Source organism: Symphalangus syndactylus, chromosome 2 (assembly GCF_028878055.3).
Source record: "Symphalangus syndactylus isolate Jambi chromosome 2, NHGRI_mSymSyn1-v2.1_pri, whole genome shotgun sequence".
Lineage (NCBI taxonomy): Eukaryota > Metazoa > Chordata > Mammalia > Primates > Hylobatidae > Symphalangus > Symphalangus syndactylus.
This window is the reverse complement of record NC_072424.2, coordinates 18,832,708-18,887,874: the sequence shown is the minus strand read 5'-3', so window position 1 is coordinate 18,887,874 and position 55,167 is coordinate 18,832,708. Positions and strand designations below refer to the sequence as shown.

General features: G+C 41.8%; 1 protein-coding gene and 1 long non-coding RNA gene across 10 annotated transcripts; one reads left to right on the top strand and one right to left on the bottom strand.

Annotated features, from left to right (window-relative positions):
- Window positions 1–15,850: 15,850 nt before the first annotated feature.
- Window positions 15,851–37,782, bottom strand: TIAL1 (TIA1 cytotoxic granule associated RNA binding protein like 1). 9 transcript variants are annotated; one of them, XM_063625550.1, is made up of 13 exons: window positions 37,150–37,335; window positions 34,150–34,211; window positions 28,674–28,770; window positions 22,916–23,065; window positions 22,626–22,680; window positions 22,378–22,465; window positions 20,387–20,462; window positions 19,158–19,266; window positions 18,078–18,173; window positions 17,887–17,971; window positions 17,517–17,640; window positions 17,048–17,187; window positions 15,851–16,230 (listed from the first exon to the last, which is right to left on the bottom strand). In XM_063625550.1, exons 3-13 carry the CDS (start codon window positions 28,683–28,685, stop codon window positions 16,104–16,106), a joined length of 1,062 nt encoding a protein of 353 aa, XP_063481620.1. In that variant the 5' UTR covers window positions 28,686–28,770; window positions 34,150–34,211; window positions 37,150–37,335; the 3' UTR covers window positions 15,851–16,103. The 9 variants fall into 9 exon arrangements, with proteins under 9 accessions (XP_063481620.1, XP_055103374.1, XP_055103354.1 ...); XM_055247399.2 differs by lacking the exon at window positions 34,150–34,211 and having other exon boundaries at window positions 22,916–23,014; window positions 37,150–37,782; XM_055247379.2 differs by lacking the exon at window positions 34,150–34,211 and having other exon boundaries at window positions 37,150–37,746.
- LOC129465483 (uncharacterized) lies at window positions 34,819–43,153 on the top strand. Its single transcript, XR_010117518.1, has 2 exons — window positions 34,819–36,708; window positions 37,330–43,153. It is a non-coding gene; the product is annotated as an uncharacterized lncRNA (long non-coding RNA).
- The last annotated feature ends 12,014 nt before the right edge of the window (window positions 43,154–55,167 follow it).

Below are 55,167 nucleotides of genomic sequence, written 5' to 3'. Positions count from 1 at the left end.
GGCCGGGCACAGTGGCTCACCCCTGTAATCCCAGCACTTTGGGAGGCCAAGACGGGTGGATCGACTGAGGTCAGGAGTTTGAGACCAGCTTGGCCAACATGGCGAAAACCCGTCTCTACTAAAAATACAAAAATTAGCCAGGCATGGTGGCAGGCACCTGTAATCCCAGCTACTCGGGAGGCTGAGGCAGGAGAATTGCTTCAACCCAGGAGGTGGAGGCTGCAGTGAGCTGAGATCACGCCATTGCACTCCAGCCTGGGTGACAAGAGCGAACTTCGTCTCAATAAAATAAAATAGGTTACCTTTATGAGGAGAGAAATGCCACAAATTTCTGGTCATCAGGATCATTAGATGATCCCTATTGATAAAGACAGAATCCGTTAACAGTACTTAGCTTTATATGCCTCCAGTCATAAATACAAAAATACTTTCTTTAATAACTATAAGTCCCATATATTTACATAAGAGGCTATAGAGTGCCATTTTGGATCCAGTCCATGTTTTGAAGGGATTTATAGATACAGGTAAAATGTGCTGCCAGACATTATTTACAACCTAAAACAATCTTTCCAGCTGGGCCTAGTCTGTTCTCAGCCACCAGTACCCTCAACCTTTTTTAGCTGGAGTCACTAGAAAGTTTTTTCACCCTGACTGTAAACAGCAGTAAATTCTCCAAGTGCTCACATAATATCCTTGACTTTACAGGCGAGATGACATTATGGCAATTGAGGACTGAAGATTTGTGTTGGCTCCACTTCACAGGCACCTGGCAGCTAATAATATTGCTGAGGTTGCTGATCCACTTTATTCTTTCATGTCCATTATGTTTATGACATTACATTAAAAATACCAGATTAGAGATATGGCCTTGCTCTGTCACCCAGGCTGGAGTACAGTGGCACGATCATACCCCACTGCAGCCTCGAACTCCTGGCCTCAAGAGGTCCTCCCGCCTCAGCTTCCTTAGTAGCTGGGACTACAGGCGTGTACCGCTGCGCCTGGCTAATTTTTTTTTTAATTTATTTTATTTTATTTTATTTTTGAGAAGGAGTTTCACTGTTGTTGCCCAGGCTGGAGTACAATGGCGCGATCTCAGCTCACCGCAACCTCTGCCTCCCAGGTTCAAGCAATTCTCCTGCCTCAGCCTCCCGAGTAGCTGGGACTACAGGTGTAAGCCACCATGCCCAGCTAATTTTTGTAATTTTAGTAGAGAGGGGGTTTCTCCGTGTTGGTCAGGCTGGTCTTGAACTCCTGACCTCAGGTGATCTGCCTGCCTCAGCCTCCCAAAGTGCTGGGATTACAGGCGTGAACCACTGCACCCGGCTTAATTTATTTTTTGTAGAGATGAGGTCTTGCTATATTGTTCTTGAACCTCTGGGCTCAAGTGATCCTCCCACATCGGCCTCTTTTTTTTTTGAGACAGAATCTTGCTCTGTCACCTAGACTGGAGTGCAGTGGCACGATCTCAGCTCACTGCAACCTCCGTCTCCCGTGTTCAAGCAATTCTCCTGACTCAGCCTCCCAAGCAGCTGGGACTACAGGCACCCACCACTACACCTGGCTATAATATTTGTATTTTCAGTAGAGACAGGGTTTCACCATGTTGGCCAGACTGGTCTCGAACTCCTGTCCTCAGGTGATCTGCCAGCCTTGGCCTCCCAAAGTGCTGGGACTACAGGTGTGAGCCACAGTGCTTGGCCCATCGCGGCCTCTTAAAGTGTTAGGATTACAGGCGTGAGCCATGGCTCCCAGCCACAATTCAAATTTTGGAAAACGAATTATCTGCCCTAATTATTATGCTCCAGCCAAACTACCCAATTTTTTTTTTTTCTTTTTGCATTCCTTCCCCACAAGTTACTTTGTGTCAAGTTTCTAATGTTGAGTTTCATCATTTCACTGACAACAGACTTCTAAAACACAGGAATACTTAAGATCTATTGGTATTTCTTTGGGTCAAATTGGTAGAGCTAACGTACATTGAGTCATTCAAATACATTCAAACTACACAGATTCCTTATAAATTACTGGTATCAAGAAAAGAAAAGATTCAAGAAGACATTACAGAATTCATCATATGTTATCAGAATTACTGATATAGTCTATCCTAGCATAGAGTAGCTTTCTCAACCTGTTACATAAAAATTACCAGCAAGAAAGAATAATATAAAATAAGGTTTATGGCTAAGTTGGCTCTGTATCATAATTATCCATTCTAGCATTCTTAGAAGGATCCTGGCTCGGCCCAGTGGCTCACACCTGCAATCCCAGCACTTTGGGAGGCTGAGACAGGTGTGGATCGCTTGAGCTCAGGAGTTCAAGACAAGGCTGGGCAACATGGTGAAACCCGGTCTCTACCAAAAATACAAAAAAAAAAAAAAAATTAGCCTGATGTGGTGGCATGCGCCTGTAGTCCCAGCTACTCAAGAGGCTGAGGTGGAAGGATCACATGAGCCTGGGAGGCAGACGTTGCAGTGAGCTGAGATCATGCCACTGCACTCCAGCCTGGGCCACAGAGTGGGACCCCACTTCAAAAAAAAAAAAAAAAAAAAGAAGAATCCCACCTGTGATAAAGGCAATAACTGCAGTCACATTTGAATGGCTCATTTCTTGACTCATTCTGAACTCCCTTAAGCCCAGTGTCTGTTAGTTCTTTCAAGCTGAGAAAAATTGTTGAGTAAGAGGTATCTGTATTAACATCCTTTCTTTCTGCACAGATGACAATCAATGTCCTTAGTCCTCTCCTCCTGTAGGGCAAGCCATCTCTGATCTCCTGTGAGATCTGTCCTGCTGTTGGAGTGAACCTTCTGGAAGAGGGGAAGGGAATTTGGTACAAGGGTTGAGTCAAGTTACTAAGATCCTTTACTGACATTTCTGAGCAGACGGGATGACAGGCTGCTGAGTCTTCCTGGGAATTTTCTTCCGTGGGCATCCGAGAACACTCTGGGGTCAAGGTTGGGTTAAGCTTTTGGGATGGGTCCATCAGTGGCCTAGTCACAGCTCTAAGCTCCTCCTGGATCGTTGGGTTTCAGTGGGTGATTCTGGACTCTCAAAATTATATTTTGAACACTCTATCTTTATTCTAGTCACTAATAATCCAGCACAGAATATTCCTGATGAAAAGTCCATCAGGGCAGGGCACAATGGCTCACACCTGTAATCCCAGCACTTTAGGAGGCCGAAGCGGGCAGATCACTTGAGGTCAGGAGTTCATGAGCAGCCTGGCCAACATGGTAAAACTCTGTCTCTACTAAAAATGCAAAAATCAGGTGGCACACGGTGGCTCATGCCTGTAATCCCAGAACTTTGGGGGGCCGATGTGGGCAGATTAACTGAGGTCAGGAGTTTGAGACCAGCCTGGCTAACATGGTGAAACTCCGTCTCTACTACAAACACAAAAATTAGCCAGGAGTGGTGGCAGGTGCCTGTAATCCCAGCTACTTGGGAAGCTGAGGCAGGAGAATCACTTGAACCAGAGAGGCGGAGGTTGCAGTGAGCAGAGATTGAGCCACTGCACTCCAGCCTGGGTGACAGAAGTGTGATCCTATCCCAAAATAAAAGAAAAAAAAAAAACAAATTACCTATATAACAGTAAATTAAATTGAAAAGTCATTCTGGCCATTGTGTAGAAAAAAAACTAAAAAGGGCCGGGTGCAGTGGCTCACGCCTGTAATCCCAGCACTTTGGGAGGCTGAGGTGGGCAGATCATGAGATCAGGAGTTCAAGACCATCCTGGCCAATATGGTGAAACCCCGTCTCTACTAAAAATACAACCGGGTATGGTGGCACTTGCCTGTAGTCCCAGCTGCTCGGGAGGCTGAGGCAGAAGAATCACTTGAACCCGGGAGGTGGAGGTTGCAGTGAGCCAAGATCATGCCACTGCACTCCACACTGGGTGACAGAGCGAGACTCCATCTCAAAAACAACAATAAAAAAAACTAAAAGGGTTAAAAGCTTAGGTAAGATACAAGAACAGTTAAAAATGGAAAAAAAAAAAAAAAACCTGATTATATCTAGTGCTGGCAAAGCACCTGGAGTTTTCATTTCAGTACTGCATGCGAGTGTAAACCAATGCATCATTTTGGAAGACTGCTGCAACGTCTATTAAAACTGATCAAACACACCTCCTATTACTCGGAATTCCATTCCTAGGTATACACTAAACAAAAATGTGTACATGTGTTCCCCAAAGGACATTTAAAAAATTCCTAGGCCGGGCACGGGCTCTCACCTGTAATCCCATCACTTTGGGAGGCCAAGGCAGGTGGATCACCTGAGGTCGGGGTTTCAAGACCAGCCTGGCCAACATAGTGAAACCCCCCTCTCTACCAAAAAATTAATGGTTGGGTGCGGTGACTCACGCCTGTAAGCCCAGCACTTTGGGAGGCTGAGGCAGGTGGATCACGAGGTCAGGAATTCAAGACCAGCCTGGCCACGATGGTGAAACCCCATCTCTACTAAAAATACAAAAATTTGCCGGGTGCAGTGGCAGGTGCCTGTAATCCCAGCTACTCAGGAGGCTGAGGCAGGAGAATCGCTTGAACCTGGGAGGCGGAGGCTGCAGTGAGCTGAGATGACACCATTGCACTCCAGCTTGGACAACAAGAGCAAGACTGCAACTCAAAAAAAAGAGAAAGAATGGATCAATTGTAGCACATTCACATAATAGAATATCATACCATATCATTGAAAAACTCAGCTACACACACACACACACACACACACGAATGAAACTCACAGTATTAAGTAAGCCAGATACAAAAGAACATATACTACTTAACTCCATCTATATAGTTACAAAATAGACAAACTAATCTGTGGTCATATAAATCAGTGAGTGGTTATCTTGGGGAAGAGTGGAGGTTAGAGACTAGGACAGAGCATGAGGCTTGCAGGGTAGTGGCAATGGTCATATTTCCTGGATCTAGCTACCATTTACATGAACGTGTTCACTTTATGAAAATTCAGGCCAGGGTGGTGGCTCACGCCTGTAATCCCAGTACTTTGGGAGGCTGAGGAGGGCGGATTGCCTGAGCTCAGGAGTTCGTGAGCAGCCTGGGCAGCAAGGTGAACCCCGTCTCTACTAAAATACAAAAAAATTAGCTGGGCATGGCAGTGTGCACCTGTAGTCCCAGCTACTTGGGAGGCTGAGGCAGGAGAACTGTTGGAACCCAGGAGGTGAAGGTTACAGTGAGCCGAGATAGCACCACTGCACTCCAGCCTGGGCGACAGAGTGAGACTCTGTCTCAAAAAAAATAGAAAAGAAAATTCAGAGCTGTGCAAGTATGATGTATACTTTTCTGTGTAATATTTTTTCAAGTATACATATGGTAGAGGCCAGATGGGAAGATACTGCAGTAGTCTGGATGAAGGAAGATGTTGGTTTATTTTTTTTTTTGAGACAGAGTCTTGCTCTGTTGCCCAGGCTGGAGTGCAGTGGCATGATCTCGGCTCACTGCAACTTCTGCCTCCTCAGTTCAAGCAATTCTCCTGCCTCAGCCTCCCGAGTAGCTGAGATAACAGGTGTGCACTACCAGGCCTGGCTAATTTTTGTATTTTTAGTAGAGACGGGGTTTCACCATGATGGCCAGGCTGGTCTTGAACTCCTGACCTCAAGAGATTTGCCTGCCTCGGCCTCCCAAAGGACTGTAATTATAGGTGTGAGCCACCATGCCTGGTGAGATGTTGGTTTAGACTAGGGTGAGAAGAACCATAAAGTGATCCGTTTATGTTTTTTGTTCTTCTTTCTGATTTTCCATTTTGTAACCACTTTAGTAAGTACAATACAATCATCAGCAAATCTAATGTCAAAACAAAGCATTTTCTTGAAAGAGTAAATTTGAGTAAGCCTATAAATAGCTGTGAATAAGTGTAGATAACTTCCAGGTATATTAAAAATTAAAATCTTCGTATTTGACAGCACAAATAGAATCAGGGTACTAATTTAAGACCTAACCAGATTAGGAATACAAAGTATATGGCCAGGTGCAGTGGCTCACACCGGTAATCCTCACACTTTGAAGGAGGCTGAGGCGGGTGGATCACTTGAGGTCAGGAGTTCAAGACCAGCCTGGCCAATATGGTGAAACCCTATCTCTACTAAAAATACAAAAATTAGCCAGGCGTGGTGTCAGGTGCCTGTAATCCCAGCTACTTGGGAGGCGGAGGCAGGAGAATCGCTTGAACCCAGGAGGTGGAGGCTGCAGTGAGCCGAGATCGAATACCACTGCAGTCCAGCCTGGGTAACAAAGGGAGACTGTGTCTAAAAAACAAACAAAAACAATATATAAGGCATTCAAAAAACATTTATCCTTCATGATACAAGGGCAAACTGGCCAGGCATGGTGGCTCACACCTGTATTTCCAACATTTTGGGAGGCTGAGACACGAGGACTGCTTGAGCCCAGGAGTTCAAGACTAGCCTGGGCAACATATTGAGACCCTGTCTCTACAAAAAATAAATAAAAGCTGGGCATGGTGGTGCACATTTATAGTCCCAGCTACTTGGGAGGCTGCGCTGGGAGAATTGCTTGGGCCTAGAAGATCAAGGCAGTAGTGAGCCATAATCACACCACTGCACTCCAGCCCCCCAAAAAGGGCAAACCAAATTCTAAATAACATACTACTTTAATTGTGCCTTCACATGGGGAACATCAAACAGTCAAACATCAACACTCAAATTGCCTACTGTTTTCCTAGGATTGCTACAAGTCTTTTATAATTTGTCTTATTCTCTTAAACAATTAAGAAACTTCCTTCTAATCCAACTAGTTTATCAGCAAATATGCTGAAGCACATGCTGACTTCAGATGTCTGTGCTATATATATATATATGGCTTTTTTTTCCACTTCAAGAATCTCAACTGTGTCACTTCCCATGGCTAGTTCCATTTTTGTCTGTTATACTCAGACGTTGCCTGTCCAGAAACCCAGTTCTGCTGTGCTAGCAGCCCCTCTTCCTAAAAAACATGGCCCAGGATCACCCACATTATTGAAGAGTGATATGCAGAAGTAGTTATGGTTCCTACCTGGCACACACCCAGCACATTCCCATTAGGAGTGCAACCTAATCATCTTTGTTCTTGTTGTTTTGAGACAGGGTCTCGCTCTGTCATCCAGGCTGGAGTGCAGTGGCACAACCAGGGCTCACTGCGGCCTTGAAATCCTGGGCTCAAACAATCCTCCCACCTCAGCCTCCCAAGTAGCTGGGACCCACAGGGGCATGCCACCATGCCTGGGTTTTTTTTTGTTTTGTTTTGTTTTTGAGACAGGGTCTCACTACGTTGTCCAGACTGGCCTTGAACTCCTGGCCTCAGGCAATCCTCCCACCTCAGTTTCCCAAAGTGCTGGATTACAAGTGTGAGCCACTGTGGCCAGCCCTAACCACTGCTGAAAGATGCTTGGCAAACTACATTGCATAGCAGTAATGGATAACATTAAGTACAAAAAAACCTAGGTTTTAAAAAAATCTGTACTTTTGGGAAAAAAAAGAAAAACACCTAGTTTTTGTGAAAAGTGTGTAACCATGGCTAGTAGTTTTAATCTCTCAAGCCAGGAAGAAAAAAGAAATCTAGGCCATTTAATTTAATTTTAATTACTTTTTATTTATTTTTGAGAGGGAGTCTCGCTTTGTTACCCAGGCTGGAGTGCAGTGGTGCGATCTCAGCTCACTGAAACCTCCACCTCCCAGGTTCAGGCAATTCTCCTGCCTCAGCCTCTAGAGTAGCTGGGACTGCAGGTATGTGCCACCATGCCCAGCTAATTTTTGTATTTTTAGTAGAGACGGGGTTTCGCCATTTTGGCCAGGCTGGTCTTGAATTCCTGGACTCAAGTGATCTGCTTGCCTTGGCCTCCCAAAGTGCTGGGATTACAGGCATGAGCCACAACACCCAGCCAATTTTTTTTTTTTTGAGATGGAGTCTCGCCCTCTTGCCCAGGCTGGAGTGCAGTGATGCAATCTCGGCTCACTGCAAACTCCACCTCCCAGATTCAAGCAATTCTTCTGTCTCAGTCTCCCGAGTAGCTGGGATTACAGGCATACACCACCATGCCTGGCTAGTTTTTTGTATTTTCAGTAGAGACGGGGTTTCACCATGTTGACCAGGCTGGTCTCGAACTCCTGACCTCAGGTGATCCACCCACCTCGGCCTCCCAAAGCGCTGGAATTACAGGCATGAGCCACCACGCCCGGCCCCAATTTATTTATTTTTTTTTTGAGACAGAATCTCGCTCCGTTGCTCAGGCTGGAGTACAGTGGCGCAATCTCAGCTCACTGCAACCTCTGCCTCTCAGGTTCATGTCGTGCCTCACCCTCCCGAGTAGCTGGGACTACAGGCATGTGCCACTATGCTCGGCTAATTTTTGTATTTTTAGTAGAGACGCGGTTGTGCCATGTTGGCCAGGCAGGTCTCGAACTCCTGGCTTCAAGTGATCCACCTGTCTTGGCCTCCATAAGTGCTGGGATTTCAGGCGTGAGCCACCGGCGCCCCGCCAGGCCAATTAATTTTATTTCAGACTACCTTCACCCACAACTGCAGAGTCTCAGGATCTACATTTTCACAAGCACCCCACCAATTCTGATCAAGTTCTACTCAAATAGAACACAAGATAATGTTCTGGTTTCAAGAGGGAGACTAAAATACATGTTTACTTTCATTTCCTCTATCATATTAATGTATTTAACATTTACTGAACACCTACCACATGCCAAGAACTGTTACAAGTACTAGAATTTGTGTAGTTAACAAATCAAGTCCCTGCCCTCGGGGAGCTTCAACCAAGGAATGAAGTTATCCATTTTTTAAAAATAAAATATATCCCTGGGTATAATAAGTTAAATGTGGGTTTTAAAGGACATCCTAATCCCTGTCATTTTACTGAAAATGCTCAAAGGCAACTATTGTAAAACAGGACCATTTGCCCAACATTCTAATACACAAGTAGAACCCATATTGCTAAATAAAAACATACCTTAAAGGAAATTGAAAACAAACTATCAGGGCCATCTATCAGCAAACGTGTTGGTAATATTTTATTTTCAATAGGCTGGTAAGTCTCCTGGTAAGTCTTCTAGTCTTGATAAAGTGTGCACAGTCTTAAACCAGGAACATATTACATATCAACACCCCACCCGATCATCCATTCATGGCTTACTACACCTGCCCAGAATTGTCTAGTCTCAGGTTAATGTGCTCCTGAATCAAGGACTTATCCCTCCTTCATTACCCTTCGTCACTTTTTCCCCAATCTGAACCCTTATTAAACAAAGTATGAGTTATGCCATCTGCTAAAATATAACCTAGCCAGAGAAAATTAAAAATGTTTTTCAAATTTAGTCCTTTTCAAAAGGTAGCAAGCTGATTAAATGGGTAGTCTCATTTTTAAAAAAGCTGTTAAGACTTACACATTAGCTTTATTTTTGTGAGCAAAAGCAATCATACAAACCCAATATGGAACAACTCAACTCTTAACTTGTAACCAGTAAAGTGAAGTGAATGTGAAAACCTGAAATTTATACAATAATTCTCAGAACATGCACAGTTGCATATGGCTATGCATTTCATGCTTTTTTTGTCTAGATGGTTTCAGACTTCTCTTTGCTGGTATACCAAAACCTAAGGAAGAAAGATAAAGGACCAGGAAAAAAAATTACACTTGGGCAAGTTATGGTATCTGCTGATTTTATACAGCAAAATCTGGTTTACCTTAACAATGCCATAATTCTATAGCACCATGACAACCAGGCTTTTTGCAAAACTCTTGTCAGTTCCCAAGAAGGAAGGAAAGTGAAAAGAGGAGACCCACGGGCAAGCTAAACCCCGCTGGAAGATCAACCACTGAGATTCCTTTCCAGCATACAGTCGCCCTGGCTGTCCTCTAACGCTATCCAAAAGCACTTCAGTTTTATTCATGTTTGCAAACTTTCCAAGCTGACTCCAAGACGTTATTAGATGTGGATCACTCCCAGAGGAACATCTCAGAGAAACAATGGTTAGTGAATTCTCAAAAGTGCAATAAATTGGAAAAGACAAAATTCGGCATATGTATTTTGAGTTGGAAAGTTAAGGAAATAATTTATTGAATATACTTCGTCAGCTGTTACTCTGATATTCTTGTTTAAAAACCAAACCATCAAAGTTATGTAGATTATGTCTCTCTCTTCCCCCAAACAAAAGCTTAATTCTTTTTTTTTTTTTTTTTTGAGACAGAGTCTCACTCTGTTGCCCAGGCTGGAATGCAGTGGCACGATCACAGCTCACTGCAAGCTCCGCCTCCCGGTTCAAGTGATTCTCCTGCTTCAGCCTCCCGAGTAGCTGGGACTACAGGCGCCCGCCACCACGCCCGGCTAATTTTTTGTATTTTTAGTAGAGACCCCATTCTCCGTGTTAGCCAGGATGGTCTCAATCTCCTGACCTCGCGATCTGCCTGCCTTCGCCTCTCAGTGCTGGGATTACAGGCGTGAGCCACCACGCCCGGCCACAAAAGCTTAATTCTATAAAAAGATCAATTGCTATCAGTGCCTTTTTCCCCCTTAAAATAAAAACAACAAATTATATACAGATTTCATCTACCCCTATTTCCTAGATATAAATTTCTTTCACATTTAGGCAATTCCAAAACCAAAAGTCATCTTTGCCCATAAAAGAAATATTTGCACAAAGTACCTTATGAATTATAGTACCTGGCCTATCTACACTACCTTTCAAAATAAAATCAGTAAGTAGAAAATAGGAGCCCAGGTTTCATACTAATATTGCATTTAAAATTTTTTTTATTGTATTTTAGAGACAGAGATTCACACTCTTGTCACCCAGGCTGGAGTGGCACAATTATGGCTCACTGTAGCCTCAAACTCTTGTGCTCAAGTGATTCTCCCATCTCAACCTCCCAAAGTGCTGGGATCATGGGCGTGAGCCACACCATGCCCAGCTGGAACAATAAAACGTTTAAGTTGGCCGGGTGAGGTGGCTCATGCCTGTAATCCCAGCACTTTGGGAGGCTGAGGCGGATGGATTACCTGAGGTCAGGAGTTTAAGACCAGCCTGGCCAACATGGTGAAATCCCGTTTCTACTAAAAATACCAAAAACTAGCCAGGCGTAGTGGCGGGCGCCTGTAATCCCAACTACTCAGGAGGCTGAGACAGAAGAATCGCTTGAACCCGGGAGGCAGAGGTTGCAGTGAGCTGAGATTGTGCCATTGCACTCCAGCCTGGGCAACAAGAGCAAAACTCCGTCTCCAAAAAAAAAAAAAAAAAGTTTAAGTTATATTTATATTCACATAATTTCCTTGTTTGAAAATGGAATTGATGGCAACCTAATTTACAGCAACCTATTTAAACATAATTACTAGGATATTTTAATTTTTCAAACAGAGTCTTGTTCTGCTGCCCAGGCTGGATTGTAGTGACACAATCTCAGCATACTGCAAACTCTGCCTCCCAGCTTCAAGTGATTCTTCTGCCTTAGCCTCCTGAGTAACTGAGATCACAGGCACACGCCACCACATCTGGCTAATTTGTGTATTTTTAGTAGAGATGGGGTTTTGCCATGTTGGCCAGACTGGTATTGAACTCCCAACCTCAAGTGATCTGCCCACCTTGGCCTCCCAAAGTGCTGGGATTACAGGTGTGAGCCACTGTGCCTGGCCAATTACTAGAATATTTAATTACTTAACATAGTAGAATACACATTTAAGCAAAACCCTCATTTGGACCACTTAAGAGTGAAGGCTTACAAAAACTAGTAAAAGTCTAAAGGAAATAGGTTTTGCATCTCTCCAATATGTAATAAAATTGCAAAATCAGTGTTTACAAGGTATTAAGTAGAAGCTCAAATGCTAACTTTTAACAGGGAATATTTAATTTGGACATACTAGTAAAGTATCTAAAACATTTATTAAATTATTTTTGTCAAGTATCATCTTTACTCATAGATACTACCAAAGAGCAACCTAGACAGTAAAATTAGTTCCCATATCTGAGGACTCCAAATTAATAAACTTTAATATATTAATATTAAACAGAGCATGCATTTTTAGAAGGATGTAAATTTCTACTCCTTCATATCCAGAGATTAAATTTTAATTCAACAAAGCTAATGGACTTGTTAACACTTACATAGAACATGGAAATAGGTCCTGACTACACACATACTCCACATAACTTACTGAAAACTTAAAAGAAAACCCAGTTGCTTATTTCATGGCAGCCTGGTAGAATAATTATGTAATAAACGACAATAAGAAAAAGCCACTTATCATATAGTCTAGTCTTTATTGAAAGACTTACTTCAACTGTTGTTTACAGCTTTGGCTTAAGTTGGCCATTTTAGCCTCTCACTGCCAGCAGACATAAAAATCAAGTGGGAATGGCACGGGGGTTGGGGTGGAAATACTAGTAGAGAAATTATGAGAACAAAGAATATGGCAGTCAGTCAGAAACACATCACCAAAATAAATCTCAAAATAATTATGAAATAAGAAACATTTCCTTGCATGCCAAAAAAATCTCTGCTGGTTTTTGATGAACGGGGTGGGGAGCAACGATTCTTAGGCTTAAGTTGGATCAAGATAGCATTGGGTCATGCTATAAAATCGTCTGTTAGCTCAACAGCCATACTTTATTTATTTTTTGGGATGGAGTCTCACTCTGTCGCCCAGGCTGGAGTGCAGTGGTGCATTTTCGGCTCACTGCAACCTCCACCTCCCAAGTTCAATTCTCCTGCCTCAGCCTCCCACCAGCACGCCCAGCTAATTTTTTTGTTATTTTTAGTAGAGACAGGGTTTCACCATGTTGGCCAGGCTGGTCTCGAACTCCTGACCTTAGGTGATCCACCATCCGCCTCGGCCTCTCAAAGTGCTGGGATTACAGGTGTGAACCACTATGCCCGGCAACAGTTATGCTTTTTTTTTTTTTTTTTTTTGAGATGGAGTCTTGCTCTATTTCCCAGGCTGGAGTGCAATAGCGCAATCTTGGCTCACTGCAACCTCCGCCTCCTGGGGTCAAGAGATTCTCCTGCCTCAGCCTCCCGAGTAGTTGAGACTACAGGCACGGGCCACCACGCCTAATTTTGTACTTTTAGTGGAGACGGGGTTTCATCATGTTGGTCAGGCTGAGCCACCGCGCCCGGCCCAGTCGTAGTTTTTAAATGGTACATTTCATTTGGATAAGTAGCTTTGTATTTTGAAAACCACTTAATGGCCGGGTGCAGTGGCTCATGCCTGTAATCCCAGCACCTTGGGAGGCCGAGGTGGGTGGATCACGAGGTCAGGAGATTGAGACCATCCTGGCCAACATGGTGAAACCCTGTCTCTACTAAAAATACAAAAATTTACCTGACATGGTGGCCTACATCTGTAGTCCCAGCTACTCAGGAGGCTGAGGCAGGAGAATCGCTTGAACCCAGGAGGCGGAGGCTGCAGTGAGCCGAGATGGCAGCACTGCACTCCAGCCTGGCGACAGGGCAAGACTCCATCTCAAAAAAAAAAAAGGCCGGACGCCGTGGCTCACGCCTGTAGTCCCAGTACTTTGGGAGATCGAGGCGGGCGGATCACAAGGTCAGGAGATTGAGACCATCCTGGCCAACATGATGAAACCCCATCTCTACTAAAAATACAAAAAAATTAGCTGGGCATGGTGGCACATGACTGTAATCCCAGCTATTCAGGAGGCTGAGGCAGGAGAATTGCTTGAATCTGGGAAGTGGAGGTTGCGGTGAGCCAAGTTCTTGTCACTGCATTGTACTCCAGCCTGGCAACAGAGCAAGACTCCATCTAAAAAACAAAAAACAAAAAACAAAAAAACAAAAACCACTTAATATGAAATAACTTCCATTAACTGATCATGAAATTTTGCCCTTTCAGATTAAGATGAAGGACACTTCAGTCACATGTTTACTGTGGCAATATAACTAGTCTGGATAATTTTATTAAATCAGAGTATACAGTCAGGAAACACTACAGCTATATTTAGCTGTTAGTTATCTCAATAAGCTACTTAATTTACTGGCAGACCAAAACAGGCATACTAAACATTTTTAATTTTATCAATTAAAAAAAGTCTTCAGTTGTTCAAGTTTCACATATATTCATAAAATTTTTAACTCGGGGGCACAGTTAACATAATTTATTGAGTGTTCTCCCTATAAAATATAAATTAACTTTTCCAAAAACATTCCTCAAAGATACTATAAACAAAACAAATAAGGGTATATTTTATAACATAAGAGTGTAATAGATGACCGTTATGGTAAAACTAAGGTGCCATAAAAAATTTGGCCCAGCTATGAATTTCAGACCCTATGAATTTTTATGTTGAATACATTTGGCTATACTGCTAAGTGGGAAAAGGAGGAAAGTAATACCAAAATTATTGTGATCACCAATTTATAAAATCATCATTATTTTAAAGCTAATCGTAAAACTTCAAATGTTTAGAAAACAGTAATTTGTGGGTACCAATCGCATCTTACTATGTAACTGTAAAAGGCTATTTTCTCTTTGGTGCCCAGGCCAGTATTTTGAATACGTTGCCAAAACATTTGCACTCCCTAGCTCTGACAATTCAAACACATAGGATTTTATCTATTTTACATTCCTGTTTGATACAAATTTGAGGCAAATTTTACCCACACAGCCTGAAAAATACCTTGAAAGCAAACCTCAATCTTCTGCATCTTCCAATTGATTCCTTTACAAACTCTGCACACATACAACTTAAGCCTCTGCTCAGGCTTACGATACCATGCACACCGCCCACAAGGAAAAAAATTAATTGAAAATAAAAGCCACAACTCTGTGTACTATTTAAACTGAATATCCAATTATAAATTGGTACATTGAAGTGTCTAAATAAGATGTTTTTAGCAATCTTGTTAAAAAAATTCTTGGGCAAAATATATCTTAATTTTTAAAAACACCCCAAGATTTTTTAAAAACACTTGTACTATACAACTTATAGTAACCTTGAAATTGGTTTACAAGGTTTTAATCAAGGTATTTACATACCAAGTAATGTAAAGCAAAAAAAAAAAAAAAAAAAGAAAAAAAGAAAAACACAAAAAACTAATTCCCAATGACATTTTAGAACATACTAATGCATCAAAGATTGTATGAAATTAAAATTAAGGCTTTTTCTGCACAATTTGTGTAATTTTAATTTTACATAGTAGCCAACCTTGGAAATGTCAGTCTTAACATTCTGATCAATCCACTGCATTCAATGCAGTGGAGTGTGTTAAGTGTTACTTCAAATAATTACATTGCTGCTACTTCTATGTTGAAGCATGCTTTTTAAACACTGTAGTTATTGAATATTTACAATGTGTATCATTTAAACTTCATGTAAAAGCACAAGTATGACTGTCTGACTTCAATACAAACACCATACTTGGAATTTCCCCCCAAAATGAAATGTAAAATACTACAATTTTAATAATCAACACTTTTGGAAATTTTAAAAATATGTCTTAATGTGGACCACCAACATTTGCTCAAGTAACTCAAACAATGCTGTTCCTTTTTTAGGGTGCAAAACTTCCATCTGGCTTCAGTTTCTTTAGGCATAGAGAAAGAAAATATTTCCTCCAAAGCGACTCCAAAATCACGCATTTCTTCTGAATATCACACTTTTTCTCTGCTGACTTCAAATGTGGTCCACCTCAGGGAAGGGGAGGGGAGTATCAGGATTCAGGATGAACTTATATATGATTCCCAGGTTTTCACGATCCTCCCTTTTTTGCTCTTTTAAAAACACAGTGAGTTAAAATACTGAACAGCAAGATAAAAATGGAATAGTATCTAAGAATCAAAATGTATTAGCCATTTTTCCTATTATATCAAAATTTGTAGTCAGAATTGTCTTTATTGACTTTATTTTAGTTTTTGTACACAAAGAAAAATCATGTTCATATCCATCATGAACAAAAACTTAAAAAGGCAGAACTAGAAGACATGTGTCCTTCACCAAAGCAAATCTGTGCTAAAGGTTCCAAACATTTCAATTTTTAAAATAAATATTTTCATTTTCCGATGTCTACTTTCATGTCTTCAGAGTGTCACAGGAAATCGAAGCCTATCATGAATTACAATTTTTTTTTAGAGTCCTGGCTCACTGTGTTTGGTAACTTGCCATACCATATCCGGCTTGGTTAGGAGGAGGTATTACAGGGGGAGGAGCTTGTCCTTGGGGAGGCTGAGCACCAAATCCACCCATCCAAGCAGCAGAAGGTGATTGACTTGGAAGAAAAAAAAAAAATCTTCAGCAAACACAAGAAAAAAAAAATCACATATGTATTTACACAAAAATCAAGCAGAGCCTAATCACAGAATAGAAAACCAGAAATCAACACACCTACAACAAATAGAAAGATCAAATAAATAAATGATATATGTGTAGAATACATATTCCAGTATTAGTCTTTGATATTTTTAAGATAACCACAACTTAACACAATGATGTCTGAGGAGTATCTGCAAACTAATTTTTTAAAAACTGTGAATGATTCAACACATCATCTATTACATAAGAAATTTTAAAAACACAAGTTCATGTTGGAAACAGTCTCAAAGGAAGAAATCAGAAAATAAAGGTATGGCCTGGCCCTGGGCAGGGGAATTACAAAGGAGGAACCCACTCTATCAACAAAAGAAAAAAAAAAAAAAAGCCAGTTACTTTGTATCACACAAACCTCAGATTTCTCACACATACCACATAGGCATAAAACCATCAAACTTCTAAATATATCTGGACAAAGATCTTTTACATGCAAAGATAAATAAAAGTGTATCAGAAATGTAAATCAAATTCTACCAACTGCTTACAGGGATCATAGGACACACTAAATGTTGCCCCAATCCCCCCTTTCCACCTAGGTAATGAGAAGTAATTTCTTAGCCTCATAAATCATATTTTGTTAGATTTGTTTCTATAATGCTCATAATGCCAGATAGCTCAATGTATATAATTAAAATAGATTCTCCCTAGGAAAACACACTTTTATTTATTTTGTCAGAACCATATGTTTCAATACTGGAAAAACCCAAACAACTTACTCTACTCCAAATCCTTGTTGATTCCATGGTTGCCCGTATACTCCGTAAGGCGGTACTTGCCACCCATTTGCCATATACTGTCCATACTGTTGTGGGTTTCCATACACTTGGCTCCATTGGCCCCACTGACTATAGTCGACCTAGGAAAAAGCAAATCATTGTTTTAGGGAACACGTAAGAAACACCGTATATGAAGAAAGAGTGGGAGACAAGGAAGAGAAAAACTAAGTAAGCACCCTTATGTGAATAGGACTCTGTTATTTATCATTGTCTAAGTTTATTGGGGTGGTGACACCTGTGAAAAGAAAGTATTAAGATTCAGTTAATACCGCAAATAATCAATTTTGAAATACAATCAACTGAAAGTAGCTATTTGCTTTATTTTATTGTTTATTTTACAGAGTTTCCAAAGCTTTTATGTGACATGTAAGATGGAAACCTTAAAGAGTGCTATGAAAAATCGAATTACCTGTTGGAAGTTTTTAGTCATATCAGGAGATTCTTTACCCCAATAGCATTTAACCACATGTCCTTCAATCGTAGTACCGTTCACCGAAACAATGGCATGGGCTGCACTTTCATGGGTTGAAAATCTAAGAAAGAAAAATGATACGGTTTTGTCTTTTATTTTTTAAGAACCTCACACAATAAATAACATGGAAACTCATCAGTTTATACCTGCAAGTTGGTATTTTTTTCTAAAGAACATTAGGCAGGTAGCTTAAACGTCTATACTGCAAAGAAGCACTAAAATAACAAACACTGATACCCTGGGGAACATAAGTGAAAGGAATGAATCAAATGTAAGAGTAATAATGATATTTCAAGTAGAGTGTTACCTGACAAATGAATAGCCCTTTTCTGGGAAAACTCTTATTTCCATAATTTGTCCAAATGGTGAGAATGTCTGTCTCATAAGCTGATCTATAAAACAAAAACATACAAATAAAACATCGCTGATGTGTACCATGAAATTCGTACGAATAGTGATGAAGCTCCTCAGAGGTGATTAGAAAATCAAACACTGTACCTGTTAACCCAGACGCAATTCCTCCACAGTAGACAGTACAATTTTTTGGACTTGACTGGTTTACTACATCTTCAAATCTCAACTGCTTAGTGTTGTCTGTATGCAGAAACAAAACAAAAACGTTGACTGTTATATGGTACTATAAAACTGTCTTTTGTTAATTACTATATACTATTAAGATATGCCTCAGGCCGGGCGCCCAGCACTTTGGGAGGCTGAGATAGGCAGATCACCTGAGGTCAGGAGTTTGAGACCAGCCTGGCCAACATGACGAAACCCTGTCTCTACTAAAAATACAAAAATTAACGCAGGGCACGGTGGCTCACACTTGTAATCCCAGCACTCTGGGAGGCTGAGGCGGGTGGATCACAAGGTCACGAGTTCGAGACCAGCCTGACCAACACAGTGAAACCCTGTCTCTACTAAAAACACAAAAATTGGCTGGGTGTGGTGGCACACGCCTGTAATCCCAGCCACTCAGGAGGCTGAGGCAGGAGAATCGCTTGAACCTGGGAGGCGGAGGTTGCAGTGAACCGAGATTGCACCACTGTACTCCAGCCTGGGTGACAGAGCAAGACTCTGCCTCAAAAAAAAAAAAAAAAAGATATGCCTCAATGGGAAGAGAAAATATAATTTTTCTTGATGCTATGATTTGACACAGACTTGATCTATAAAATTAGGTGATTCACAGCTCCAAAAATACTATACCACAGCCCAATTATTTGCAGATAATGAAATATAAAATGAAATAATTAGTGTCTTGCAACACTAATTAAATACTAAGTCCAGCCTGGACAACGTAACCAGACCCTGTCTCTATAAAAAAATTACAAATTAGCTGGGCATGGTGGCGTGTCCCTGTAGTCCCAGTTACTCGGGAGGCTGAGGTAAAAGGATCACTTATACCCAGGAGTTTTAGGTTACAGTGAGCTAAGATCATGCCACTGCACTCCAGCCTGGGCAAGAGAGCAAGACCCTGTCTCTTAAATAAATAAATTAGAAATTGAGACTAGATGAATACATGATACATGATTTTGTAAATAATCTATAATTTTAACATATACAGTGGACATATCTTACTTTCTTGTGTACTTTTAGGTGCAGGTGGTTTACGTGTGGCCCAATTGGTTCGGATTTGACGACCACCCAGCCACTGACCTCCCATATGCACAATCGCATTTTCTGCATCCTATGGATAAAAAAGAAAAGAAAGCACAATCACAAAGAAGAGTGATAAGACTCAGTAAGATGAAATAAAATATCAGTGCTGCTGGTTCCAATACAAATCAGTAGATGAATTTACTAAACATCCTAAACAAAACAAAACTGAACTATTACCAACTAGAAAATGATTTGAACTTGAGTGATTCAATCTAAGCAAAAACAGAATACTCTGGCCCTTTCTCTTACCACTTCAATAAAATGTAGATGACCTGTAATGCCAGCACTTCGGGAGGCCAAGGCGGGATGATCACTTGAGGTTAGGAGTTTGAGACTAGCCTGGCAAACCCAAGTGAAACCATGTCTTTACTAAAAATATAAAAATGAGCTGGGTGTGGTGGCACATGCCTGTAATCCCAGCTACTTGGGAGGCTGAGGCAGCACAATCGCTTGAACCCAGGAGGCAGAGGTTGCAGTGGGCTGAGATGGCGCCACTGGACTCCAGCCTGGGCAACAGAGCGAGACTCTATCTCAAAAAAAAAAAAAAAAAAAAGGTGATTTAAGTTATTGAAACTGCTTTAAAATCAACGCCCACTTTATTATTTAATGTTACAGTTAACGCAAATGCTTACTTTGGTACCTCTTTTACAAAGAATATATGCAAAAATCAAGATGAATTGCTTAAATTTTTATTTATATAATTTGTTGTAGTCATTAACATCCCAGTTACATAAGAGTATGAATAATAATTTAAAAGGAAGAGTTAAAACTGAGATTTTCAGTTATATAAGAGTATGAATAATAATTTAAAAGGAAGAGTTAAAACTGAATATATTTTACCGACCCTCTAAATTCTCAGATTAGCTCATCTGTCTTAGACTTAGGCTTTACTTCTAAATCCATCTGACCTTTACCAATGTACAAACGCAATTTTAATAATCTTCCTTATAGTATAATCATTTTTTCTAGCTATTTATTTTTGAGTTTATGAAAGAATGAAATTATACTCTATTATTAAAACATATATAACATTAGATAAAAGTTTTGTAGTTAACATTCAAGTATATTCAAGTTTCAGATTCAATACATTAAGTAACTAATGACTAAATTTAGTATTAAAAAATATAAATTGAGATGGAAGAACATACCAGTTTGTTATAAAAAGATACAAAACCATAGCCTTTGGATTTTCCAGTTGCCATGTCTTTAACTACCCGGGCATCCCTGTGAAAAGAAGCACAGCTAAATGAGGGAAGTAAGAGCCACCCTCAAAATAAAAACTAAAAGGAACCACACACACTGTATTGTGAGCATTTTTAAAATAAAATTCCAGTTAGCCCTAATTAACTACAACCATTCCTGAACTCTCCCTAATGCTTCTTTACCTGTTAGAAAAAAGCAGTAGGACAAAAACATGTAATAAACATGCAACCTAATCAAATAGCCTGTGCTTTCTAAACTAAATGCTCAAATTTGAAGATTAATAGGAACAACAGTTTCCCTTTCTAATATTCTATTTACTAGTGTCCTCTAAGGTTTACTGATTCTATAAATTACTGTAACAATACTAACTACTTTACCATGCAATCTCTAAATAGTTAAATGTCTTCTGCCTAGTGATACAAAATATATGAAATATTAAAAAATTGAAAAAGAGGAAAAAATAGGAATTAAAAAGGCATACATGGCCTGTTAACAGATTTCTTTATTTTTCTTGGTCAATTCTCTACCATCATTTTGGAGTTTGGGCAGCTGTAAATTTTGAAAAATTGACATTTTCAGAAATTTAAGAAAGGAGAATAAAAAACTAACAACAATGCTAAGCACACCAGTACGAAAACAACAAATTTACACAGAAATTTTAGTGAGTAAGTTAAATGATTGGAAATATAGAACTCCACTGAATATAGAATGTTAAAATGTAAATACTAAAATATGTATATATAAATAATGTATAATAAGAATAAATAGAAATGAGAAAAAAAATCTACAACTGAGTTCCAGTGTGCACAGTTCCTTGCAGTTAGCCTTCAAGATCCTGTCCATTCTTATGAGCAATTCTGCAAAATAACCAGAATGCTATTACTTTTAATTGTGACTTGGACTTAAGAAAAACTGCAGGTCTCAGGTATAAATAAAGATTGAAAAACAGCAACCTGTATTATTTTTATATTGATTTTTAAAATAGTACTACTTACCACATTTAGATTAAAAAGCAAAGCAAATATCAAAACAGAAAGTTAAGAATTAAATCTTTTAAAGAAATTAAATCTATAGAACAACAAATTGTAGAGAGAAAATATTGTTGTTCTTAGTTGAAACACTTTCCTGTAAAGGAGTACTAAGATATTTAATTTAAATCTATAGGAAATATACAAAATAAACTGATTTTAATCAGAAAGATAAATTATGATAAACATTTTCTACAATTCATAACCATTTTTAGTTTTCCAATATATTTTTTACCAAGTAACAACAGTAAAATCTGAGCATAAATGTTGTTAAAAATCAAACCACATTTGCCTCTTAACTAGTAGAATCAAATATCACTAACAAAAACATCTACTAATTAATCCCACATTTATGACTCATACATTGAAACATTTTAATAGTATAATAGTACTTTTCACTTACAGCTAAAATATCAAAAACACATTTATCATAATAAAACATGAACATTTCCAATTTAATCACAATATATCCAAGGATTTACCTACTCTCCCCCATTCATAAATTCCTCCTATAAAAGTTATTGAACACTTACATAGTATAAATCACATTTACTTTTGATTAACTCATTATCCTAAACCACCAAATTTTGAAAACATATGACAAAAAGCTAGACTTTATAAGTTTTACCATTGAAACATCTGCTTCAAAGATAACAAACAGAATCACTTAAATTTTTTTTAACATATTATACACAGGATTAGATGAAAACGAGACCCCAAGACACTGAAATGACATTAACATTTTCAACAACATCCACTACTCAAAACAAACCAAAATAAATAAATAAAAAATAAAAAACAAAACAAAACCATACTAACTAGAGAAAGAAAATCTTAATTCAATTACGAGTTAATCATATACAATTCTGCCTATCATGACGGAGTGTAGTACTGATTATGATACTTACGATATTTTACCAAAGGGGGCAAATGCTGATTTGATATCTTCTGTTGTAATTTCTGGACTCAAATCCCCAACAAACACATGGAAGTGATCTGAAATCAGAGCATTTGGTAATCAAATACTTAAGAAGTCAGCCACTAAAACCTTTTTAAGGCAACTCTAGAGGAGGAAAAAAAAACCCTATTTAAGCCGGTAATGCCTCCTGGATAATTTCAGAACTCTTCCACAGTAAAATGCAGCAGGAGTACTTACTGGAAGTATCTTTTTTCTGGCTACTTGGTGTGGTTGCCCAGTTTACTTTGACCTCCTAAAAATAAAGATTATATTTAATAAAATTATTAGGCATGTCATGAGTTACAACACTTACCACTTATTAAATCATTTATCAAGCAGGGTTATTTTTGTAAAAGCACTAAGCTGAATAAAGCAAAACCATCACTCAGCAGCCGAATATCTGTTCAAAAATTTGCCTAGAAAGAATACAAACTAGTTTGACATGCAAATATATGTACTCATAAGGCGCCATCATCCTATTATCTTACCTTTCCCAAAATTTTTCTCCCATTCATAGCAGCTAATGCAGCAGCTGCATCTCTGTGTTCATAAAATTCCACAAAGCAATATGGGTCATTGCTTGTATGCTGCAAAACAGAAAATCCAACAGAAGAGTTGACCCTTCTGCTATCGGGTTGCTGAGAAGAAAATCCAGGAAAAAACATTACTGATAGCTAGGAATGTACAAGGTGAGACTGCATAAGCTTATGAAAGCCTAACACTTTTAAAATAAGATTTAAAGCTAAACCTGACTTTGCACCTCAGAATACTGCTGAACTCAAATGGAACTATAAAAGCAGTTGTAGAATCATGAGCATTAGTATTAAATGAAAATAAAGAATTCTGGTGAAGTGTGTTAAATATAAAATAGAAGATTATATTAAACCAAACAAAACCTCTAACTCAGATCTGATGAGGACCACTCCTTACCACTACTTTCCTTCTCCAACATTATTTTAAAAATACGTTCTACTTATGCATCATAGTCCTCTATAAGTGGTATCCCAGGATACAGAAATACAGCATGAACCAACTTTATAAACTACTGATCAAAATTAGGATCAATACTACAAATGATGGAATTCTATACTGCTACAAAGACTGAATTTTATTGATTTCTTTTCTGGATATGGAAAGAATGAAAATAAAAACAGGAAAACTTAAGCTTTATAACCAGCTACTGAAATGAATTCCCTACCTTCCAAAACAGTCTAATGTACTGAAGATTCTATATACTTTGAATTTGGTCTTCCAAAGATCAGAGAAATAACAGCAGTGATCAAGAAAAGAGGTTCTGAAAATGTATCTGAATAAAATATTCCAAGACAAAGCTATAATTTTACATCATAAAAACACCATATAAAAAATCTATATTAAATATATTCTGCAACCCTGTGCTTGACAGTAGTTAACTAAAACGCATTTATAAAGATGTGAAGTAGTACTACCTAAGCTATAGCAACATTCTCACCTGACAACCAAAGTAGAAATGAATTTCTATGAAACTGCAACCTATACTGAATAGCTGCACAACTGTACAAATATATATTTTTATGTAAGGCTAAAAACATCCATCATTATTCAATGTAAAATGCCCTATAAGAATAATATTTAAAATGTGGAATTCTAGTTGGACTTACAAGGGATAAATATACCAGATAAAATAAAGATCTTTTCAATCACAACAGTTTTTCATTCCAGGAAAGTTTTAGAAGAAAAATCCAAAATAAGACGTCTAAACAATAGTGGCAAAGGAACCAGAAGGCATTTCCTTGAGGGAAAAAAAGTGGGATCGTTAATACTGACAACAAAACTATGGGCTCTCATACAAAATCCTACTATTGTAGCCACGTGAATGCTGTTCTTAAGAGGTAAAGAAAGGAAATGGGGGAAGACTTCAAATGAAAACATACACTTAAATTCTTGTAAAAGAGTTATGACATTTACTATAAATATTCATTGAAGAAAGGACATCAAAATAAGTAAGAGGCCAACACTGTGCTAATTGAGTTTTCCTTTCACTCCTATCTCTTTTGCCCCAGTGGTCTCTAAGGAAAACATGGATAATCACAGCAAAACATACAGGGGTCCAGTGGTAGATCTATGATAATCCCATACACTTTAGGAAACTAGTCTACTCGTGAATACCGATTTCAAATCTATCTAATAGTAGGCCAGCTCCCAATCAGTGTATGCACGTGCGTGTATATATACACATATATTCACTGACATCACATATTTTATATATTCACATCACACTGCATTTCATCTAATTTAAGACACCATTTATTTCTAAGTCACATCCCAACTGTCAGAGATATTAAAATTCTAAAAAAATTTGACTTAGAATCAATAATATGTATTTGTATTATATAAGGAAAGCTAGAATCTATGATAAACAACAACATCTAAAGTAAAAAAAAAAATCATAAAACTATGGGGGAAAAAAGATTTTTCACATACTGAAATGAAATTTATGAAAGAAGAATAAATAGCTGCTAGATACTCTGTACTAGAGTTTATACCCTCTGGAAGCTTCTTATTTACACCACCAAGTGACATCCTAAAAATCAATTATGGGCTGGGCGCAGTGGCTCACACCTATAACCCCAGCACTTTGGGAGGCTGAGGCAGCTGGATCACTTGAGGTCAGGTGTTCGAGACCAGCCTGACCAACACAGTGAGACCCCATCTCTACCAAAAATACAAAAAATTAGCTGGGTGTGGTGGCGGGCGCCTATAATCCCAGCTACTCAAGAGGCTGAGGCAGGAGAATCGTTTGAACCTGGGAGGCAGAGGCTGCAGCGAGCCAAGATCGTGCCACTGCACTCCAGCCTGGGCAACACAGCCAGACTCTGGCACGCACCTATAGTCCCAGCTACTCGGGAGGCTGAGGCAGGAGAATCACTTGAACCCAGGAGGCCAAGGCTGCAGTGAGCCGAGATCATGCCATTGCACTCCAGCCTGGGCAACAGAGCAAGACTCCGTCTCAAAAAAAAAAAAAAAATCAATTATGGCTGGGTGCAGTGACTCATGCCTATACTCTCAGGACTTTAAGAGGATGAGGCAGAGGCAGGAGGATCACTTGAGCCTAGGAGTTCGGGACCATTGGTAACATGGTGAAACTAATCTCTACAAAAACATTTAAAAATGAACTAGGCGTGGCGGTGCTGTCCCAGCTACTTGGGAGACTGAGGTGGGAGGATCACTTGAACCCAGGAGTTGGAGGCTGCAGTGAGCCATGATGGCGCCACTGCACTCCAGCCTGGATGACAGAGTCAGACCCTATCTCTTAAAAAAAAAAAAAAAAAAGTTATGTCCCTACCTTATTTAGCGTTGTCACCAATTTTTGTTGGATGACATAAAGGTCAAGACAGAGAAATATGAGACTTTACAAGTTCGAATCTAGGAGTTCTAGAATATGGATGTTACGAAAATTCATTTCGAGTCCCTCTACCCTTCAAATAGCTGTATGTATACGTGGGGTTTTAAAAAATACTGTTAAAAGGCTGGGCGCGGTGGCTCACGCCTGTAATCCCAGCACTTTGGGAGGCTGAGGCGGGTGGATCACGAGGTCAGGAGATCGAGACCACGGTGAAACCCCGTCTCTACTAAAAATACAAAAAATTAGCCGGGCGTAGTGGCGGGTGCCTGTAGTCCCAGCTACTCGGAGAGGCTGAGGCAGGAGAATGGCGTGAACCCGGGAGGCGGAGCTTGCAGTGAGCCGAGATCGCGCCACTGCACTCCAGCCTGGGTGACAGAGCAAGACTCCGTCTCAAAAAAAAAAAAAAAAAAAAAAAAAAAAATTTTCTAGTGAGTCTTTCCCCACTTTCTCACAACCAGTTCTCTCCTAAACCTAATTCTGTCGACTTCCAAGCCAACCATGCCACTGAAACTGCATGTTGAGCTCAACAATACCTCTCTGCTGCTTCTATGATTCCTTTTCTGTCCTAATCTTTACTTCCAAGCAGAATTCACTACAGTTGACCACCATCCTCCTTTAAACATTCTCTTCTCTGTCTCCTACCACACTCTGGTTTTCCTGTTTCCTCATTGTAGGATCTTTCTTCCCTTACTCAAACTCTAAATGTTGAGCTGGTCCAGGGCTCAGACCTCATGGCCTCTGTGCTCTTCTTTACCATCATTCTCTCTGTGAACTCATCTAGTCCCATGGCTTCAAATACCACTGCAAGCTTCAGCACTGGTCTCTCCAGAGTTCCAAACTACTTTATCCAACTGCCTAATCCAACTTCCACTTCGATGTCTAATTCATGTCTTAAATCTAACATCCAAAACACAATTCCTGATTCCCACCACTCCCCATGGTGGCATCCATCATGTCACCCCCATTTTAGCAAATAAATAGCATTACCAACTATACAACTGCAATAACATGAATCTTAGGGTATTTCCTGATTTCTTCCTTTCCCTATGTCCCACAGCCAACCCAGTCCTATCAATTCTACCTCCAAAATATATTCCAAATCTATCAACCTCTATCCTTATCTTGACTTCGGCTAGCACTTTCGAGAATAAGCCTCCATCATCTCTTACCTAGACTAGTGAAGTAAATCCAGATGTTTTTTCTCCTTCTGCTCTTGCCCGCTACAATCTATTCTCCATATAACAGTCATTCTCTACACAGAGTAGTAAGCTTAAAAATGCAAATCTTGGCACCTCATACCCCTGCTTAAGCCCCTCCACTGGTCTGCCACTGCAATCAGGGTAAAACCTAAACTATGTCATGGACCATAATGCCCTGTGTCTGAATCCTGCTGCTAGACTCATTTCCCATAACTCCCCTCCATCCCTCACCAGATTCTAGCCATCTGTCTTTGATTCCACAAACACAAGTTCATTACCAACTCAAGACTTGTATTTGCTGTTTCCTCTGCCTCCAGCTCTTAACATAGATAGCACCATCTTGTTATTCATCTCAGCTCAAAGAGCTGACATCTCTCATCACCTAGCCTATATAGCACCAACCCTCCATTATCACAGAACTCTGTTTTATTGTCTTCATGGTTTACATCCCTATTTGCTTGGGAAACTGACTTGGCTGTCTCTCCATTATATCTCCAGTACCTTGTATAGTGCCTAGTGCAAAGGAAATTTTTGATTGATGAAAGCACAATAATTAAAGGCAGGAAGGAAAAATATAATACACCAGAACAAAATGATGATTGTCATTACTTGGGAAAGACAATCAAAAGGCCAATGCACTTTAAAGGTTTTTAACAGTTCTCCATTTCAGGATAAAACAAACTCCTCAGCACAGTTTCTAGCCCCTTCCATACACTCCTGCCATCTCTTACGACTAAACCCATTTTAACTACAAGCATACTACGGGTTCTATTTTTCCCTCTCTGTCTGAAGCACTCCTGCTCTCTCTAGCAACCTGGATCAAAGTTCCCTTTATTTGGAATCCCTTCTTCCCTCAATTCCTTTCTAGCCAGTATGTACTACTATCCTTTTAAGGTTTCCGCCTAGGCAGTGACTCCTCCAAGAAGCCACTCACTGACCTAAGGCTGCGCTGGATACACATTTGCTCCCACAGCACTTTAAGTTGTCTGCTTCTAGAGCATTTATTATCCTATTTCCTAAGTGCCTGCTAACTCCTTTGTCTCCCTACTAAACTGTAAAATTCTCTGGGCCAAGGAACTATCTTTGTTCACCAGTGTATCTCTAGCACTTACTGCACTATCTAGTACATAGTAAATAGTCAAAAAAAAAAAAAAAAAAAAGCTGATCAATGAACAAAAACACAAGAAAAAAAGCCTAAAACATGACTAATCGGGTGCTGCTACAGTCTTAGCAGGAAAGTATAAAAAGGTAAGTATTTGCTACAGACACACGAGACGAACGGTGCTGCACACTACACACATAATAACCTCGTGTTCTCGCACATGAACATATGCTGTCTAAATCGTTAACATTCTTATTGGAATTGTATGAAATACTTTCCAATTTTTCACCATTCTGAAATGAGCTCTAATAATGTTCTAAAATCAGAATCACTTCAAGATAACCACACCATGAAGAATGACCGTTTGAGATTAACAGCACAGAAACTTTGCCCTCTTAAATAAAACTCCATTCTAAGCCTAGTTTGTCAGCCAAATCAAATAAGTCAACACAACACAAATCTCTCCACCAGAATAACTTGAGGCTTATAATGAAATTTTAAAAGCATGCTAATCAACCCATCATGCTAATTGTCAGCACATGGATCTGGGAAGATCTTACCTCTGTTATCATTTTACAGCTTTTACACGGTCCAATCTGACTGAACAACTGAAGTATAAGGACTTCTGTCACATCTCTGGAAAGGTTACCTACGTATCTGCACAAGAAAAAAATACGTTATCAGCAATTTTTCCTTTAGCTCTGGCTCTAATGTGTTATCATTTAATTCATCACCTTTTCTTTCTTCCTTCCTTTTTTTTTTTTTTGAGATGGAGTTTTGCTCTTGTTGCCCAGGCTGGAAGTGCAATGGCATGATCTCAGCTCACTGCAACCTCCGCCTCCCAGATTCAAATGATTTTCCTGTCTCAGCCTCCCAAGTAGCTGGGATTACAGGTGCATGCCACCATGCCTGGCTAATTTTTGTATTCTTAGCAGAGATGGGGTTTCATCGTATTGGTCAGGCTGGTCTCGAACTCCTGACCTCAGGTGATCTGTCCGCCTTGGCCTCCCAAAGTGCTGGAATTACAGGCGTGAGCCACTGCGCCCGGCCACCTTTTATTTCATTTTAACTTCCTGTTTTCAACAAAATTTCTCCAATTAAACCTGATCCTATGAAAGTAAGATTAACCCTTATTTAGGAAAGCAACAATTGTTCTTAGGCCACTAAAATACCACTCTGAAAGACATTTAAAGAACAAATCAATGTGATCTTGTATACCCCAATGGCATTACTATTCTGTATCCTGGATATCATTTTCTCATCTTATTCTAATTGTTAAAATTTTAAACTGGTCTCAAGATAACTACAATTTCTGATTAAAAATAATTTATCACACACACACACACACAAATACAACAAATACTAATTCATTAAAACATCTGATTGTAATAGGATATTAAACATAAAGTGAGTTTATCTTAGACTCCCAACCAAAGCAATTACATGAACAAAGAACAGAATTAAAGTCATAGTAAAACATACAGAGGGTGGAGGGTTTTTGTTGTTTTGTTTTTGGCTGAGTAAGGTTGTTTGCAATGATGTCTTCAATGTTTCATTTTAGGAGAGCAGGGTAAAATATAAAATTTCCTAGTCTAAAATGCATCAGAATCAACAAAATATATATGTATTTTTTTGAGATGGAGTCTCACTCTGTCACCCAGGCTGGAGTGCATTGGTGCAATCTCGGCTCACTGCAACCTCCGCCTCCCAGGTTCAAGCGATTCTCCTGCCTCAGCCTCCCAGGTAGCTGGGACTACAGGCGTGCACCACCATGCCCAGCTAATTTTTGTATTTTTAGTAGAGACGGGGTTTCACCATGTTGGCCTGGCTGGTCTCAAACTCCTGACCTCAAGTGATCCACTCGCCTGGGTCTCCCAAAGTGCTGGGATTACAGGAGTGAGCCACCATGCCCAGCCAACAAAATATATCTTTTTTTTTTTTTTTTTTTTTTTTTGAGACGGAGTCTCGCTCTGTCGCCCAGGCTGGAGTGCAGTGGCGCGATCTCGGCTCACTGCAAGCTCCGCCTCCTGGGTTCACGCCATTCTCCTGCCTCAGCCTCTCCGAGTAGCTGGGACTACAGACGCCTGCCACCACGCCCGGCTAATTTTTTGTATTTTTTAGTAGAGACGGGGTTTCACCGTGGTCTCGATCTCCTGACCTCGTGATCCGCCCGCCTCGGCCTCCCAAAGTGCTGGGATTACAAGCGTGAGCCACCGCGCCCGGCCCAAAATATATCTTAATGTAGATAAAAAAGCTAATACAAAGATTTCTTAAGAAATTCAGAGAAAAATTAAGACAAATCCAGGTATACTTTCGGCTATGGACACTTAAAAATTTGGGTTTTTTTTTCTAATTACAAATTGAATGTGTTTTGTGTAAAAGATTTTAAATACAAGAAAGTTTAAAAAAGAAAAGAAAAAAATGCTACTTCACCACACAGAGATGACCACCTTGGTTTATGTCTTGTACTATGGATTTATCTTAATTTATCTCAATAAATTGCCAAACACTAAAGTCTTTATGGTATTCTACACATAATTCCTCAAATTTGCATCTGTTATGAACAACCTCACAAACCAAACAATATCTGTAATATTTAACAAAGTTCATTCTGGAAAGTAAATTTCTTTTTCTACTTGTAATATATTACATCTGGAAACTGAGTATTAATTAAGACCAAAATAAGACTTGCAACATAGTTACCACATTAAATACACAATATGCTTTAAGATGGGATACTCAAAGGGAAAAATAGACTGAGAAAGCTTAGGTTAAGTAAAAAACTGAAAAGATCCAATTAAGAATTAGTAGCGAGTTTCCAGTTAAGAATTTTATTGCAATGAGTACTAATAACCTTAGTGTACCTACCTGCTCTAAAATTGAAACACACATCCAATATTACTTAAATAGAGGACTAAACAAGTAACAAACTGGTTTACGCCCACTATGCCATCTTTTCCATGTAATTAAAGAGCTGATCCATCAGCAGGCCAATGTAGTGACATACTTTTTCAGCAGGACTAAAAGGTTGTTGGGTTATAAGCCAGCAATATGACTGCTTGCCCCTTCTTAACTCATAGGGGTTTGTGAGCCTGTATCTCTGAAATGATTTCCTTTTGTACACAGTAGACCTATCTGTAAGAAAAATGAACAAGTGACCGGGCACGGTGGCTCACGCCTGTAATCCCAGCACTTTGGGAGGCTAAGGTGGGCAGATCATGAGATCGAGATCGAGACCAGCCTGACCAACATGGTGAAATCCTGTCTCTACAAAAAATATAAAAATTAGCCAGGCATGGTGGCGCGCACCTATAATCCCAGCTACTCGGGAGGCTGAGGCAGGAGAATCGTTTGAACCTGGGAGGCGGAGGTTGCAGTGAGCCAAGATTGCACCATTGCACTCCAGCCTGGGCAACAGAGTGAGACTCCATCTCAAAAAAATAAATAAAAAAAAAAAGAGACAGAAAGAGAGAGAGAGAAAGAAAGAGAGAAAGAAAGAAAGAGAAACGAACAAGTGATCTTGTGCTTCTAAACATTGTGCTCCTTGCCTAAAGGGCTAGTTAACTCATTTCTAAGAGAAAAGAAGAATGGATAAAACTGGTTTTCACATATTGAAGCTAGCTAATAACAAAATTAAAATAGAATTATCATTTTAATATAACACATTTTAAATGATTTAAATAGTTTTAAATTTCCATTACTGTTTAAACATCGATTTCTTCAGGAAAAACTGTATTGGCATTAGTTACCTTCTGTATCTAATAGTCACAAAAAAAGCCGTCACTGCTTAATAAGATCTTTATTCCACCAGGTGTGGTGGCTCACGCCTGTAATCCTAACACTCTGGGAAGCCAAGGCAGGTGGATCACTTGAGGTCAGGAGTTCAAGACCAGTCTGGCCAACATGGTGAAACCCCGTCTCTACTAAAAATACAAAAAATTAGCCAGGCGTGGTGGCGGGCGCCTGTAATCCCAGCTACTTGGGGGAGGCTGAGGCAGGAGAATCGCTTGAACCCGGGAGGCAGAGGTTGCAGTGGGCTGAGATCGCGCCATGGCACTCCAGCCTGGGCAACAAGAGCGAAACTCCATCTGAAAAAAAAAATAAATCTTTATTCTAAGTCAACCTATTTCCCGTCAGTTATAGATCTTGAAGAATTTCTACAGGCATATTTAGATACATTAATTTACATTTCTAGCACTGAAGGCAAAGATGAAAATGTTAATATCTAAGTTTAGAATGCCATGAAATATTTATTTAAAAATCCAGTGTTAAGGTTTCCTATTTTTCAAATTATCTCCACTAAAAGTTAAATGTTAAGCACCAAACTAAATTTCAAAAACTAACATGAAAGGCCTTCCATAACAACACATACAATATCTTAATTTACCAGGATTAAAAGGCCATGATTCACTATATAATTTCACCTAAACTTTACCCAAATTTCAGACTGCCTTTTCTTTTACTGAGTTCTTGTACCCAAATTTCAGATTGCCTTTTCATTTACATTTGCCTTCGTGCATCATAACACTTGAGAGACGTGTTGTATAGCTTTTAAAATACTGTACTATTCTAAGTACCTTTACATTATCATAAAATAATCTGTCCCAAAGTAAATACTAACAAAAATATTTAAGACAAAGTTCAATGCCTGACCTAGTAAGATCATCTCTTGGTAGTTCATTGAAATGATATCTTTATTCTTTCCAAATTATAGCTTCTACACTTCACTTTCTTTCTGCTCTGGTTATGAAATAGTCAAGCTAAAGTTCCAAGTCTTTAAATATATAATTGCTACCTAAAGAACATACACAAAATAACAGAAAAAAGACAAATGGCTCTAATTTTTGTATTGAGAGGTCAATTCAAAGAGTAAACACTTAGGAAATTCCAAAATGATTTTTAACTCAAGGAAAAAATTTAGAAGAGGCATACCTTAGAGTCTATTTTGTCTTCTAAGAACAGGAACTGTAGGAACTGAAGCTTTATTAAAAACTGAAAATGACACCTTTGTCCCTAATATCAGGGTTAAAATCCAATTTGAGGCTAAAAGCTTAGCAGTTTCACAGTAGGCAGAAATTCACATTGCCAAACTACTTCCTGTGTCCGACTGGGCTACCAAGGCTGAAATTATCAGCACTTTCATACAAAAAAACTATAGCTAAATTTCCATAACAGTTTTGCTTTTGTTCTTGGCAAGTCCTATACAAGAAGAGATTTCGCAATAATATCCTTCAATAGATCTTTAATTAATTGTTCAATTTGTCAGTACAGTATTTCATTTTAGGAAGGAGGCATGATGGAAGATAGCTGCAGGAGGTACAACTAAATTGACCAACTATATATGAGATATTCACACACACACGCACACACACTCACTCACTCTCTCATACTTTAAAGAAACAAAGAATATGATTAAGTTGAATTTGAATGAGGGGCTTGATTATAGCCACAGTATAGCCAAATCCATGGTATAGCCAGTCAATTTTGTAATATTTTATAGAATTCTCTTCTGCTTTGCTCTTAGATGTTCAGATTATAGTCTAAATCATTAGCTTATTTCCAGGAAGAATGAATAGCCTTAAAGGAAGGGATTGCGTAACATGGTATTACACGAATTCCTAGCAATTTTGATGCATCAGATAGATGAAGAAAATAAAATAAGCTATAATAAAACACTATTACAATTTAGTGTCATATTGTAGATTCAGATATACCATGGATCAAATCACTGCACTACAAAGCTACACACAACCCAAGTCTGAAATGTGTGTCCCACAAGGCAGGTGTCAGACAGTCCAGTTCCAACACCAGTATTACACAGCATGATCTTGTTTGTTTTTTTAGATCACAAGTTACTCAATGCATAATACCCCAAAATAAATGTCAAATGAGAATGAAGAACATCAGAAAACAGACCTTTAAAGCAACTATTATGACAAATAGAAATTTAGGCTCAACATCAAAGCAATTCTTGCCACTTTAAATACCATCAAATAAATTAGTAATACTGTAGGTAATGAATATTTAAAGACCTACCTAGGCTCTAAACACCATATTGTTTTCTGAAGATAGAACCATATGTCTTAGCTTGTGTGTGTCTGCAGGAAAAAAACCTCACTAGTAACACACAGGCATCTTAAGGAAACAATTTAAGATAAGCTTTGTTAAGAACACATTCTTTTAAAACATACTGGCCACTTGAAAAACCTAATCCATAGCTCACAGTGTAAAATATAAGATCTCCATAAACAAAATAAAACCCTACTAGATATCAATGTCTAAAATCATGTTCAAAGTTTTCATCATGTTACTTATATCTAATAGAACCCTTTGAGAATATGTAAAACGTACACTTAGAAAAACTACTATGCATTATTTGTATTAAACTCTAATAAAAATCCCAATTGTGAAACATTTGCTTTTATCTCAAGATTTTACATTTGAAGGTTTTAAAAAATATATAAAAGTCAACAGACTGCACCACGCGTGACAGTAATGTCTGCCTACAATCTTAGTTCAACCAGGACTTTTAAAAAAGAACTTAATACTAATTTAATGAAAAGTATAATCATTGTAGAAATTCTGAGTACCTCTTATGTTCCAGGCAGTGAACTAAGTGCTGTGGGGGTAAGACCTAGGAAGATGTAGTAGTCCTTCTCTTAAAAAAAAAAAAAAAAAAGTCCCCATGGAAAAGGGTGGGAGAAGGAAAAGGGAAGACAGAATAGTGAACACACGTACCGACATACAAAACAACAGAGCTTAAGATGTTTATTTATTCATATGAACATATGTCACAGTTTTAGAGAACTGTAAACATAGACAACTTAACTGTGTTTCAAAGAAAGAACAAGAGATTAGAGAAGGTAGAGGAAGGAAATAAGTGACAAAGAAGTTAGCTTATTATTCCCCTGGAGAAACTCTGATAGGGATGAAGACAAGGCAGATGCAAAGATAAATAAAAGACATCAAAAAAGCACATTCTTTAGCACTACAAAACCAGAGACTGCTCTTGGTAAGGAACAGATACAGTAAATGAGACCCCTGCCATGAGTATTTATCATTCAGTGTGTGATGATACTTCAGATTTTTAGATACAATGTAACTTTTATCTTTGTTAAATACATGTCAGCTAGTCTTTAAGGCTAGCTTTCCCAGACGCTTATATCAAAGTACACATTGTAACTCAACACCAAGTCTTGGCTTCAACAGATGTTGAAGGATAAATTTTTTTTTTTTTTTTTAATTGTTTAGACGAAGTCTCACTCTGTCACCAGTCTGGAGTGCAGTGGTGTGATCTCAGCTCACTGCAACCTCCGCCTCCTGGGTTCAAGTGATTCTCCTGCCTCAGCCTCCCGAGTAGCAGGGATTACCGGCGCGTGCCGCCACGCCCAGCTAATTTTTGTATTTTTAGTAGAGACGGAGTTTCACCATGTTGGCCAGGAAGGTCTCGATCTCTTGACCTTGTGATCCGCCCACCTTGGCCTCCCAAAGTGCTGCGATTACAGGCGTGAGCCATTGCGCCCGGCCTGAAGGACAAATTTCAAGTGTGTCCCAATTCTTTCTTCTAGGGAGAGAAGGCAGAAATGGAAGACAACACAAAACACAAAGACGTTCTATTAAGCAGGCGTTTCATTGAAGCATTTGATGTGCTTCAGTAGGCCTCAGATTCTCAAAACGGGATGGATACTTTAGTGAGACGTTAGAGAACACATTTATCCCTATACAAGGCCACACCAAAACAATCCCTATCAATACTGAACATCTATCTTCTTTACTGAGCACCCTTTCTTTGGTAGGAGTGAAGAGATGTGAAGCTAGTCAAACTTCTCGAGTGCCCCTCCACCTTCATCTATTCCCTAAAAAGCAATTTCCCCATCAGACAGCAGAGCCAAGTGGACTATGATCCTATCAATACCAGGAGAGGCAAGAGAAACAAAGTAGCGATCTGACTCCTTGGTACTCAAGGTAGGAGTGCTAAACCTGGAGAAGCCGGGAAATTAGGGTGCCCAATTTAAACATTTAATTAAAAAGTATTCAGACTTAAAAAAAAAAAGATGCAGAGGAAAGGAGTGCCACACTATTCAGAAAGGAATGCAAATGCTGAGTCATCACTCTTCATTGCGAAAGGAAGGAAACCAGAATTAAGTGTTTGGAAGATGGAATTCATTCATTAGATTGAGCTTCAGGTAAAAAGCAACAGCAAGACAGGACAAAAAGCGTTCAGAAGACACACATCAAATAGCGGATGAAGACATAATTTTAGCCAACTCTGAAGGTTTCGACGCACAAACAGATTAGGAAGAGGCAACACCTAGAGAGCAAAAGGAGTTTAACAACTGGTTGTCAGTTTAGCGTAGGGAGCGCTGAAAGTAAACTTCTTTATCCAAGAAGGGAAAGATGCTCGGGCAGCAAAAGGTATCCCTTATGCACTTCAAAAGTAGCGGGCGCTAGGCGGGCGTTTCTGACAGCGTGGGCGGGGGCACGTGGGGCATAAAGAGAGAATGGGGCTTGAGTGGTGAAAGGCTGTCCTGCTTCCTCCGAGAGCTTAGCTGGGGAGAAGAGCTGGGAGCGACTCGAGCTGAGGACGTGGAAGGGGTGAGTGCTAATTCCTCAGGGCCCGCGAGGCCCACCCCCGGGCCCACCCCCAATCCCACCCCCGCCAGGCCCTTCCCCCGTGGGCGCCGGCAGCTCCAGGCCCAGCCCAGGGCGTCCAACGCGGAGGGGGTGCAGGAGTTCTCCTGGGCCTGACAGCCTCAGCCGTGCAGGAACCCGGCCTAGGGAGGGCATGCAAAGAAGGACGCCAGAGAAAAAGGTCGAGACAAGCCCCAGACCCCAGGAAGTGACTGTTTGGGGGAAGGGAGGATTTCCTTCCCAAGGAAAAGGGGACAGATGAGGAATGCACTTCGCGTCCACGCCGCCCTTGTCAGGGAGCCGCCTAGAGGCCCGGCTTCGGCCCAGTCTCTCCTGCTCCCTCCCCTAGCGTCCCGCGGTGCCCGGGCCTCTTGGCGCCTGGCACCCCTCGTCTCGGGTACTCACAGAGTCCGGGGCTGCCCGTCGTCTTCCATCATGGTGGGTGCGACGGAGCGATCCCGGGACAAGGGGGAGGGCAGGGTTGGGGAGGGGAGGGGGTGGGAAGGAAGGGGAGGGGGGCTCTGGGCACCGGCTGGGGACAGAGGAAAAGGCACCGAACCCTGCTCTCGGGCTCTCTCCCCCCAGCCCGCTCAGGACACTGCGCTCCAACCAGGAGGAGCAGGAGGAGGAGGAGGATGAACAAAATGGCCGCCGCCACCAGCCAGGCAGGAAACAGGACAGAGCGCAGGCGCGACCCGCCAGGTCACCGCTCAGGCCAGCCGCGACAGCCTGCAAGGGGGACGACCAAGGCGAGAGAAAAAAGGGCCGCCGAGGAAGCCCTGGGATCCGCTCACGACGGATCACGTCGTCGCTGTGGGCCGCTGGCCGGCCGAAGCCCAGCCAGCTCCAGGAGAGATCGGGCAAAAAGAAAAACGCCGTGAAGCCGAAGTCTCTGGGAACTGTGGTCCTGGAAATGAGAGAGGGAAGCACTTCTGCAGAGGACTTCTGGAACCTGTAGTCAAGAGGAGCCGCCGGCCCCCGCCCGCGCTGGGACGTGAAGAGGAGACTTCTGGGTAGTGTAGTCATACGTGAGGACGTGCGACGACCAGGAAGTCGGCGGGCTGGGAGGTAAAGGGAAGAATAAAAGCGACATTGAAAGGCGGGGAGCCCAAGTGGGAAAAAGCGCTGTCTGGGAAGCGAACTACAAGTCCCAGAGTGCCTCGCGCCGGGGGCTGTCCTCGGACTGCTCCAGGCATTGTAAGGCTCTTCTGTTGGCCCAGTCTGAGCTGCTGCTCCGCCTTCATCCAGCCCGAGAGCGGTTTCTTCAACTGCGGCTAGGGCAGCGCTCTGCCTCCGCGTGGTGTCCGAGCTAGCAGGCCCGTCCGGCCCTCCTGTGTTCATCAGAACGGCTGGCCCGAGTTAGTCAACCGCCGCTTCGCGCGACAGTCAGTAGAGAGGCTGTGCTGGCGGGGACGCGGAGGGGTTGGGGTGTTTTGGGGACACGTTTTCCCACAAATAGGTATTTCTAGCCTATTTGTTAAATACAAGCAGGTGGCCTGCTTGTAAATTGCTTTACAAGTTTCAGAGGTTTCCCTATCAAGTATCTCATCGGATAGTGGGGTAAGAAGAGCAGCCCTCTATTATAATGACTTGCCCAACTCCCCCCGTATTCTTGGGGTTAAAAAAAAAATCCTTAGGCGGAGACGCGCACAGACATAAAGTTGCGTTTACAGACATCAGTCATGTGGGCTAGAAACGCAGTTTTGCATGAAGATGGGGGAAGCCATGTTTACACTAGCTCTGCATCCCTGTAGAATTTGTCTTCTCGCCCCCCACAACAGTTCCTGGTGTGCTTTTTTCCTCCTCTAAGTACCTTCAGGAGAAAGTACTTGGTCTTGTAGCTTAGTGAAGAGTGGCGATGAAGAAAGATATTTCAGCCCATTGCCAGAACTTAACTGCCCCGGTTAGTAATGGCTTAAGAGTTGCTTCTGCCGACATGTACTAAGGGCATGTCGACCTCTGCAAGTGGCGGTGCCTATGCGTGCCACTGAACCCTAATCTTGAAAGCAGAATCAATCATGCAGCAAGCCCTTATGTTGTCAATTTTCAGGGGAGGAAATTTCAACCTGAAAGACTTCATAGAGACACGGCAAAGGAGCTGAGCCCCATAAGAACCCGCGGGAACGACAAAAGGGCTCAGACGCCAGGACCCGTGGCTAAAATATATGGGTTGGGGATGGGGGCGGGAGTGGGGGTAAGGGAACTAAAGCTAGAGAGGACCTTGTAGAACCGTGTTATCAAGAATCTATTTCATGCTGAGGAATTTGAGCTTTCTCTTCTAGGCAGTGAGGAGCCACTCAAAGGTTTTGTCTATGTTTTTAATTGGACCTAGGTGTAGAACTGGATTTAATTATAATCCAATTCATCAACCCATTCCTGGCCTGCTGTCATAGTTTCCTGTTGATGCTGTAACAAATTACTGCAAATTTAGATACTTAACACGAATTTATTTTCTTACAATTCTGGAAGTCAGAAGTCAAAAATCAGTTACACTGGGCTAAAATCAAGGTGTTGGCAAGGCTGGTTTCTTTGCCTTTTCCAGCTTCTAGAGGCTGCCTGCATTCCTCTGCTCTTGGCCCCATCCTCCATCTTCAAGAAAAGAAGGATAGTATCTCATAGTACCTTCTTTCTTCTCTGCCTCTGTACGTACATCGTGATTCTCCTGCCACCCCTTTTCATTTACAAGAACCTTTTGTGATCACTTTGGGTGAAGATTATCTCAAGATTCTTTTTTTTTTTTTTTTTTTTTTTTTTTTTTGAGATGGAGTCTCGCTCTTTCACCCAGGCTGGAGTGCAGTGGCGCGATCTCGGCTCACTGCAGGCTCCGCCCCCTGGGGTTCACGCCATTCTCCTGCCTCAGCCTCCCGCGTAGCTGGGACTACAGGCACCCGCCACCTCGCCCGGCTAATTTTTTGTATTTTTAGTAGAGACGGGGTTTCACCGTGTTAGCCAGGATGGTCTCGATCTCCTGACCTTGTGATCCGCCCGCCTCGGCCTCCCAAAGTGCTGGGATTACAGGCGTGAGCCACCGCGCCCAGCCTCAAGATTCTTAATCACATCTGCAAAGTCCCTTTTAGCATAACATTCCCAAATTCTGGGAATTAGGACAGAAATCTTTGGTGGACCATTATTCAGTTTACCTCACCCACCTTTATTAATTTAGTTTTGATTATAGCCACAAACCCACCACACTAAAAAGTTATAATGACACGAGTTTATATCTGTATCTGTGCTATACCTCCTACACACACTAACAGACACCCCTGCCTTTGCTTGGGGTAACCATCTTTCTGAATCCTGTCTTTACTATTTCTTGCTTTCCTTCTACAAGGTTTTATTCCACATGTACATAGTCCTAAAAATCATATGTATATACATGTATATTTGAGTTGTTTTTTAACTTAGTAAAAAGAATATGCCCACTACAAACTAGAATGGTTAAAATGGGCATGTTTACTGGCAGTGAAATTATTAAGGTTAAAATCCAAAACACTAACACCACCAAGTGCTGGTGAGTATGAAAAGCAACAGGAACTATCATTCTTTGCTGATAGGACTACAAAATGTTATAGCCCCTTTGGAGGACAAAGTTTGTCAGTTCCTTACAAAACTAAACATAATGCCTAGGTACTTACCCAAGTGAGCTGAAAACATGTTTACATAAAAACCTGCACACAAATGCTTACAGCAGCTTTGTTCATAACCATCCTAAACTGGAAGCAACTAAGATGTCGTTGATATAAGTGAATGGATAAACTGTCGTACAAGGTGGCACATCCATGCAAAGAAATATTGTTCAGTGATTTTTTAAAAAAGAGCTATTGATATGGTTTGGCTCTGTATCCCCACCCAATCTGATCTTGAATTGTACTCCCATAATTCCCACGTGTTGTGGGAGGGACCTGGTGGGAGATAATTTGAATCATGGGGGCGGTTTCCCCCAGACTGTTCTTGTGGTGGTGAATAAGTCTCACAAGCTCTGATGGCTTTAACAGGGGTTTCCGCTTTTGCATCTTCCTCATTTTCTCTTGCTGCTGCCATGATTCTGAGGCCTTCCCAGCCATGTGGAACTCTAAGTCCAATGAAACCTCTTTCTTCCCAGTCTGGGGTATGTCTTTATCAGCAGTGTGAAAACAGACTAATACAGCTATCAAGCTACAAAAAGACATGGAGGAATGTTAAATGTATATCACCAAGAGAAGCCTGTTGGAAAAGGCTGTAAATGCTGCAACTTTAACTATATGACACTCTGGAAAAGGCAAAACTCAGTGGTTGCCCGGGCATCAGGGAAGGAGAGAGGGATGAACAGGTGGAGCACAGGGCGTTTTTACTGGTAGTGAAATTATTCAGTATGATACTCTCATAGTGGATACATGACCTTATGCATTTGTCAAAACCCATACAACTGTGCCACACAAAGTGAGTCCTAATGTAAACTATGGACTTCATTTAATCATAATGTATCAATAGTGGTTCCTCAGTTGTACATTTGTTGGAATTGATGAACCAATATTGATACATTATGATTAACTGAAGTCTATGTAACAATTGATACACTTGCCGGGCGTGGTGGCTCAAGCCTGTAATCCCAGCACTTTGGGAGGCTGAGGCGGGCGGATCACAAGGTCAGGAGATCGAGACCATCCTGGCTAACACGGTGAAACCCCGTCTCTACTAAAAAAATACAAAAAATTAGCCGGGTGCGGTGGCGGGTGCCTGTATTCCCAGCTACTCGGGAGGCTGAGGCAGGAGAATGGCGTGAACCCGGGAGGCGGAGCTTGCAGTGAGCCGAGATCGCGCCACTGCACTCCAGCCTGGGGGAGAGAGCAAGACTCCGTCTCAAAAAAAAAAAAAAAAAAAAAAAAAACAATTGATACACTTGTTAACACTAATATAAAACAGTAATAACGGGAAACTATGTAATGGGAGAGAGGGCACATGGGAACTCTGTACTTCCTGCACAATTTTTCTATAAACCTAACTGCTCTAAAAAGTCTATGACAAAGGAAAAAATTATGTCCTTGTAATCTTTTGAGACTGCTTTTCACTTAATGTAACACACATAAGATTCAGCCATATTTTATGGATATCATTCATTCATTTAGACTATTATATGATATTCCAGTGTATAAATATACTACATTTGTCTGATTTCTCATTAATGGATATTTGGGTTGCTTCCAGGTTTTTATACTGTGAATAATGCTGCTATGAACATTCTTTTTCTTTTTAACCTTTATTTTTATTTATTTATTTATTTATTTTTTTATTTTTTTTGAGACGGAGTCATGCTCTGTCATTCAGTCTGGAGTGTAGTGGTGCAATCTCGGCTCACTGTAGCCTGCCGCATTCAAGCGATTCTTCTGCCTCAGTCTCCTGAGTAGCTGAGACTACAGGCGCCTGCCACCACTCCTGGCTAATTTTTGTATTTTTAGTAAAGACGAGGTTTCACCATGTTGCCCAGGGTGGTCTTGAACTCCTGACCTCAGGTGATCTACCCACCTTGGCCTCCCAAAGTGCTGGGATTACAGGCATGAGCCACCATGCCCAGCCAGCTATAAACATTCTTGTATGTGTCTCGTGTGATAGATGTGGAAGAGCCTTTCATCCCTCAGTCATTAGACCACCAGGGAGTGCAAGAGCTTTTCTTTGATCTATTTGGATCTATACCTAAAAGTGAAATTGTCAGGTAACAGGGTATATGAACACTCCATTTTGGTGGGTAACGTCAAACCTTTTTCCCAAAGCGAATACACAAATTTGTACTCCCATCAGCATCATTTAAGAGGCTCTGTGAGCAGATGCACATTTTCTTCAATACTTAGTTTTGTAGTCTGACAATTGAAGTATTAGCTCAATGTGGTCTTAATTTTTACTTAATAAAGTTGAACATCTCTTCATATTCTGTTAACCATATGTGTTTCCTCTTCTGAAACATGCCCATTGATATCTTTTGCCTATTTTTCTATTAGGTTATATGTGCTTTTCTCAATTTTTTAGGAATTTTTGAAGCTAATTCTTTGTTACATATGTATATTACCAATATCTTCTCTAGTTTGTAACTTGTCCCTCTCTTTTTAAAATGCTTTTGATGCCAGGCGTGGTGGCTCACACCTGTAATCCCAGCAGTTTCGGAGTCTGAGGCAGGTGGATCACCTGAGGTCAGGAGTTCGAGACCAGCCTGGCCAATATGGTGAAACCTCGTCTCTACAAAAATGAGCCAGGAGTGATGGCATGTGCCTGTAATCCCGGCTACTTGGGTGGCTGAGGTGGGAGAATCGCTTGAACCTGGGAGGCAGAGGTTGCAGTGAGTCAAGATCGCTCCACTGCACTCCAGCCTGGGCAACAGAGCAAGACTCCATCTCAAAATAAATAAAATAAAATAGTTTTGATGAACAAAAGCTTTTAATTTTAAAATGGTCAAATATCTTTATCTTGAGTGTATGTGTGTCTTTGTTTAAGAAATGTTTCCTTACCTCAAGGTCTAAATTATAGATTATAAAAGATACTCATCCATAGAAACTAAGAGTTTTAAAACTTTGATATTTTCAGGGAACCCAGGAGGATAAAAAACATATAAATAAAAAATGCCACTTTGAGCCAGGTGTGGTGGCCCACACCTGTAATCCCAGTACTTTGGGAGGCTGAGGCGGGTGGATCACTTGAGATCAGGAGTTCAAGACCAGCCTGGCCAGCACCCCGTCTCTACTGAAAATACAAAAATTATAAAAATATAAAAATTAGCCAGGCACCTGTAGTCGCAGCTACCCAGGAGACTGAGGCATGAGAATCGCTTGAACCTGGGAGATGGAGGTTGCAGTGAGCCCAGATCACACCACTGCACTCCAGCCTGGGCGACAGAATGAGACCCTGTCTCAAAAAATAAAATAAAACTTTGATATTTGGAGTCATTAATCTACCTGAAGTTAAATTTTGCATATGTGTAGGGTAGGGATCCAATTTTAAGTTTTTCTATACGGATAAGCATTATTTTCAAGCTCTATTGAACACCCTCTACCAAGTTGATCTAACATGTTCCCGGTGTTATTGTGCAATTTGAGTCCTTTAAGAAGAAGATCACAAGAAATTAGATGTGCAAGAGATGGACTGAAGGAAAAGCTTGTAAAAAAATGAAAGGAGGAGGGAAATGGAATAGTCAAGGATGCCCACAGTTCAGGTTGGACACCTGTGAAAAGAGAGAAGGAAGGAAGGAGGGCTGAATGGGAATTGTCTCAGACTTGGTGCAGCTTTGAGAAAGCCCTGGCTAGCCCAGTGGGGAGCCCCAGAGCAAAGACTGCCCCCTGGAGGAGTCCCACAGATTCTAGCTCCAGTACCTCCACAATCTCAGTCACTGGCTGAAAGCAGTTCTGGGAGAGACTGCTCTGGGAGAGTAGTCACCTGAATACTGCCATGGACATGAAGACGCAGCACTTGGAGGTTGTCCACAACTACACTCCTTGCAGCAGGTTCTCTTGGAGGGAGGTCTGAGCAGCACAGCTTCATGGCCACCAGGGATACCAGAGTTTCATATATACTGAGTTTATTATTATTATGGACTCTGTTCTACTCCATTGGCCAACTTGTCTATGCCTGTGCCAATACCAAACTATAGCTTCATAATAAGTTCTCATCCTGGTAGGGTATGTCTCCTTGCTCTTCTTTAGAAGGGTGGTGGCTATTCTTGGTCCCTCACTCACTCTTCCATATACATTCAGGGGTTTTAAGCAGAGGACTAACATCAGATCTGTATAGTAGCAGGATAACTCAAGCATTAGTGTGGGGTATTATAGGAATGAAAGATAGCAGGCTGAAAGAACTTCTGGGAGATTATTTCAACAGTCCAAGTAAGAGAAAAGGAGGTATATATTGAGTGGATTTAGGCAGTATCAGTGAGAAGAGTCTGAAGATTATGGATACAAGAGGACAGGGCAGAAGGATGAGAGAAAGGGGAAGCTGAGATAACTCCCATGTTTGTTTGAGATGGAGTCTCACTCTGTCGCCCAGGCTGGAGTGTAGTGGTGTGATCTCAGCTCACTGCAGCCTCCACCTCCCAGATTCCAGCAATTATCCTGCCTCAGCCTCCCTGGTAGCTGGGATTACAGGCACACGCCACCACACTCAGCTAATTTTTTTATTTTTAGTAGAGATGGGGTTGCACCATATTGGCCAGGCTGGTCTCAAACTCCTGAACTCAAGTGATCCGCCTGCCTCGGCCTCCGAAAGTGCTGGGATTACAGGCATGAGCCACTGTGCCTGGCCAACTCCCATGTTAATGGCCTGGCTGGCTGTCCAGACTGGGGCCTTTTTTTTTTTTTTTTTGAGATGGATTCTTTCTCTGTCACCCAGGCTAGAGTGCAGTGGCATGATCTCGGCTCACTGCAACCTCCACCTCCCAGATTCAAGCAATTCTCCTGCCTCAGCCTCCTGAATAGCTGGGATTACAGGTGTGCGCCACCATGCCCAGCTAATATTTTTCTATTTTTGGTTTCACCATGTTGGTCAGGCTGGTCTTGACCTTCTGACCTCTTGGTCTGCCCACCTCGGCCTCCCAAAGTGCTGGGTTTACAGGCATGAGCCACCGTGCCTGGCCTAGACTGGGGCCTCTTAATGAGTCAGGGAATATGGGAGAAGAAACAGGTTGTAGGGAAAGTTCATTTGGTTTTGTACTTGCTTGTGGGGCATGTATTTTAAGCTGTCCATTGTATAAATAGACATAGCAGTCTGGAGCTCACTCAGACTGGCTTTGGGAGTAATAAATCTGCAGGTGTAGTTTAATTTTAGTATTAGAGAAAGTATTCCCTGGGGAAGGCATGGACGAGGAGTGGACTAAGAATCCTGGAGGTTGCCAACATATAAGAAGTCAGAAGAGGAACTATCTAAAAACTTGATAAGAAACAACAAAAGGGGCCGGGCACGGTGGCTCACGCCTGTAATTGCAGCACTTTGGGAGGCAGGTGGATCACTTGAGGTCAGGAGTTAATGAGACCAGCTTGGCCAATGTGGTGAAACCCCATCTCTACTAAAAATACAAAAATTAGCTGGGCATGGTGGCACATGCCTGTAATCCCAGCTACTTAGGAGGCTCAGGCATAAGAATTCCTTGAACCCAGGAGGTGGAGGTTGCAGTGAGCCAAGATCGTGCCACTGCACTCCAGCCTGGGCAACAGAGCCAGACTCCTCAAAAAAGAAAAAAAGAAACTACCAAGAGGAAAGAGCATCACACCCACCAGGATGACTACTACTGACCCAAAAGGGAAAATAGCAAGTGTCGTCATGGATGTGGAGAAACTGGAATGCTTTGTGCACTGCTGGTGGGAATGTAAAATGGTCTAGCTGCTGTGGAAAACGGTATAACAGTTCCTCAAAAAACTGAAAATATAATTACCATATGATCCAGCAATTCCACCTCTCAAAATATACCCAAAAGATTGACAGCAGGGTCTCAAAGAGACATTTGTACCTCCATTGCTGTCTTCTGAGTGTGTCCTCCCAAAATTCATATGTTAAAACCTAAACCAAGGTGATGGTATTAGAAGGTGGGGACTTTGGGAGGTAATTAAGTCATGGGGGTGGGACCTTCATGAATGGGATTAGTGCTTTTATTAAAAAGACCTCAAAGTCCAGCATAGTGGTTCACGCCTATAATCCTAGCACTTTGGGAGGCTGAGGCGGGAGGATTGTTTGAGCACAGAAGTTTGAGATCAGCCAGAGCAACATAGTGAGATCCCATCTCTACAAAAAATAAAAAATTAGGCTGGGTGTGGTGGCTCACGCCTGTAATCCCAGCACTTTGGGAGGTTGAGGCGGGCAGATCGCCTGAGGTCGGGAGTTTGAGACCAGCAGATGGCCTGAGGTCGGGAGTTTGAGACCAGCCTGACCAAATATGGTGAAACCCCATCTCTATTAAAAATACAAAAATTATCCAGGCATGGTGGCGGGTGCCTGTAATCCCAGTTACTCAAGAGGCTGAGGCCGGAGAATCGCTTGAACCCAGGAGGTGGATGTTGCAGTGAGCTGAGATCCTGCCACTGCACTCCAGCCTGGGCAACAGAGTGAGATTCCGTCCCAAAAAAAAAAAAAAAAAAATTAGCCAGGCATGGTGGTGCATGCCTGTGGTCCCAGCTGCTCAGGAGGTTGAGATGGGAGGATTGCTTGGGCCCAGGAGATCGAGGCTGCAGTAAGCCATGATTGTGTCACTGCACTCAAACCATCTACAAACCAGAAAACAGCTTTCACCAGAACCCAATCATTCTGGTGTTTTAATCTTGAACATCCAGCCTCCAGAACTGTGAGAAATAAATTTCTATTGTTTAGAAGCTATCCAGGCTGGGCACGGTAGCTCATGCCTATAATCCTAGCACTTTGGGAGGTCAATGTAGAAGGATCACTTGAAGCCAAGAATTCGAGAGTAGCCGGAGCAACATAGCAAGACCCACCCCCCCATCTGTACAAAAAGAAAAAAAAATTATCCAGGCATGATGGTGCACACCTGTAGTCCTAGCTGCATAAGAGGCTCACTTGAGCCCAGGAATTTGAGGCTGCGATGACCTATGATGGCTCCACCTCACTCTAGCCTAGGCAACAGAACAAGACTGTTGTCTCTAAAAATAAAAAATAAAAGCATCCGTTTGATCAGAGGGCAAAAAAATAAAAGCTATTGCATTTAGTGTATTTTGTTACAGCAGCCTGAATAGACTAAGACATCTTATGTTCACAGCAGCATTATTCACAATAACTGAAAGGTGGAAGCAATGCAAGCATCCATCAATGGATGAATGGTGGTATATGCCTACAATGGAATAGTATTCAGCCATTAAGGGGAAGGAAATTCTGATGCTTGCTACAACATGGAGGAACTTTGAGGACATTATGCTAAGTGATATAAGCCAGTCACAAAAGGACAAGTATTATATGATTCCACTTGTATGAGGTACCTAGACTAGTCCAGTTCCTAGTAACAGAAAGTAGAATGGTGGTTGCCAGGGGTTGGGGGGAAGAGGACTGGGGAGTTATTACTTAATGAGTATGATACTTCAGTTTGGGAAAATGAAACAAGTTCTGGAGATGGATGGTGGTGATGGTTGCACAGCAATGTGAATGTGCTTAAGCCACTGAACTATACACTTAAAAGGGATTAAAATGGTAAATTTTATGTTGTATGTATTTTACCACTACTTTTTTATTTATTTTTTATTTTATTATTTTTTTTTTTGAGACAGAGTTTCGCTCTGTCACCCAGGCTGGAGTGCAGTAGTGCGATCTCAACTCACTGCAACCTCTGCCTCCCGGGTTCAAGTGATTCTCTTGCCTCAGCCTCCCAAGTAGCTGGGACTACAGGCACGTGCCACCATGCCCGGCTAATTTTTTTGTATTTTTAGTGGAGACAGGGTTTCACTGTGTTAGCCAGGATGGTTTCGATTTTCTGACCTCGTGATCTGCCCGCCTCGGCCTCCCACAGTGCTGGGATTACAGGCGTGAGCCACCGCGCCCAGTACCACTACTTTTTAAATGGCTGGAATGGAGATTTCTTTAAGAAGATTAAATTTAAAGAATACCTAATTTATTTGATCTTACTGAAAGGAAAGCAAACAACTGAGGGATAATTTGGGGATATCTTAATAATAAGTACCTAGAAAACCAAGTGAACAGAAAATAAGAAATTTACTAACTCTCCTTTTTTTTTTTTTTTTTTTGAGATAGAGTCTCGCTTTGTCACCCAGGCTGGAGTGCAGTGGCTTGATCTCGCTCACTGCAAGCTCCGCCTCCTGGGTTCACGCCGTTCTCCTGCCTCAGCCTCCAGAGTAGCTGGGACTACAGGCGCCTGCCGCCACGCCCAGCTAATTTTTGTATTTTTTTTTAGTAGAGACGGGGTTTCATCGTGTTGGGCAGGATAGTCTCGATCTCCTGACCTCGTGATCTGCCCGCCTTGGCCTCCCAAAGTCCTGGGATTACAGGCGTAAGCTACCGTGCCCGGCTGAAATTTACTAACTCTTTAAGATGAAAGTTATATAGGAAAGGAAAAGTGATTATGTTGCATTATTTAGCTCAGCTGTAGATAGCATTTACAGGGTCATAATAACATACACATGAGGCCAGGGCAGGCCGACCATTTGAGGTCAGGAGTTTGAGGCCAGCCTGGCCAACATGGCGAAACCGCGTCTCTACTAAAAATACTAAAATTAGCTGTGCATGGTGGTGGGCGCCTGTAATCCCAGCTACTCGGGAGACTGAAACACAAGAATCGCTTGAACTCGCGAGGTGGAGGTTGCAGTGAACCGAGATCGCGCCATTGCACTCCAGCCTGGGCGACAGAGACTCCATCTCAAAAAAAAGAAAAAAGAAAAATTCTGCAAGTGATTCCCATTACCCTTGGGATAAATTCTCGCATCCCTATAGAGGCTCCCCAGGCCTCACCTACTTCATCAGCCAGAACCATATTCAGCATGCTGAGAGGCAGGAGAATCGCTTGAACCCAGGAGGTGGAGGTTGCAGTGAGCTGAGATCGCACCACTGTACTCCAGCCTGGCGACAGAGCGAGACTCTGTCTCAAAAAAACAAACAAAACAAAAAACAAAAAAAAACTACACACAGTGCCCCACTTATGCTTCTTTGACTTTGCGATGGTGCAAAAGCAATAGCATTCAGGACACGCCTCAACTTACAATGAGGTTATGTGGGATAAACCCAGTCGAAAATATGGAAAGTTGAATTCCTACATAGGATATTTTCAATGTTCAATGGGTTTATCGGGAGGTGGAGCATCCCGATAAACCCATAAGCGGAGGAGCATCTGTACCATAATTTCTGTTTTCCTCACTGGACCCTGACTGATACGCAGATCCATTATATCCACTTTAAAGAGAGAAGTGAGGCTCAAGGAAATTAAGAAGCACACCAAAGGTCACTGCTGCACAGGGCCCTGGCTGACTCTCCAGCCTTTGCCATACTCCATATTACCACTATTAAGCTACATATCAACAGACAATTGTCCTCTATGAGAAGCAGATTGTCACAGGTTATTATGACAATTATTTGAAGCTGATGTCGCCGTGGGAAGGGCTCTGTTCCGCATCCTGAAGGCTGCGGCTGGTGAGCCAGCAGAGGGAGCTCTATCCCTAAGGAGACAGCCTCCAGCCTGCTGGCCCCGCCGGGAATAAGGGCACCTCGACACCTGTCGCGATCAAAAGGTTTGGGTAAGCTCTTCATCCTAGAGAAGGTAGGCTCCTTGAGGGGAAGGGAAAGGAAGCAAGGGAACATGTATTAGGCTCTAGGAACTGTGTTAATTTGATTTTTAAAATGTTAAACGGGAACTGCCTTGTTTGAAGCAGGCTGTCCTCCAGGAGAAGGAATACAGGGCCCCTTCCTGTCCTCCTCCCACCCCACGCCTGATTTCACCCCCAGGTTAAGGGGAGCTTCTCTGAAGTGGGCTACACTGGCCACCGGACAGTTACTGAGTAAAAGGGACCTCGGATAAGGGTGTGGTTCTCCTTCCTGGATCCCCTGATGCCACCTCACAGGAGCACTGAAAGGCAGCTGGCACCCTCGCTGGAGAGCGAGCGTGCTCCTTTTCCCTTCTCCTCCGGAGACCTGCAGCAGCTTTGCCTTGGCTCCAGGGGCTGTCTTGTTCTTGCTCTTGCTCTCTGCATCCATTCTTCCAGATGATGATGGATCCCTGTGAAACTGACTTGTCCCATATCACAGACCAGCATCTGAGACTCAAATCTGAGCATCAGGGAAGTAAACCCTCAACCTTGGAACCTGTACACAGACCTCACAGCTTGATCAACTCAGACACAGAGGGCAGCTGTAGGTCCAGCCCAGCCTATCCACTCTCTCTAGTGGGGTTTGGAGGAACACTCTGCAATCCCTTGGCTGGCCTTCCATTTACCCTCCATTGCCTGCTTTGGAACTAGGTCTAGGTAGATGTGATTGGCCAGAGGTAGAATATGGCCATTTCTTTCTTTCTTTCTTTTTTTTTTTTTTTTTTTTTGACGGAGTTTCACTCTTGTCACCCAGGCTGGAATGCAATGGCACAATCTCGGCTCACTGCAACCTCTGCCTCCCGAGTTCAAGTGATTCTCCTATCTCTGCCTCCCATGTAGCTGGGACTACAGGTGTGCACCACCACACCCAGCTAATTTTTGTATTTTTAATTGAGTTGGGGTTTCACCATGATGGCCAGGCTGGTCTCGAACTTCTGACCTCAAGTGATCTGCCCACCTCAGCTTCCCAAAGTGCTGGGATTACAGGCATGAGCCACTGCGTCTGACTGAATATGGGCCTTTCTGATTCCCCTAAACAAAATGCTATTTCAAAACAAGATGTAATATATTGCTCATTTTATATATATATATTATATAAAATGATATATGATATATATATATATCATATGACATTGTCAAGAATAAATTGAATCCTTAGGAATTCACCACCCAACCTAAGAATGAGTAAGTCACCCACACTTGATATCTATATGTTCCTTCTCTCTCATCTGTTTCGCCTCCAGAGGTTCTGAGTTTGTGCTTCTATTATTTTCTTATTTAAAATATTAATTTATAGCAATTATGTTTATTTATTTTGAGACAGGGTCTTGCTCTGATGCTCAGCTGGAGTGCAGTGGTGCAGTCATGGCTCTCTGCAACCTCCACCTCCTGGGCTCAAGTGATCCTCCCATCTCAGCCCTCCAGTAGCTGGGATTACAGGTGCCTGCCACCACGCCCAGCTAATTTTTGTATTTTTTTCAGAGATGGAGGTCTTGCCATGTTACCCAAGCTGGTCTCAAACTGCCTGCAGTCCTCCTGCCCTTGGCTTCCCAAAGTGCTGGGATTACAGGCATGAGCTATTGTGACCAGACAATTGTATTTATTATTGAATTACATGAGCACTTTTTTTTCTTTTGAGACAGAGTCTCATTCGCTTGCCCAGGCTGGAGTGCAATGGCGTGATCTCGGCTCACTGTAAACTTTGCTTCCTGGGTTCAAGTAATTCTCCTGCCTCAGCCTCCCAAGTAGCTGGGACTATATAGGCAGGCGCTACCACACCCAGCTAATTTTTTTGTATTTTTAGTAGAGATGGGGTTTCACCATGGTCAGGCTGGTCTCAAACTCCTGACCTCAGATGATCTGCCTGCCTCAGACTCTCAAAGTGCTAGGATTACAGGCGTCAGCCACTGCACCCAATCACCTGGCTAATTTTCTGTAGCTAGAGGGAATCTCACTGTGTTGCCCAGAGTGGTTTCAAATTCCTGGCCTCAAGTAATCCTCCCATCTCAGCCTCCCAAAGTGCTGGAATTAGGCATGAGCCACTGCACTTAGCCAAAGGCAAGATTTTAAAAAGAAATGAAACTTTAAAAATGTAAAACAATTGTTTACACAACCATAATGGTTAAACACCAAATTTGATGCAGATATTGAGAAGATGAGTGAACTGGAGGAGAGATCTGAAGAAATCACCCTGCCTGCAACGGGGACAGGAAGGTGGGAAACACAGAAGAGGTCATGGGGCAGGGAGGAGAGAATAAGTTTAATATTCATTAGATTGCAGTCTAGGAGAGGGCAGAGAAAAAGAACAAGAGCCAAACAGCTGAAAAGGAAATATAGCCAAAGAGAAACAGCTGAGAATTTTCCAGAATGTAAAAGAACATGCATCCTTATATGCATCCTTACATTACAGAATGTAAAAGATACGCATCTTTCGATGTCAGGGTATCCATTTGCCAGCACTGAACTAACAAAGCACCACAGACTAGGTGGCTTGAACAACAGAAATTAATCTTCTTACCACTCGGGAGTCTAGAAGTCTCAGGTCAGGGTGTCAGCAGGGTTGGTTTCTTCTGAATCTCTCTCCTTGGCTTGCAGGTGGCTGTCTTCTTCCGGTGTCTTCACGTTGTCTCCCCTCTGTGTATGTTTGTGTCTTAATCTCTTTCTATAAGGACACCAGTGATATTGGATTAGGACTCAGCCTACTGACCTCATTTAATCTAATTACCTCTTTAAAGACCCTATCTCCAAATACAGCCACATTCTGAGGCCATGGGGGTTAGGACTTCAGTAGGTGAATTTGGTGGTGGCAGGGGAACACAATTCACAATTCAGCCCATAACAATAGGAATCACAATACATACTAGGTGAAATAGATAAAAAGAAATTCACACCCAACACAATATAGTAAAGCTGCAGAACACCAAAGACAAAGAGAAGGTCTTCAAAACAATCCGAGAGAAAAGCCACACCCTGCTTAACAATGGAATGGCTCCCCACCCACCAGCTATATTTCTTTCTTTCTTTTTCTTTTTTTGAGATGGAGTTTCGCTCTGTCACCCAGGCTGAAATGGTGCAATATGGGCTTACTGCAACCTCCACCTCCCCAGTTCAAGCAATTCTCCTACCTCAGCCTCCTGAGTAGCTGGGATTACAGGTGCCCACTACCATGCCTGGCTAATTTTTCTTGTATTTTTAGTAGAGACGGGGTTTCACCATGTTGGCCAGGCTGGTCTCAAACTCCTGACCTCAAATGATCCAACTGCCTCAGCCTCCCAAAGTGCTGGGATTACGAGTGTGAGTCACCACACCTAGCCTTTTTTTTTTTTTTTTGAGACAGTGTCCTACTCTGTTCCCCAGGCTGGAGTGCGGTAACATAATCATAGCTCGCTGCAGTCTCAGGCAATCCTCCTACCTCAGCCCCCCGAGTACTGGGATTACAGGCACATGCTACCATGCTTGGCTAATTTTTAAAAATTCTTTGTAGAGACAGGGTTTTGCTATGTTGCTGAGGCTGGTCTTGAACTTCTGAGCTCAAGTGAATCTCCCATCTCAGCGTCCCAAAGTACTGAGATTATAGGTGCAAGCCATTGTGCCTGGTGCCCCCAACCACCTATATTTCAAATACTCACACTGGCATTTATGATTTTTTATTTTTTATTTTATTTATTTATTTAGAGACAGAGTATCGCTCTGTCACCTGGGCTGGAGTGCAGCAGCGCAATCTCGGCTCACTGCAAGCTCCGCCTCCCAGGTTCATGCCATTCTCCTGCCTCAGCCTCCCAGGTAGCTGGGATTACAGGTGCCCGCCACCAAGCCCAGCTAATTTTTTGTATTTTTAGTAGAGATGGGGTTTCACTGTGTTAGCCAGGATGGTCTCGATCTCCTGACTTCATGATCCACCCGCTTCGGCCTCCCAAAGTGCTGGCATTATAGGCATGAGCCACTGCGCCCAGGTGATTTTTTTATTTTTTTGGTACCACAGCCCTACCCCTTTTCCCCTTGTGAAAGACATAAGCTTCTGACTCTATCTAGGTTGATCCAGTACTGTTTCCTGAACACTCCTGAGTGTGTGTGTGCGGTTTTTTTTTTCATGTGTTGGATGCCCTGCATCCTCAAATCCAGCTTCTAAAACGTGTCAAAGCTCAGCCCCAGGTCTGCCTGTCCAAGGGGCTTTGCCCAGGGGTTTGCCTTCTCTGGATTTACATAGCACTTGTTTAGTCCCACACCTGTGATATAGGTGTTCTGTTCACCTGCATCAGAGGGTTGCTGGCAAAAATCACCAGATAGAGCTGGACCTTAAATATTTCTTCTACCATAGGCCAAGCATTAAAAATCCATTTGGGACTGGGCATGGTGGCACATGCCTGTAATCCCAGCTACTTGGGAGGCTGAGGTGGGAGAATCACTTGAACCTGGGAGGTAGAGGTTGTGGTGAGCAGAGATCGTGCCACTGCACTGCCTGGGTGACAGAGGGAGATTCCATCTTAAAAAAAAATCCATTTGGGTTTTAGCATCTCTTTAAAAAGCAGGTATAAACCAGACACAGTGGCTCACGGCTGTCATCCCAGCAGTTTGGGAGGCTGAGGCGGGCAGATCACTTGAGGTCAGGAGTTCCAGACCAGCCCGGTGGTCTTGAGCCTGGCCAACATGATGAAACCCCGCCTCTACTAAGAATACAAAAATCAGCTGGGAGTGGGATTACAGGTGGCGGGTGCCTGTAATCCCAGCTACTCGGGAGGTTGAGGCAGGAGGATTGCTTGAACCTGGGAGGTAGAGGTTGCGGTGAGCTGAGATTGCGGCACTGCACTGCAGACTGGGCCACAGAGCCAGGCTACGTCTCAAAACAAACAAACAAAAACAGATGTGTGTTGCGGGTAGCTAAAGCTGCCAAAGGGGTCGGGTATATTCAGTGTGGGAGATGGGTGTTGGTCTGTATTCCTGGCTGGGGAAAAGAAAAGTGGTATAGACCTTTCCTATACCAGGCGATATACAGAGTTCATAGTTTTGCCAAGGGTTCCAAAGACAGGTGTTGGCAGTGATGACAAGTCATCTCTGCTTCCTCTAACTCTAGTGCTCTTGGTCACCAATGCCTGAGGCTAGGAGTTTTATAATTTAATTCGTCATGTGGGGGTGTTTGGTCTCCCCAGTGAGACAGGTGTCT

Excerpts from the sequence above, each read along its gene's own strand:
- TIAL1 (XM_063625522.1), bottom strand. The coding sequence starts at position 37,181 with ATGATGGAAGACGACGGGCAGCCCCGGACTCT. Across the intron at positions 17,972-18,077 it reads AATTGCGTCTGGGTTAACAG|ATCAGCTTATGAGACAGACA; the intron begins GTACAGTGTTTG and ends TTTGTTTTATAG. Across the intron at positions 17,188-17,516 it reads TGACTAAAAACTTCCAACAG|GTCGACTATAGTCAGTGGGG; the intron begins GTAATTCGATTT and ends GCTTTTTCCTAG.